Source organism: Emys orbicularis, chromosome 18 (assembly GCF_028017835.1).
Source record: "Emys orbicularis isolate rEmyOrb1 chromosome 18, rEmyOrb1.hap1, whole genome shotgun sequence".
Taxonomy (NCBI): domain Eukaryota; kingdom Metazoa; phylum Chordata; order Testudines; family Emydidae; genus Emys; species Emys orbicularis.
The window spans coordinates 18,246,190-18,317,148 of record NC_088700.1 but is presented as its reverse complement, the minus strand read 5'-3'; the positions used below and the strand labels follow the sequence as shown (position 1 = coordinate 18,317,148).

At 47.5% G+C, this 70,959-nt stretch overlaps 2 protein-coding genes and 1 long non-coding RNA gene across 3 annotated transcripts; 2 read left to right on the top strand and 1 right to left on the bottom strand.

The window, feature by feature from the left end:
• The first annotated feature begins 28,874 nt into the window (after positions 1-28,874).
• Positions 28,875-37,011, top strand: ATP6V1G1 (ATPase H+ transporting V1 subunit G1). Its single transcript, XM_065418649.1, has 3 exons — positions 28,875-28,999; positions 32,159-32,259; positions 36,220-37,011. Exons 1-3 carry the CDS (start codon positions 28,918-28,920, stop codon positions 36,391-36,393), a joined length of 357 nt encoding a protein of 118 aa, XP_065274721.1. The 5' UTR covers positions 28,875-28,917; the 3' UTR covers positions 36,394-37,011.
• A 12,382-nt stretch (positions 37,012-49,393) lies between these two features.
• TMEM268 (transmembrane protein 268) lies at positions 49,394-61,830 on the top strand. The gene is made up of 8 exons (XM_065418957.1): positions 49,394-49,535; positions 51,368-51,477; positions 54,287-54,394; positions 55,634-55,783; positions 56,487-56,597; positions 58,567-58,647; positions 60,396-60,572; positions 61,651-61,830. Exons 1-8 carry the CDS (start codon positions 49,394-49,396, stop codon positions 61,828-61,830), a joined length of 1,059 nt encoding a protein of 352 aa, XP_065275029.1.
• Positions 61,831-65,178: 3,348 nt separating this feature from the next.
• LOC135891301 (uncharacterized) lies at positions 65,179-69,713 on the bottom strand. Its single transcript, XR_010562263.1, has 3 exons — positions 69,619-69,713; positions 68,406-68,507; positions 65,179-66,122 (listed from the first exon to the last, which is right to left on the bottom strand). It is a non-coding gene; the product is annotated as an uncharacterized LOC135891301 (long non-coding RNA).
• Between the last annotated feature and the right edge of the window lie 1,246 nt (positions 69,714-70,959).

The following is a 70,959-nucleotide window of genomic DNA, read 5'->3' as shown; positions in this document are numbered from 1 at the left end:
AGATGCCCTATGGATACCTCTTGAGGAGGTCACAGAATCCCAACACAAATATTGGTTATTCTTCACTTTGCAATGCCATCCAGAGTTGCCTTCCCTATCAGTGAGGCTCTGCTGGAACCTGTGAAAACCATTTGGCAAACCCTGGCTACAGTAATGCCCACATGTAAGAGGGATGATAGAAAGATTATGTTCCCACCAAGGTCTCTGAGGTCCTATTTTCTCACTCTCCACCTAACTCTCTGGGTATTGACGCAGTGAATGAACAGGGCAAACACCATCATTCTAAGTCCACCCTGTACGACAGAACCTGGATCTTCTGGGGAGAAAAATCAGCAACCCCACAGTTCCACATTTCAAATGACTGGGCACTGATGGCCAAATACAACTTCATATATAAAGTTTGGATTGTTTATTGAACACCTTCCTCCTGACCAAAGGGAACGATTTCAGGCCACTATTGCTGTGGGACAATTATTGGTCAGGACATCTCTTCAGGGAGCTCTTGATGCTTCAGATACCACAGACGGTTCCATCTCTACAGCAGTGGTGCTATATGCGGTTCCTGATTACCAGTGTCTGGTTTCCTCAGAGAAGTCCAGAATATGGCAGAGGATCTCCTGTGTGATGGACTGAAGTTGTTTGCAGAGAATACCAATGAGTCGTTGCATACCCTTAAGGACTCCAGAGCCCTTGTTAGGCATCTACACTCCTGCAAACACAAGAAAGTTTACTAGACCACAAACGGCTCAAAGACCCCCCAGTACAATTCTCTGGGTTTCAGAGACTGAAGGAACCTCCTAGAGAGAGACACACACAGACAGACACAGGTTCCAGAGAAAGAGACCCTTTAACCCACCTGATGCAACTTCGCAGCAGGCTTCATCATCGAACATCAGTTTTGACAGAATGGGTGAGGGTTTGAACCCCGCTCTCTCATTAGCCTTCCAGCTTCAATGTTTTGCCCACCTCCCCCCATCTGGAGATCAACTCTGCCACTCCCAGCAAGCATGGGAGCATATTCCCTTGGAAAAATGGGTGCTGGACGTAATATCATCGGGCTACACTGTCCATTTTCCCTCCCTCCCCCTTATTCCCCTTCCCTGTCCCTCTTCAGGGACCCCTCTCACGAGTTTCTGCTTAACCAGAAAATAAACTCCCTTCTTCATTTAGGAGCCATAGAATTGGTCCCCCTGCAGCCAGAATATCTGTTGCAACTAAAGAAAAATCAGACAGTCACTTAGTTCCCCTAAATAGTGGTATGAAAAGCTGTCAGGGCAGCCAGATGAACCTTGAGGGTTCTCCCGGTTTGTGCACCCTGCAACTACAAGGTTTATGAAAGGCCCTGGGAAATCTCTTCCCACGGTCCCTACCCCAGTTTGGGACCTTAATCTGGTTCTTCAAAGTCTCATGAAATCTCCTTTTGAACTGATGGTGACCTGCTTCCTCTAGCGGTTGCAGATGGCAAATGCAGGCATTTAATTAACTGCTACTGCAGCATCTCCAGTGAGACGGGTTGAATTGCTTCTGTTGTAGTGGTTGTTGATTTTAGATCTTGGATATTGAAGCAGAGGAAGGGATTAATAAAAAGCCACCAGAAACCTGGATGGAGTCACGTCTATGTGAAATGCAGCAGTTTATGCTGGATACCACTTGGTATAGCCTTTTGGAAGTGAGGATAAAAACAAAACAAAAAACGACCACCCATAAGCAATGCTATGATTCCCCTTTTACTAAGAGCTGGCTTCATTGCTTAGCATAAACTCCTGCTTATAACAAGTATGCACAAAGCAAATTAAGCCCAAAACACAGTGAATTTACTGTGAATGTTAAATCTCTCTCAGAATAAAAATCTTCTCTCAAGTTGCCAAAAAGCCTAGAAATACATTTGCCCTAGCCACTTAAAATCAGCCACATCAGAGGTGAAATACAGCCACCCCTTGTTTTTCAATAAGCTACCTATCAGGATTATTTTAAGGGGGAGGACAGCATTACTCAGTCAGTAAGAGTGGGCTGGGAGTCAGGAGACCTGAGATCTACTCCCAGCTTGTTCGCTTACCTGCTGGGTGGCCTTGGGCAGTCGCTTCTCTGCTCTTTGCCTCAGTTTCCACATCTGTGAAATGGGATACATTCCTTCATAAAGCCATAGATAAAAATTGTGATGCAAGAGATTCATTATTAATTGAATCTCTGCTATACCTATAGGGCCTGGTCCTGTATTCTTTGTTCACCCTCAAAATCCTGAGTCCCGGGCAGGCTGGTATTCAGGCTGCTAGCCCTTAGCGCTTAACACTGTCAAACTCCTGCAGAAACATTAAACCAGTCTCACCACTCTCAGGAGTTAGTGAATACAGCCTCTCTTTTAGAGGTGGGGAAACGGAGGCACAGAGCGGTATGAAGTACTTTACCCAAGGCCACCCAGAAAGTCAGTGGCAGAACCAGGAGCTGGGATTAGAAATCATTAATTCCTGGGATTTAGTTCTATGCAGCATATCCACTGCCTCTTAGTGCATAAAGGGCCTATTCCAACAGCCAAACACATTACAGCATCCCCAAGGTTAGACACTTAACGAATGACCCCTTTCACCAGGCAGACAACTGTGGCTGATCCCCTAGGCCAGGGTCAGCAACCTTTCAGAAGTGCTGTGCCGAGCTTCATTTATTCACTCTAATTGAAGGTTTCACGTGCCAGTCATACATTTTAACGTTTTTAGAAGGTCTCTTTCTATAGGTCTATAATATATAACTAAACTATTGTTGTATGTAAAGTAAATAAGGTTTTTAAAATGTTTAAGAAGCTTCATTTAAAATTAAATTAAAATGCAGAGCCCCCCGGACCAGTGGCCAGGACCCGGGCAGTGTGAGTGCCACTGAAAATCAGCTCGTGTGCCGCCTTTGGCACGCGTGCCATAGGTTGCCTACCCCTGCCCTAGGCTGATTGCTGGAGAGAAGATACAACCGTTAAGGAGCAAAAGGGTTACAGTCTGCAGGAGCCAAAGCTTTCCCAGGTTGCATCCCTGGCACATACTAAATGCTGAATACTAAATGCTGAACACTAAATGCCTAATTGCCCCAGTCTCGTGCTTCCCCATACATAAAAAGACCATCCAGTTCTTCTCACAGAACTCCCATCAGCCTTCGGTACACGGCACAGGTGCACAGCGCCTGATTGCAAATTGAATTCCATTATCCCAGCATCACCACCGTTTCCAGAGCGGGGTGGAGGGTGATGGGATGGCAACTGAAGCAATGTAAGTGAGCCGGTGACATGAGCCGCTGCAAGTGCCCTTGGGGTCGCTCAAGCGTGGCACTGATAGGAGTGCAGATTGCGCCGTGCGCTTGCTGCTCCATTAGCGGCCGGCTTGTGGGGCTGAGGACTCAGCCATATGGGCAAGGCAGCTCCACTTGGCTTCCCACAAGGGATCATCAAGTGAGCTAGAAGCAATTTCTGTCTAAGAAGAAAGGGAATAAATAAAACCTGCCTCCGCTGCCGCTGTGGGAAGGATGGAATAAATAAATAACGGGGCAAGGTGAAATGCTAGCCTGGCCCTGGGACTCATTTACAAACACGGTAACATCCCTGCCTGCTGAAAAGACTCAGGATGGGAGCTGATCCCAACCAACTCCAGGTATAGACAGCACTGCAAGGCATTGGGCCCTTGCCAACACTTGTTTGACACAGAGGAGCTGATCCCGGGCCAGCTCTGCCTTCCCTTGACAAGTCACTTCACTCCTGATTGTTGCCACTTGCATTGGCTATTCTCTGCCCTCCCGGAGACCCCACCACCCTGCTCCGGGACAGGGACTGGAAGTATGTTCTGCAGGGCAATGTCACTAGGGGTGTAATTGAGGCAGGGCGAAGGAGTTCATGAGGATCCTTCTTATTGGTTCACATGTATTGCATAGCCCCAGGGGAAACGTGAGTGCCAGGTCACGCCACACACCTTCAGCAAAATATAGGTGCTTCCCAACATAGACATGTAATCACTGCCTCCATGGGAAGCAAACGCAGGCGTGCAGGAGACATTTCAGTAGCTGACATTACAATGTCTCATTTAACTTGGAATAAACATATCTGGAGCCTCAGCGTTGACTATATTAAGGCTACAGAATTCATAGCACATACTTGAGAGCCGCTTGCCTGTTACAGTAAATGGAGACAGCAGCCAGAGTCTATGCTTCTCCTGCTTCCAAGTCTAACCTGGGAAATGAGAGCTGACAGCAGGGATGAGTGGAGTAAATAGTCTGTTCCAGGCAAAAGCTTCCTCTCCTTTCTTGGCATTGGAGATTCGACTCTGCAACCATCTAACATGAATTAGCTGCTACCATCTGTAAATGGTCCTGCAACAGGCCAATGGCATCCAGAGAAGAGAAAGCAGAGATCAGTTTTGCTGCTTCATTTTGACCTAATGCAGGAGCCTAATCTGAGTCAGAACTGAAGTGTGTGAGCTGATAGTGTCCTGTGTGGGACGGTCACGGGGCTGATACACCCCGTCATCCCGTCATGGAGGGGGAGAGGTGCGTCACAGCCCCGCGATTGAGTTTGAAGGGGTGCCCCGGGCCTCAGGGCTGTGCAGCTCAGGGGCCTCAGTCCTTAATGCGGCCCTTGATAGCAGGGTGGTGCAGCCTATCGGTCAAAATCAATACCACAGCCCCTGCTGTCAGGACAGCGCAGCCCAACGGCCAGAGTCAGTACTACTAGCAAACCGGGCCACCACCCCGGGGTGGGTGGTGGCCAGAATAGGGGGATCTAGGCCCACCCTCTCCACTGGGTACCGACCCAGGGCCGTGGGTTTGCCCACCACCAGCTCAGTGGGGGTCCAACCAAAACAACCCAGGCCTTGGTCCAGTTCTGTCACCATTTCCCCACAAAAACCTACCTGGGTCACTTCCTACCCAAGTCTCTGGAGTCCTCCATCTCTGGGATTCTCCAGTCTCTCCCCGATGTCCCATCCTGGTGTGTCAGGGTCTGTCTCTAACTGGCTGGCCTCTCGTCTTGGAGCGCAGGTGGTCCTCCCTCAGGAGATGGCGACAGATCTTCTTTCCCACCAGCCATCATCCCAGACTGAGCTGCCCTGCTGGCTTTTATATCCTGCTTCCAGCTGGAGCATGCCCAGCAGTGCTGAGGGGGTGTGGCCTCCTCCGCTAAGAGAGAAGGGTTAACCCCTGCTGTACCAGTGCAGAGCTGATATACCACATCACAGGGACAAACATGGAGCTGGGGAGAGGAGGGTTGAGGTGGAGATAAAGGATTGTACATGGAAAAACCACAAGGTTTTTACTGTTGCTATGCTCTATTGAAGAATTGCAGCATTCCACCCCAGGGGTGGCTGCATTTGACTGGTGGATGAAATGATCGCTGTGTGAGTATACAATCCACCACAGAGAATTTGAATCCCCGATTTAAGTGCAAAACTCAACTCAACTCAACCTTAACTATGGAATGCTCCATAATAATGTGTTGAGCTTTAGGTGATCCTGAGGGATAAAGGAGCAATGCCCATACAAGGAGGCATTATCATTAACTCTTTGCTGGCTGTTCTTTTTTTTGCCTAGTCTGGCAGCCTGCTTTGAGGTGCTGGTGTTTCACTGGGATATCAGTATTTCACAGGGGAGCTACCTGGTACCTGGAGCAGCATTAGTGGGGCTATTGCTAATTATCCTTTATAAACAACCCTCTACACAGCATCCTAGATTTACTATGTGCTTTACTTACCATTACAGCTAGGGATAGTAGGACGTATTATCCCAGTCTCCAAACCTTTATGCTGCCTCCCAGTTAGGAGCTCAGTCTCAGTTCCTCTGTTCCAGCACCTGGGACAAGGTGAGGGAGCAGGGGTGGCACAAATGTAGCTTTAAGCCACTTTTCCATTTCCTGTCTCCAGAAGTGCAGAGACCTGCTCAGCCCCCAGTGTAAATGAGGGCAGCCTCAGGGCTGCTCTAATTTGTACTCTGCTTCCTGTGACCCCCCCGTGGGCAGTAGGAAAGAGAGACTAACCAGAGTGCGGTGTACTGTGGTCACATCCCTGATCCACCCCCTAGGCTGGGCTGGTGTACAGTCCATACACTAGCTGTATACCAGGTGGGGAGGCACATATATACAAGGGTGTATTTTTGGAAGCCATTTCTGCCCCCATTAAGTTCCCTTTGTGCTATCAAAGCAACATATCAGGGCTTTAGCATCTTTATAAATCAGGCCAAAGTTTCCACGTGGGGATTTAGAATTTTTCATTTGATTCCTAAGGCCGTTAATGGAGCAGCTCCAGCATATCGGACTTATTGCTTATTGCTTTCCCCCCTCCCTCCCGTTCCCAGCAGATCACTACCAGCGGAGTTGGCTGGACAGTTAATTTTCCGTGAGAACAATATTGGAGCAGGTCAGCCACGGCTTATAGTTCCTGCTCCTGTTCATAAGCCTCACTGTGTTCACACTCCAAAGCAGGTTCAGGAATCACCACTGCACCTAATTTTTCCTGATCACCATCGCTTTATTGTTCTGCGTCATTTGGTGCTTGCGCTAACATTGTGCTTTCTGCATTTAGCTCTGGGAGGTGGTGGAGCGAGGTGCCTGCCTGTATTATATGGGCACACAGCTATCCGTGAAGCAGTGGGTGTAAATAGAGCCGCAGGTGCTATAAATCAATATACCTCCCTTGACTTCTCTAGAGCGATGCTGATTTCTATCAGCTGAGGAACTGGCCCACCGATTGAAGTGTGCTGTTGTAAGGCTCTGTACCTGACGAGCCCCTGGGACACTGATGAAAATGAAATCTGTATCCTCTGGGCTTTTTCTATGCAAAGATTTTAAATAAATATAGAAATACACTAATTAACTAGTGTAAACCAGTGGGGATTTGTGATGGGGTGTTCAAACCCCACACTGGGCCACAAGGGATTACAGGATTATTTTGGGCTCAGCCAGCCCCGCCCTGCCACACCTGCGGCAAATGCGCCATCTGCTGGAGGAATTAAAAGGCAGGGAATTAGCTCAGTTGGGTGGCAGAGCTGGAGGTGAGCAGATCTGCAGTTTACAGCCTGAGTAGCGGGAAGTCGAAAGACTCTGACACAGTTGCCTAAAGGGGCCCTGCCTGAGGGAGGGGAGGACCTATCCCAGAGATAACCAGAGAGGGAAATATCCTGTGAACATTAGTAACCTTGTCTTACTTATTGTGGTTTGGATTTCCCCACCAGGAGAAAGGCTTAGACTAAGATGGGGGTGGGAGGAGTTAAATGGAAGATGCTCAGGGAGAACAGGATCCTTGGTTGCTAGGCTACTGGTAACCCACAGGCCCCTGGGTCAGAGTCTGGTAGAGGGAGGAGGGCCTGGGCTCCCCTCACCAACCCCCTTGGCAGTCAGGGGTTGTGGCTGTGACCACAAGGCCATGCTCCCCAGTCGGACCCTGAGTGAGGACCATTGTAGGAGTTTAAAAATTATTATTACTGATTAGGTTGTTTCTGGCTATGTAAGGAAAAAGACTCCTTTTAGAGAGCCATATACTGATAGACCTATGTGCTGTGTAGTTAGGGCAGGGTATGTCAAATCAAGACTTCTGTGTTTGATTCCTGATTCCTGCCACTGACTTTTCTTGTGACCCTGGTCAATTCACTTAATCTCTTATGGTGTATTGAGGACTGTGTTGGTAATTGCAAGCTATCACTTTTTAAGAGTGGGAGCATTTCCTGGTCCTTCTTGTGGGTCAGGGGGCTCTGCAGGGAAGTGTGTGAACTGAGCCAGCCTAGAGCAAATTGGGGTGAGTTGTGCCTCACTGCCTTAGGGAGCAACCTGGTTTGTGTCTCTCGTGTTTTGGGTTCTTGTGTGTTACTGGTATGTATTCTAAGAAATAAAGTAGTGTGAGGTGCCATCCTTCCAGAAAGAGTACTTAGATAAAAACAAACTTCCCTCTTTCTAGGCTGTGAGCATAATACCTCTCAGGGTCTCATTCCCCACTACTTTGCATCTTGTTGAATCACTTACACCTGTGCAAACCAGAACTCTTCACTCCATTACATGGATAGCTGCATTGTTCCATCAACAGAACAGTCCTTGGACACCATCTTGAGGCCACAGAAGTTCCTTTGGGGTGTCATGGAGCGGTTGGCTAGCAGGTGTCAGGGAGTGGGACTGACCGTTCTCCACTACGTTATCCCCGCTCCATCCCACAAAGTGAACTGGCACAAACTAATGGTGATTGAGTCATGTGTGAGAGTTCCCCCTGCCGAGTGAGGGGGAAGGGAGGGTTCAGAAGGGGGATTCAGGGTAGCATAGATCCCTGTATGCTGTGTTTCCTGGGGGATGTGCCCAGGGGGATGTACAGAGGCACAGCATCCTCTGTGTGGACGGCTCCTCTCTCGGCTGCACTCCATGGCTCTCCAGGGATCTATGGGACAGGGACAGTCCCATCCCCCTCTGCTGGAGGAAAGTCTGATAGTACCCATCCCTTCAGGTGGGTTATTCCTCTACAAGGTAGCCACCAACATCTATATTCACAGTACTGGTAACTGTGGCAGGAGCTGGGCTCCCAGAGTGCCGGGGAATGAGTCTGTTACAGAAACAAACACGCTGATTGCCAGCTCTGTGCAGAACCATGCTCGGTAACCTATGATCCTCATGCATCCGAACAGCAAAACTTTGATCATCCTCCTCTTGCTGGGCTGGCTAAGGCAGGCAGCCAGTGTCTGTGATCTGCCCGGGGAGCAGGGAAGATATTGTGAAAAGAATTTCTCTTTCATGCTTTGTCCTTTTTAGTGCAACTTTGCTTGAGTGTATTTGATGCCGGGCAGAACAAACACTGAAGTGAGAGAGCAGCAGGGCTGGTGCTCTGGGAGCCAAAGAGAGGCTTTCAGAGCAGCTCCTCAAAAGACAGTTCTTGCTACCTCTCGGATGCAGTTACCGAGAGCTGCTGGAAGTGAATTTCATCCCCAGGCAACAGGCAGAGCCCAACACCATCCAGAGCTGTAGCGCATCCTCATTAGTCAGCCTGCTTGGCTAGACAGAGGATGATGAGCTACAGCATTGCATGTTGTTGGCTCTGCCTTTGCCTAGGTTAGACTTCAGGAAAAATGTCCTAATCGTCAAGGTGTCACGCTCTCTAGAGTAGCTCACAACTGAGAGTGCCAATCTCGGGTCAGACTGTCAGAAAACAGGGCAGATGCCCCAAACTGGTTGTATATTGTATAATTAGATTTCACCAAGCCATAATGTGTGCACTCCTGGGTTACTACATTAGCCTTACCATGGAGTCAGACAGCCCTCTTAGGCTTTCCAGCTTATTTTACCACCCAGACAAACTGGACTTTGAGATGAAAGGTTATTAAAACCAAAAATCACCTCACAGGTTACTCCCAACAGGGCTGGATTTAGGGACAGATGACCTGGCCTGTGGTGCTGGGCTTGTGGGGTGCCAGGCTCGGGATGCTGTTTTTGTTGTTAGTGACAAAAAGGGAAAATAGAATGTTTGAAGTGTGGTTAGATGTTTGGCTGCGTGTGTGTGTTCCCTCTGTGTCCTGTGCCGCCCCAGCCCTGTGCTGAAAGCTGGCACAGCAGACCTCAAGTGAGCCACCCAGTGACCACAAGATCCGTTAAGGGACGAAGCACCCAGCCAGGTTTATTGTTGACAAAGCATGGTACTAATATCCTGCAGACTCTAGCGGACCACTAATACATGTATGCCCATAACAATGGACCAGCTCAGTGAACGGTGGGATTTTCCGTTCCTCCCTAAGGCCAGACAAAGAGATTCCCTTTGAGATACATATTTATACCTCAATACAAACAAGTTAGTACTGCCCCTTTGACATGGTTAGTTACTGCCCCCTGACATGGCTAGTTATAACCCATCATGTTGGTTTGATCAAAACATCTCTATTACACACTGTCATCCTGACCTTATCTTTTAGGAGGGGTCAGTGTGTTCCTGTTATCCTTGGGGAATGTTTTTGTACCATCCTTGACCTCAGGATGTTCTGGTACCACTTGATATTGGGATGTGTTTGCATGAGCACTTTGTGACTACCACTTCTTAGGAATGTGTATTTCTGCAATATCAGCCCTGATCTTGCCAGATTCTGTGAGCAGATTCTGCCTCATACCAGGCCTCTGATACAAGGGCTTATGTCTCAGGCTCTCTTTCTGCTACATGAAGTAACATGTTTCAGGTATTCCATATGTGGCTTCATTGTTCACTAACCTCCTAGAATGTTCTGGACCTTTGTAGAATCTCATGGAACCTTCCAGACTTTCTGAGAACTACATTTTCCTTGAACCTCCTAGAAAGTTGTCAGCCATGCCCTCATGGGTATATAAGGGGCAGGGCGTCACCAGTCAGTGAGATACAAGAATGCAGCGAGCCCAGCTGTGATATTGTGAACCTTGTTTTATTGTGTAATTGTGAAAGTGTACTTGTGTTTTAAGACTTGAAGAGTGTAAGTAATGACTAATAAAGGACATATTTAATCAGACACCAGAATTGCAAATCATGCATCAAAGTCGTGAAATGGGCTACAAAAACAATAAATAAGGCATTCAAAAATTTAACAAAGGGGGTGTGTGTGCCAAAGACAGTCCTTGCCTGGGGTGTCATTTGGTCTAGGACCAGCCCTAACTCCCAAAGTGTCAGTCACTTATCCCAGGTCAATGGATACCCTGGATCTCACACCAAAGACACTGCTGACAGCCAATTTCTTTAGTAAATTAACTAAAGGTCTATGAGCTAAGAAATGAGTTATTGAGAGGTTAAAGCAGGTAAAATACATGAACAGGTGAGTCCAAGTTTGTAAGTACAACTCTGTTAACATTTTGGAGTAATCTACTAGATTTCCAAAAGTTCCTCAGGATTATCCAGTGTAATTCTGGGGATCTCTGTCCATTGGTCAGTATTCCACCCTGTTAGAATCCAAAACAGTTCAGAGATACAGGATAGACCCCTGGATCCATTCTTATAGCTGTCTTCCCTGGAAAGCAATCTGGCTAGTGTCTCCATCACACCATGAGTTTTTCCTCCATTGACTATGTGACATTGCACTCCATATGTTTTATGGAAATATGCTTATCAGTGTGAATATGATGTAACTGGAATATGCTTTGTGCAAAAAGTTTCTTGTAAGGTATCATAACAAAGGTTATAAACTACTGAATATATTCCTCCTATTTGTATGCATGTATCATTCTTGTATCTGAAGCTAGAAATCTGAAGTATAACTCTGAGGTCCTATTGTAATTATGCAAAGTGTAGGCCATTAATGGTGGTTTAGAATTTTGATGCCTCCCATTGACTAGGACAATTAGTTGTAAATGGTTTATTTACCTGCAAGCCTTCCTGTGTACCTGTGGACCAACCCAGGAAGAATGGAGACTAGGGGTCTTACAGTGACATGTGACCATGTCACATGATACTGGAATCCATCTTAATCCTTGTACTTTTCCATTGATGAGGCAGGGGTGGGGGCAAGCACAGACAAAAGATTCCCGCCTTGTGCCAAAGCTATAAAAGGGGGTGGAGCAGGACAAAAGGGGCTGGCCAGTCATGAGAAGACCCCTGCTTACCACTTGAGATGTCTGCTGGAACTAACAAGGACTGTACTAGGGGAAAGAATTGGGCCCAGACTAGGAAGGAGTCTAGTCTGTGAAAGAAGCTTATTGGAACATCTCTAAGGGTGAGATATTACCTGTAATCAGTTTCCTAATGAATTAGGCTTAGACTTGTGTGTTTTTGTTTTATTTTGCTTGGTGACTTACTTTGTTCTGTTTGTTATCACTTGAAAACACTTAAATCCTACTTAATAAAATCACTTTTGTTTATTAATAAACCCAGAGTAAGTGATTAATACTTAGGGGAGTGAACAGCTGTGCATATCTTTCTATCAGTGTTATAGGGGGTGGATAATTTATGAATTTACCCTGTATAAGCTTTATGCAGAGTAAAACGAATTTATTTGGGGTTTGGAGCCCATTGGGAACTGGGTGTCTGGGTGCTGAAGACAGGTAACCTGCTGATCTGTTTTCAGTTAAGTCTGCAGCTTTGGGGGCGTGGACCAGACCCTGGGTCTGTGTTGCAGCAGGCTAGCATGTCTGGCTCAACAAGACAGGGTTCTGGAAGTCCCAAGATGGCAGGGAAAACGGGCTCAGTGCTAATTTTAGCACATTAGGTGACAGTCCCGAGGGGGTCTCTGTGACTGAACCCATCACAGGCTAAATGCAGACTGGGTCTGTGGATTTCCCATTGTTGAACACAATGACCTATGCTTTGAAGTTAGTATGCTACTTCATTTACAGTCCGAAGGCTCTAATCCCGTTGGCTGAGAGAACCAATTGGGGATATAAACAATGCATTTAGTTATAGCCATCCAAACAGTCTTTCATTAGTCTTCATGCAGTTTACACATCAAGTAAATTCTCACTAACTTACACTTTTGATCTAGGGTTAATAAAGTACAGGGATAGATATGTAAAGCAATAGCAACCAACAGGTCAACTTCGTGTAAATGTAATTACCGGGGCATATGCCATATAAATCCCCCTTTGCTCTATTCTAACAAGTGAATTGGCCTAAGCCTACTTAACATTTCCTTGATATTCACACACAAGTGAATTGGCCTGTGGCTTTGATCTAAGCTGGTCTGTCAGCATCACACAAGGTAGTTAAGCACTGGAACAAATTACCTAGAGAGGTTGTGGAATTTCCATCACTGAAGGTTTTTAAGAACCGGTTAGACAAACACCTGTCAGGGATGGTCTAGAATAGATAATACTTAGTCCTTCCTCAGTGCAGGGGACTGGGTTAGATGACTCCTTGAGGTCCCTTCCAGCCCTACATATCTGTGATTGTCTGGGGATGAAATTCACTTCCATGCAGAGAACCAGCAAAAGGCCTAAGCACCACTTACATCCCACTTAAGCCATATCTTGAGGAGTGGAATGGATGGCTCGGTATTGTGCTGACCCAGTGCATGGGGGTGAATTTCACCTTAGTGTATTAGGGGCTGTGTGATTTGAGAAGGCAGCTTTCTGTCCACTCTTTCCTCGAGTCTGTTGTTGGCTTTAGGCTGGTTTGGTCAAATTTGAGCAGTGCAAGATCAGCCCCTGTGTGGATGATCACATAGGTTATCACTGAGTAGAGATCTGCAGGAGCCAGGTCACACATAGTTGGGAGGATCTGATTTTAACCAGGACAGTGCTGGCAAGGGTCAGTTTGTATCACTTTAGCTAGATCAGGACAATGAAAGCTGTACAACGTTTGGGTGTAGACAAGCCCTAAGGGCATTAGGCCCTTAGGTGCTTTGGAAAATCCCACTAGGCACCTAAATACCTTTGAAAATCTGGGCCTAGCTCCATTCGTCCCCTTTGAAAATTCCAGCCCACATCTGCTAATATCAGCTGGGATTTTGAGTCCCAGGGAGTTGAATCCCCATGACAGTTGGGTGCCTAATTCTCTTAAGCATCTTTGACAATTCCAGGCATAAAGACATGTATGTCCTGCTAGTTCAAAAATTGAAGTTGATAAAAATTGAATAATAGTAAAATTACTTGGAAATAACCAACGGTGTTAGCCATGAAATTAACTCCTCCTTAGCCTAGCTGTGATCAATCCTGGAAGAGAATGAGAAGCTTAAACCAATTTTAAACAAACAGGGAAAGAAGAAGCCCAGCACACACCAGCAAAACTAAAGAGTTGCCTTCAAAGGCGCCTGTAGAGCAAAGACGTGTTCCTGTGTGAGGACTATTCTGCCTCTGGCATTAGGAAATGGGCCCAAAGCCCCTTGAAGTCAATGGGCATAGTTCCATCCGCACTGATGAGCGTTGGATCTGGCCCTAGGTGAAGGAGGAGCTAAGAGGCTTCTGCTTGCAGTGCTAATGTGACACTGGGGCTGTAACAAATTTCATCCCTCTCAGAGTAATTGACTGTGTTCATGGATCATGTCATTTCCTGCAAGATGAATTTGTAATGTCTCCCCTGGGATTCCATCGCTCATTCCTGGCCTAGTAAGACAACGTGTGTATGTGTCTCACCCACGTGCACACAGCCAAGTCCTGGAGCCGGCTGCAATTCATGAGGATGTCCGACATCGATGGAGAAGGGCACTCAGGTCTGGAAGGCCTGAGGGGGAGGGCCCCGAGCTCTATGGCCCTCTGAGCCCAGATGACTAAGATTAAGCCAAGCATGTTATCCGATTGGCCTGACACTCTGCCCTCCCTTTCCTCACCAAGAGCTCAGTGACTCATTGGACCTTCCTGCCCATTGCGCTCCCTTTCAGGTTCTTCTCTGGACAAAACTGTTCCCATAACACAGCAGCTGGGAGGAGACCTAACTGACACCCTGCCTGAAACTGAATTTCCCAACCAGGGGGTGGGGTGAGGGTTTGGAAGGCGCTTGGAGAAGTTCAGATAAAAGGTGCTATACATGTGATCTTCCCTTTGGGCATGTTGGCCCCGATCTAACTCCCATTGAGTTTTTCCCTGTGACTGAGCTGGGCCCCTCATCCAAGAAATGATACAACATCCAATTCAATTCTGATTTCATCCACACAAGCAAGTGAAACTGGAGGGGAGACCCAATAGCTTCTTTGGGGCAGGACTATTTAACAAAGAGGAGCGGCTGGATGGCTCTAGTCTAGCTCAGTCACGTTCTTATACAGCACCCATCACCATGGTATCTGACTGCCTACAATACACACAGTTTTTCACCAACAGTTCCAAGCTGGCCCAGGTTAGTATCTGTTCAAAGACCTTTCCCTTCCGAGGCCTCTTTGACGGGCAGAACAAAATGAACTGTAGGGGGAAGGGGCTCTTAATCTGGTTTCTCACAGGCAGGGCCGGCTCCAGGGTTTTGGCCGCCCCAAGCAGCCAAAAAAAAAAAAAAAAAAAAAGCCGTGATCTGCGGCGGCAATTCGGCGGGAGGTCCTTTGCCCCCAGCGGGAGTGAGGGACCATCCACCGAATTGCCGCCAAATACCTGGACGTGCCGCCCCTCTCCACAGCGGCCGCCCCAAGCACTTGCTTGCCAGGCTGGTGCCTGGAGCCGGCCCTGCTCACAGGTGCTGTCCACCTCACAGTGGACCCCTGTTGTAAAGTGGTCAGGGTAGGCTTCACTGTGTTACCAAGAGTATTATGGGGTTGATCCATGCTCTACCTGTATTTCCTGTTTAGTCCTTGGAAATTTCCCTCCACTCTGTCATGATTCAGTTGAATAAAGCAGCAAGTTCCCAGCCTGCAGTCCTGTGGGTAGATGTATTTTTGTTGCACTTAGCAGTCCCTTTACCAAATCCCCTTTGTTAGCAGTCTCTTGTCAGAGAGGTCAAGGACTGAATGCACGGCAAGGACTGAACCCCTCTGTTCATCCCAGAGAGAGCCACTCCAGGTCAGAGATGAGATAAGCGAGGGGGGCACTACAGTGGAAGCTTGCACGGCCTCTTCCCATGTTGTTCCTTGTGCATGGAGAGACTTTCACTCCCCAGCGCTGTAAATCAAACACCTCTCACCAGCCCTCCATTCACTTCAGATAAAAGGGACAAGCAATGACTCAGGGATTGTGGGAGACTCCATTTCAGAGGCTGCTCTGGGCTGTGATTTGTTACAGCAACAGTTGGCCTTTCTGTTTGGATCCTTTCCCCCCATCTGTCTATATTAAATATACTATATATGGGCTCAGCCCTGAGATCTTCTATGGCCTCTTTGTGCTGCTGTCCTAGCACAAAGGGGTTCCACAACTGACTTGAAGACCCAGCTGGACATTCCTCCACTACAGAGGGAATCCCTGGGTAGCCTATAACTGGAACTATGCCTTCCTCCTCCTCCCAGAACCCATCAGGAGGGGTGTTTTGGGGGCATGGCAAGAGTACTATGAGTTCCAGCAATCCTTGAGTAGACATGCAGCTTGCTATGGAACCACGGGGACACCCACTTTATTGTACGCCAGTGAAATGTGGGTGCCGAGGAAGGCCGACGAGTGGTGGGTTGATGTTCAAGAGTCTCGTCCTCTTCATCGGCTACTCCCTATCAAGTGGCAGGTCAAGGTCAGCAATAAGGATATTCGTAGCCAAACCCAGCAACCGCCTCCATCGGCACTGGTTCGGTTTCAGCGGCTTTCTGGGTCCAGCCGTGTTGTTAGGAGAGAAGGTGGACAAATTATAAAGCGTGTTTACCAAGGAATGCTGCTACACGGCCAACGATCACATAGTCACCAAAAGCTTCAGTGGCATGATAACATCGCCAACGGCAGACAAACATGGAGCTTTCAGCCACCTAGGGACCTAGCTAGAGGTCAATCCGGGTGGGGCTTGATCTGCAAGGAGGCTACGTCCATTTGGGATTTGCCCTGATGATAATAAATGCTTGAGTAGCCATTGCAGTTGGAGCATAGTTTAGGGCATCTCTGAGATTTCTCTAAACTATGCTGGGAGCTGCTCCAGCCCCTGGCTGCCCCCAGACTTGGTGAGTCACAACCCTGCTCCTTTGAGGCAGGCGCCCATATGTTTGCTGAGCACAGCAGAGAAGGAGGCGAGGTGCAGCAGAGAATGGGGTGTATTTATTCCGAGCTGAATGGCAATTTCTCTGCTGCTGTTTCTGGGCATGTGTTGTGCAAACGGTCTCCAGCAAACATGCACGGCTGTTACAAATATCCTGTGGCAGGGGCTGAGACACACACGCTTGTTTCCTCTTGCTCGCATTCACCCTTTTCTGAAATCCCCAGGCCATGCCAGACACTCTAGTGTGGCTCCCGCCGTCCAGAGGGATGGTGCACTCACCGACGCAAGATTCATCTCCCCCACATGTACTCAGTGATTCCAGAGCGTGCACCATACATTGAAATGCGTGGGGGGCTGTGAGCAAGTCCCTTCACGGGTGTTACTCAGGGTTTCCTTCCTGGATGATGAAGAGATGAGGGAGTGTGGCTGCGTGTCCTTCCATGAACAACAGCTATTCACAGTGGCTGGGACTTTCAAAGGAGCTTAGGGGGGGGGGGGGGGAAGGGGAGCTTCTGGTTCCAACTCCCATGGAAAGTCAATGGAATTTGGGTGCCTAACTCCCTTAGGCTCCTTTAAAAATCCCAGTCTTCCTGAACAGCATGCATTGTCCCCTTGAACTCTCACTAACGTCACTGGAAAGGCTCCTATTGACTACCAAGATGCTTTGATCAGGCCCTTGACAATGGTTAGGAGTCAAAGGGTATGTCTACACTGCAAAAAAACACCGGTGACAGCGAGTCTCAGAGTCTGGATCAACTGCCTCGGGCTCATGGGGCTCCCGCTATGGGGCTAAAAGCACAGTAGAACCTCCGAGTTACGAACCCCAGAGTTACGAACCGACCAGTCAACCACAAACCTTATTTGGAACCAGAAGTACATAAATCAGACAGGAGCAGAGACCAAAAAAAAAAGCCAATACAGTACAGCATTGTGTTAAATGTAAACTGCTAAGAAAAATAAAGGGAAAGCAGCATTTTTCTTCTGCAAAGTTTCAAAGCTGTATTAAGTCAACATTCAGTTGTAAACTTTTGAAAGAACAACCATAGTGTTTTGTTCCTTGAAACAAAGCCTGTTGCCAACTCTGTCCACATATCTATTCAAGGGACAGCATCATAGGACCTAACCACATCAGCCACACCATCAGGAGCTCGTTCACCTGCACATCTACCAATGTGATATGTGCCAGCAATGCCCCTCTGCCATGTACATTGGCCAAACCGGACAGTCTCTCCGCAAAAGAATAAATGGACACAAATCAGATGTCAAGAATTATAACATTCAAAAACCAGTAGGAGAACACTTCAACCTCCACGGTCACTCAATTACAGACCTAAAAGTCGCAATACTCCAACAAAAAAACTTCAAAAACAGACTCCAACGAGAAACTGCTGAATTGGGATTAATTTGCAAACTGGACACTATCAAATTAGGCTTGAATAAAGACTGGGAGTGGATGGGTCTTTCCCCCTGCTAATTTCCTCCCCCCCCATTGTTACTCACACCTTCTTGTCAACTGTTGGAAATGGGCCATCCTGATTATCACTACAAAAGTTTTTTTTCTCCTGCTGATAATAGCCCACCTTAATTGACCAGTCTCGTTATAGCTGGTATGGCAACACTCATTGTTTCATGTTCTCTGTGTATCTGTATCTTCCTACTGTATTTTCCTTTGCATGCAGCCGATGAAGTGGGTTTTAGCCCACGAAAGCTTATGCCCTAATAAATGTATTAGTCTCTAAGGTGCCACAAGTACTCCTGTTCTTTTTGCTGATACAGACTAACACGGCTACCCCTCTGAAACCTGTTCCGAGTTCTGAACATTTCAGAGTTACGAACAGCCTCCATTCCCGAGGTGCTCCTAACTCTGAGGTTCTACTGTAGCAGTGTAGGCGTTCCCACTCAGGCGGGAGCTGGGCTCTGAGACCCACCCCCCTCACCAGGCATCAGAGCCCAGGCTCCAGCCACAGTGGGAATGACTACACTGCTATAGCATCAACCCCGCGAGTCTGAGTCACTGGACCCAGGTCTGAGACTCGCTGCCGCAGGTGGTTTTTTGCAGTGTAGATGTACCCTAAGTCACCAGGAGTGTAAGTCTGGAGCAGGGGCTCCAGAACAGGGAGAGCCAGGGGGCTATGTGCTCCCACTTTTTACTGGCCCTAAGGTGAGCAAGGAGGGGGCGGGGGCAGAGAGGAGTGAACAGGGGGTAAGGTTTGGGGGAAGAGGTGGGGCAGGGGCTCAGGGAGAAGAAGTGTGAGGGCGGGGCCTCAGGGGGAATGGGCAGCACGGGGGCTTGGAGAGAAGGGGAGGCACAGGGACGGGAGCTCAGGGAGAAGGTGTGGTGCAGGGGTGTGGGGCGGGGCACGGTTTGGGTGCCAGTGGGATCCCCCACCCACTTTTAGGGAACTTCTGCTGCTCCTGGTTTGGAGGCGATGGTGTGAACCAGTGCAGCTCAGTCCTGCTCTCCAGCCCCGGGGCCCTCTTGCCACACTCTCCCCAGCTTGCATGGTGGATTTCTGATGTATGCAAGTGGGAGCTAGAAGGAAACCTGGCAAAGGCTTGCGCCCAACGGCAGGGCTTGAACACAGATCTCTAGTCTGGTCTACATTGTTTTTATATTGCACTCAGTGGGCGACGTGACTAATATCTGTCACATGTCCTTTGGGTGGGAAAGGCCAGTGGCCTAAACCCCCTATCCCTTACTCTTCAATTGCATATTCTCTGAACACCCATCGCCATGTTATACCAGACCAGTGAGTGCTTAGGAGGAAGGAGTTATGTTGATCTTATGCAGCTGGCCCTTTCATAGACAATCGATCCCTGCTTAAGGTTGTTGTGCTACTGTTTGCAGAAGATGAGCTTTCTGAGGCCAAAATAAATGAAGCCTACAACACCTGTATTGGTGTTGGAAGATGGTGTATTGTTCTTGATGATTAGTTTCTTACCATGGTTATTTCAGGGTAATCCACCCTATTAATGTCCTGAATCCATCGAGATGCTGTTTCATTACACCAAGCCCACACCAATCCCCCTGCTCCCAACCAGGGGTGGCTCTATGCATTTTGCCGCCCCAAGCACAGCAGTCAGGCAGCCTTCGGCGGCATGCCTGCGGGAGGTCCGCCGGTCCCTTGCCTTTGGCGTACCCGCCGCCAAATTGCCGCCGAAACCGCGGGACTGGCGGACCTCCCGCAGGCATGCCACCGAAGGCTGCCTGACTGCTGCCCTCACGGCGACCGGCAGGCCGCCCCCTGCGGCTTGCCGCCCCAGGCACGCGCTTGGTGCGCTGGTGCCTGGAGCCACCCCTGCTCCCAACCCATTGCACACTTAGCTGTGTGGCTGCATTAGCAACTCTTTACTCCTGCAGACTGAATGGCCTTGGGCCTTCTCCACAATTGCCAGACAATGAAAGACAAGTTTTGACAGCAGCAGGTTTGTTGCTGGGGGACTTGCAAAGCTGATGGCTGAGGTGGCGAGAACAAAGATTGACGTTCAGTGCTAAGATTTGCCTTGCAAGGAGCAGTGTAGGGAAAAGGGCAGTGGGTGGAGGGGATGGAGGGAGGGAATACTAGCAGTCGGAAAGGAGGTGTGATGCAGGGGAAGCCCATGGGCCTGATTCAGCAGGGCCTTGTGCCTGGTGTAGTCATTTGGACCAAGAATCCTGAAAGGTATTTAAGCATCAAACTCTCATTGAAATCAATGGGAGTTGGACACCTCTATATCTTTGAGTCTCTGAGCCTTAAATCTGTGCCACATGAGTGTGAAATGCTAAGTCAAATCAGAGTTGGCCACTCATTTTTACCCCAGCAAGAGCATTTTACTCCTCCGTTGCAGAGAGGTACATGGGCCACATAAGGTTTACAGTGGCACGGAAGTAAATCTATTTACGTATCTGATCCCTCCATCATCTTTGTACCTGTGAGATAGGGAAATACATTATCATTATTTTAGGGCAGGGAAAGTGAGGCACAAAGAGACTAAGAGCCAGATTTTCAAAGATGCAGATAGACACCTAGTGAGACTGACAAAAAACACTGCAACAGGTTAATCTCACTGGGCACCTATTTGAATCTTTTGGGGCCTAAATGCTTCTGAAAATCTGGCCCTAACGGACCTGAATAAGGATCACACAAGGAGTCTAATAGCAGAGCCAGGAATTAAACCCAAATATCCAGAGTCCCAGTGAAGTGCCTTTCCCACAAGACCATCCCCATCCTTCCTACCTACTACAGCTGAGCTACTGCTGCTGGTTCTTTCATAGATATTTGCTCTGCGCTTAAGGTTGTTATGCTTCTGTGTGCTCTATATCTTATGGGCAGAGGCAGCCGCTGAGCACACAACACAAGCTGGAATCAGGTGTTTGCTCTAATCCCGCACGTAGCCAATCGGAGCTATTCCCAGCTTCACCTTGTTTTGGTGAACAAGGCCAGGTCTACGCTCCAATTTTACACCAGTATAACTACATCACTCTGAGGAGTGACCCCCCTCGCCCCTCCGAGTGACGCAGCTATACTGACCTAACCCCTGGTGTAGATAGCACTATGTCGCCTGGAGGGTCTGATAAATGGGGGGTGAGGGGGAGCTCCCTTTTGTGGACACCCAGCCAGCCAGTTAGCTATAGAATCCCTCTTGGTGGTTGTTCTCTACTTCAGTGGTTCTCAGACTAGGGCCGCCGCTTGTTCAGGGAAAGCCCCTGGCAGGCCGGGACGGTTTGTTTACCTGTCGTGTCTGCAGGTTCGGCCGATCGCGGCTCCCACTGGCCACGGTTCGCCGCTCCAGGCCAATGGGGGCGGCGGGAAGCAGCGCGGGGCGAGGGATGTGCTGGCCGCTCTTCCTGCAGCCCCCATTGTCCTTGAGCAGCGATCGGCCGACCTGCGGACGCGACAGGTAAACAAACCGACCTGGCCCGCCAGGGGCTTTCCCTGAACAAGCAGCGGCCCTAGTTTGAGAACCACTGTTCTTCTTGCTTTGCCTGTAAAGGGTTAAAAAGTCTCCCTGCATAGGTAAGTGGAAGGGAGTGGGCACCTGACCAAAAGAGCCAATGGGAAGGCAAGAACTTTTTAAAATTGGGAAAACAACCTTTCCCTTTGTCTGTCTGTTGTTGTTCTTCGGAGAGAGGGGACAGAGCAGAGACAGAGCTGGGACTATGCTGTAAAAAGCTTTTTGTGAGGTATGGTAATCATCAGATCATACCTAAAAACTCCTCATTTGAAACCCCAGATATGTAAGTAGATCAGATAATGTCTAGAAAGACGCGATTAGGTTTATCTCTGTTTATTTCTTATTGGCTTGTGGACTCCTCTGTGGTAACCCCAAATGCTTTTGTTTTGCGTGTAACCTTTAAGCTGGACCTCAAGAAGGTTATTCTTGATGTTTAATTTTTGTAAGTGGGTTTTTTAAATCTATCAAAAGCCTAAGTTCCAGATGTATTTTCTTTTTTTTTGTTTTAATAAAATTTACTTTTTTTAAGAACAGGATTGAATTTTTGGTGTCCTAAGAGGTTTGTGCATATGTTGTTTGATTAGCTGGGGGCAACACTAATTTCCTTTGTTTTCTTTCTCAGCTCTTCCCCAGAGTGGGGTGTGAAAGGGCTTGAGGGTACTCCACAAGAAGGAATTCCCAAGTGCGCCTTCCTGGGTTTCAAAAAGGGGGGGTTTGCACTTGGGTGGTGGCAGCATCTACCCATCCAAGGTCAGAGAGAAGCTGGAACCTTGGGAGTTTAATACAAGCCTGGAGTGGCCAGTATTAATTTTTAGAATCCTTGCAGGCCCCCACCTTCTGCACTCGAAGTGCCAGAGTGGGGAATCAGCCTTGACAGAGGGTTTCTCCCCTGGGCATAGCTACCACCTCTCACGGAGCTGGACTGACTATGCTGATTGCAGAAACTCGCCCGTCAGTGTAGTAGTCTTCACTGAAGTGTTACAGCGGCGCAGGTGCAATGGTTTTAAGTGTAGACCTGCCCTAAGAGTTTCTCTGCAGAGGGAGCCCCACAACCTTCAGTACTCATGTCCTAGAGACCTGGCTGTAGAGTCATTTCTTTCACAATGAGGAAAGGTCACTCTGTCCCATTCACGCTGTTTTGTGCGAGTGTCACAGTGTATTTTCCTGGTCTGCAGCGCTTGTAATAAGCATCCAAATTAAACGGAGCCCTTGAAAACTTTCAATGTCTCTGAGCAACATTAATAATGAATGAGAGTTATACAGCATCACTTCATCTAGCCACACATCTCTCAAAGCACGGAATCATCTACATATGCTGGGCCTATTTCATTCATCACTGACCTGCGACCGCCTGATGGCCGCGGCTGTTTAATAGTGCGCAGCACTGTTACTCAGTGGTTTGGGGCAGAAAGTGAAAGCCAACGCATCCACATTGAAAACACAGGGGGAGTTTTTGTAGCAGTGAAAACATTGTTACCTAAATGGAATGTTTCCAGGTGAACCCGTTCTTGCAGAAATCACCAGGGAATTGCTAATGGTGATAAGCGCTCAAAGCTTTGGGTTTGCCTATTATAGGAAAGACAGCACTTATTGACCTATAATAGGTTTTTTTTCTATATCACCCTCATATCTAAGAGCCTGATCCAATGTCCACTAAGTCAATGGAAAGAATCCCAATTACTTAGGGGCCCTAAAGCCACATTTCTTCAGTCTTGTACAACGGATTCAATAGTACATATTTACAAGTTGCAGTTCATTCCCTGAACTGAACTGGCACTACCAATTAGTGGCTTGTCACCCATTTGGCTGGGAGTCCCGGGATGCCTAGCACCTGCCACTAAATGCATTGTTAATGGCACCATCTGAGATGAGGGCCCCAACCTCTGAGCTTGACAAATCCCAGAAGCATCAACAGGTAGCAAATCAGAGTCTGGGAGATTTTGCTTGTTCCCAAAGGAGGATTTTAGTTCACAATCACACCTCTTGCAAAGGAAAGTGGGTTCAGTCGCAGTACAATTCAACCTACGGTTATATCTATTAATCTACCCCCTGGCTTAATCTACCCCCTGGCTGGTATCAGGAAATTAGGAACTGAGACTGTTATTGGCACCCTTGGATTTAGCCTGGGGCATCTGAAATTCTGAGTCCTACTGAGTGCCAAAGGCACTATGCCAGCCTAGGAGAGTCCGAAGAAGTGGGTTGTAGCCCACGAAAGCTTATGCTCTAATAAATTTGTTAGTCTCTAAGGTGCCACAAGTACTCCTGTTATTTTTTCATAGAAGGGATGCCACCGGTCCTGATTTTCAGATGGCAGTCACGATTTGGATTGGGCTGTTTCATATAGTACAAGCAGCGCCCACAGGACACTGAAGCAGCCCCCTAGCGTTTCCATCACAATTTCATGATGCAACAGATTTGTCCTGGGGAAAGGTGACAACGGTTCACAGCATGAGTACAGCCTCCTGAAAATTCTGTTAGCAGGTCTACTCTCTCCATCACATATTGATCCACGTTTACCCCTGGTGGAACTCTGGGGGCTGCAACTGAGTTACACTAGCGATAATAAAGATGGCCCACGGATCACAAAGTCTGGATTGAAAATGGAGCATTCTTTCCCACATGGAGTCAACTTTTGAGCCTCAACTGGCATAAGTTGAAGTCATTGGAACTACTAGTTGAGGATCTGGCCCAATCCTTCATTTGACCGTGTCAAAATTCTCCCTATACATTATCTTAATTTTCTATTATTTTATTTAATTTATAAATCTAAAATACCCTGCAATGTTTACAACAATAACAAAAAATTATCAATTATCAATCAATAATAATTAACAATTAATTACTAATAATTAATCATTGACCTGCACTTATATAGTAGTTTTCATCCCAGGATTGCAAAGTTATTTACATTAATGAATTAAACTCCATAAGATAGGTAAGGGATATACAGCGATCACTTCAATTGCTATTAAAATGCAACTAACCCAGATATTTACGGGTTGAACACAGCAGCTTTTTTAAAAAGCAGAGAGCTGCACTACACAACTGTTTAGGTCAGCAACTGAAGAAAAATAGTGTATCCAATTGAAGTGTGGGGGACTTCAGGGAGGAAGAATGTAATTACCTGAGCTGGAAAGAGGCCAGACACTAGGACTAGCATCCCATCTCTTATGGAAAGTGCCTTGGGATCTTTAATGACCGCATGTTTTGGGACAGGGAAACATTTTGTTACTGGCTCTTTTTAGAAACTCAAAGCAAAGCTAAAAGGAGACAAAAGAAAGCTGTTTTTTTCTTGTTGCAAAAAGATCTCATGATTAATTGGGATGGAGGGGCTGATTCAGCAAAACCGTTATGTGAGTGCTTAAAGTCAAGTTACCATGGGGGAAATGGCAGAAAAGGAAGGAAAACTGGAAAAAAATGCTTCTCTTAACAAATCATTGTGTTTAATTTTAAAAAAGTGAAAAATTCCATGAAAAAGGCCAAAAGAAATGAACATCTTTTCATTTCAGGCAAAGCTATTCGCAAAAAAATACCAGCCATGTTTCACTGTGCACCCATTCACTGGGAATTGCACTGATGGGATTTAAAAATACTATTGAATACACGTCATATTGTGAATCGTAACTCTGTTTGTATTAATTGGATGTCTCACGTAAGGCTGTAGCTTTTTGACTAACCAAGGGCTCAGTCATGAGCCTGGTTTCATGACTGTACTGTAGAGGGGAATAAGGGGACGACAGAAACCCTTTTACTCTTGTGCATGGGCTACCCACATCACTAAACCATCGCAGGGCTGTACGTCTCCTGACAGGCGGGCAAGGAGTGTGTGGATAGAGGCTGGGAGTGGGCAGAACCTGTGCTCCATCCCTCCGTTGCACCAGCCAGTCCAGCTCAGCTGTCACAGAGGGGGAAGTAATGCATGTTAAGAAAGGGTTGGTGCACCTCATTTCCCCCTGGAACAGAGCGGAAGCAGGGACTGAGTGGTACCAATCAAGCCCCAGGCTTATAAAAATGTTCTTCCCTTCAGGGCTATGTCAAACCTCGATGAAGTTTCACATTAGTTAAATTAATGGTGGTGGAGAGCCGGCACTGGACTGATAATGGGCATCAAGGTTCAGTATTAACTATGCAGAGATAGCGTGTTTCTCCATAATACACAGTGGCAGGTTCATGTAGAATATGGGGGGAATAAAAACTGGGTTCAGAAATGCTTGCGATGCCAATTAATTCGAAATCTGTTGGAAACCAGGCCTTGAAAAGTTGGAAACTGTCGAGCCTGTCCCAGCTCCGACTCTCTGACTTTGGAAAGATGAGCTGGCCTGGTGCACCTGCTCCGGAATATCTGTGATGACAGTAAATGGCAGTTAGTCTAGGTATCTGAAAAAGGCAATTATCCCACAGGAAAGAAAACCCCCACCATCCATATTGACTCAGGAGGAAGGAAATGTCAGCCTCAGATGGTTTGCTGTTGTATTGTTTTAAAGCATTTTACAGCAGGTATATATTGTGGGTTCATCTCTAACAGGTACTAATTAAAAACATACACATGTCCCTTAAAACCTGCTGCTTCTAACAGATGAACGTCCAGGTGGAAATCTTCACTTTCCCTGATTCACAGGACAGCGTAGAAGGAATAGGATGGTCCTGGACCAGATCCACAGCCCACTGAAGTTAATGGAAGGATTTCACTGGGCTTTGGGTCAGTCCATTTAGAGTGGGAGAGGTGTGGATGGCTCCAGGGAACGAGAATAGGGTAAGAAGCTGCTTTAAATCTGGAGGGGGCGTGCAATGGCTGAAAATTGTTAGCATTTGACAGTTGTTCTCTGGCCACGTATGAAATGATCTGGTGGCCACAGTCCACTTTTAAATGCAACCGGGAACCCTCGTTGGCAATCGGCACAGAGATGGGTAAAGGACTGACAGCCTGATCCACCCCATTGACTTTAATGAGAGGCTATCAGTTGCTTTTAATGGGAGTTACATCAGACACTGAGCATAGAGTCTGAATTCCCTTCTTGTCCCCCAAGATCTGTGTAGTGAGAGCCGAGAGGTACATTGGTGGGACAGCGCGCATATGTGTGCTTGCATCTCTACTGCCATTTCTGTTCTGTAGATCACATGAATCTGCAACAGTTTCCAAGCTTGGTTCAACATACAGTGTTAGGATCAAAGCCTTTCTCCCCATCTTTCCTTATCTCTCCTTTTCATTGAAGTGAATTCGGTGCTGGATGGACAGGCCCACTAACCTCATTGACTTAGCCTCTCGGACTGGCAGAAGCTCATCCTGCCAAACGCTCATCATTCCTATTTAGTTCTCTAAATATCCAGCCTGACTCATTGCCCCATGTCCTTTCCCTCATAGGAGACAGAGACAGGAAAGATGTACGAGCAGATACTAATTCTTCCCTGCAGAACCGTGAATCACTGCCACAGCTCTAATTCTTATAATTGTAGGTGTAACTTACACTATGCAACTATACCGTGAAGGCCAATTCTGGTATTTTCAAAGGGATACTAAGGGAATTAGGTGTTTTCCAGTGGGAGTTGGGTACCTAATTCTCTCAGGACCCTTTGAAAAGCTCAGACCCAAATGGTCAGAGAAGTTCATAAATTCCCAGGCACTTTTCTGCATTCTGAGTTTAGGGGTTCAGAGCACAGGCCTTTGGAAGCAGCGTGATTCTCATTACATCCCAGTGTGGGACTTTTCATGCAGTGTGATCACATGCTGGCATATTGATGCTCACACCCACAGGGTCTCATGGTGCTGTGACGGGGCCAGATTCGGATGTGGCGAGATCATCCTGGGGTGCAGGAACGACGCAGTGCCACCGGGCCACGTTATCCTGTACCCCGGTATGCTCAGCAAACAGGCTGCGACTCTCCCCAGTATCCCAGATCCACTTGCAGCCATGGGAGGTTGGGGAGGCCCAAACCAGGAGAGCAGAAAGGGCTAGAAGAAACCCTGCAATTATGTAGGGTTACCATACGTCCGTATTTCCCCCGGCTTTTTGGTTCTCAAATTGCCGTCCGGGAGGAATTTCCAAAAAGCCAAACGTGTCTGGGAAAATAGGGAGGCATGGTAAACCTAGCCGGTGGGTGCTCGTGCCCCCCGCTCCCAGTCTCTGGCCCTGCCCCCATTCCAACCCCTTCCCCAAATCCCCGGCCTGCCTCCTCCCCCCCCCCCCCCCCCCGGGCGCGCTGCATTTCCCCTCCACCACCCCTCTCTCCCAAGCTTGCTGTTTCTGCAGCAAGCCTGGGAGGGAGGGGGGAGAAGCGGAGCGGCAGCGAGCTGGGGGAGGAGGCGGACCGGAGGTGAGCTGGGGGGGAGGGCCGCAGGAAAGGAAGTAACGGGGGGGGAGGGTGTGTGTGCAGAGGAACCGCTCCCAACCCCAGCTCACCTCTGCTCCATCTCCTCCCCGAGCACGCCACCGCTCCGCTTCTCCCCCCTCCCTCCCAGGCTTGCCGCAGAAACAGCTGATGCACGGCAAGCCTGGAAGGGAGGGGGGGAGAAGCGGAGCCGTGGCGGCGTGCTCAGGGGAGGAGGCGGAGCGGAGGTGAGCTGGTGCAGGGAGAGCACCCACCAATTTTTCCCCATGGGTGCTCCAGGGCTGGAGCACCAATGGAGTCGGCGCCTATGCCCACACCACCTGCCCTGCCTCCAGCCAGCCCCACACCCCCTACACACAGCCAGCCCCTGCCTCCAGCCAGCCCCGCACCCCCTGCCCGCAGCCAGCCCTACTGCACCCCCTGCCCTGCCTGCACCCCCTGCCCTGCCCGCAGCCAGCCCGTCTCCAGCCCCTGCCGCACCCCTTGCCCCGTCTCCAGCCAGCTCCGCACCCCCTGCCCTGCCCCATGCCCCTGTCTGCAGCCAGCCCCACGTCCACTGGCGCCCTGCAGTTCCCAGGGCAGTAACCCTGCACCCCTGCTTCAATGAGGGGGGCAAGGAGCAGCGGGGCCCCACACATGTGAAACGGAGCTCGTTTCTAGCTCAGGCCCATCTTTTTAAAAAAGCACTTTAGGTGGGGTTACCATACGTCTGTATTTTCCTGGACACATCAGGCTTTTTGGTTCTTAAATCGCCGTCCGGGAGGAATTTTCCTGCCCGGAAAATACAGACCTATGGTAACCCTATTTAAATATCTAAACACGTCCGGATGAGCAGCTGCAACAGCGAAGGCCCCCCCCAGTGGAGTGTCCTCTTTTTTGGAATGTTCAAATAGGGTAACCCTACATTATGGGCTGGGGGGGCAGAAGGGAGGGACCCCCACAGGGATGGAGGGGGAGGGAAGGCCAGGCCCATGGGTGGGCGTGGTCAGATATCCCCAGGGGCGGGGCTTGGGCCTCTGCAGCGTCTGGGCGCCGGGGGGGGGGGGGGGATGGGGGAGGAGGCTGCAGTGAGGGGAGAGGGGAAGGAGACGCGCGAGCCCCGCCCCCGGCCGCTCGCTGTCAGCTGACAGGATCACGTGAGCGGCAGTGGCCCATGTGACCCGGCGGAGCCGCGCAGGACGGAGCCGCAGGTCCCGCCATGGCGAGCCAGTCGCAGGGCATCCAGCAGCTGCTGCAGGCCGAGAAGCGCGCGGCCGAGAAGGTGGCCGAGGCCCGCAAGCGTGAGTGTCCCCGGGGGTGTCAGGCCCGGCCCCGCAGTGCCCGGGGGTCTCCCGGGAGCGGGCGCTGGGCCGGGCCCCAGACGTGGAGCCGGGGCCCGATGGCTCCTGCGTCTGGTCACCGGCCCGAAGGGGCTGCCCGGGCGGTCTCCAGCCGGGCTGCCCGCATGCCCCGGCCCTGTCCCGGGCCCCGGCCGGCGCGCGTCTGTCGGGGCGGCAAAGGGGCCTGGAGCGCTCTGGTTGGGGTCTGTGGGGGTCCCTGCCGCGTGAGCGGGGCGCCGGCTGCATGGGGGGAAGTGGGGCCGCGGGTGATCTGGGGCGAGCGCTGCAGACAGGACCTGCCCTTCTGCGAAGGGGCCCTGCAGCTCCGCTTGCATTGGCGACACGCTCCTCCTGGTTTGTGGCTTGCGTGCAAAGCCCATCCGTTAGGGTCCGCTCCAGTCAATGGCGGCGGTCTCAGTGTTTGGGTTTTGTGCTGCGGTCTCCTCCCACGTTGAAGAGGGGATCGGTCGAAAACGGTGGTTCCCTCTCTTGCTTCCTTCTGGAACGGAGGGTGGGCCTAAAAATCTTCGTAGACTTCCTCCATCTCACAAGACCGTTTGCTAAGCCCAAAGAAGCATACGAGGTCCTGCATACCGGTTACTTAGGAATAAGGCTGTGAGTCTGTCAGGGAGGTCACAGATTCTGGGACTTCTGCAGCGGCTGGTGTGACGCCCGCTTGGGCAGCTCCTGGGCCGGCCGCTGCTGGGGCAGTCTCCGGCCACCGCCCCCTCCCCCCAGAGCAACAGCAGTGTCCCCAGATGGTGCCCGCCCCAGAGCACCAGCGGTGTGCCCCTCCCTTCCCCAGATCACCCATGGCACCTCTGGAGCCCCCCCTCCGGAGCACCCAAGATTTAGTCAAGGGTATAGAGTAACAGTCAAGGCCAGATCCTGGTCTGTGTATTTTTGTTTACTGTCTCTGACTTTTTTACTAAAAATACCCATGACTAAATCTTAGCCTTACTTAGGAGTAGTGCTGGTCAAGTTTTTAATTGCTAATTAGCTGACATCCCCCTCAGCTCATGGAACATATCTTGATTTGTGCAACTGTATCTGGTTGTACATATTTGCCAAATAGCTTATGGAAACAGATTTCAGCTGATGTGTTGCTTGCAAGCATTTTGCTGGTCATGATGCGATTTGTCACCCAAATCATGTGGTATTGTTTCTGATTGGATAACTTTGGCTCTTTAAACAGGAGATTAGCAGTTGATGAATAACACTCTTTCTGGTACAAATTGTTGGACAAATAATCATTTGGTATAATACATATAACTTTAGAGGTTTGTGAACATTTTCACAGACAAACTGGCTTCCCACATGTTTGTGAATAGCAAACAATATGATCCCAGGAATAATAGAGTAAACTAGCTAGGTTATTTGTGGTGTGGAAAAAAATCAACTTTTCAGTGGCAAATAGGAAAACTTCCATAGCTGGCTGTGGCAGGGGGGGTCTTATGCCATCAACTTCTGCAGGCTTTAAGGTTTCATTTATATATTAAAAAAAAAAAAAAAAAAGTGATTTCTGTGTTTGAAAAAATCTTGCAAATATGAACAGACTGTAAACTAATACAGTGCAGCTTTGAGTCTGCAGACAGGTGGCTCCAATATCACTGCTGATGCTAATAGCTTTCTCAAGCAATAGCAGGATGAATTAAGAGAGTGGTCAGTTGTGTTGCTTTTCAGGACCCTTTGGACAGTGGTGAAACTGATCACTATTTCACACCGCTGCTACAGACCAAGTTAATCCACTTTCCATCGTCCTAGTGATGTGTACACGGGGTGTGTGTTACGTGGGTATAACTCTGTTGTTCAGGGGGGTGGATATTTCACACCCCTGGGGGATGTAGTTATACCAACCTAATGTCCTAGTGTAGATCAGGCTTAAGATCTGTGACGTGAGAGAAAAGTGTGTGCAGTGCAGTGTTTTGTTTTGTTTTTTTAATATATACATGCATATGTGGCTATGTTTTTGTTAGAGAGGACAAGGTCAAAGAAATGCACTTTGCACTTAAAGTGGAAGATGGCGAGGTTTGTGGTGGTCCTTAGTTCCTGTGGGAGTTCATTGCACAGTCTTGGGCAAGCCCTGAGAAGGCTTTGTCTCCTGGGTGGATGTATGGGAAAGAGGGGGTGGGTGACACTTCTCCCTTCCAGCAGCTGGGGAGGCATTGAAAGGCTTCAGAGTCATCAGGCAACTGTTCTACTAGCTAAAGATTAACATGAAAGATGGTGCCACCAATCAAGGCCCAGGTACTGCTCTCTTAGGAATTCCATCAACTGGGGGGCTGGACCAGTTTTATTGGCCAAATACTGGCCATAATTGGGTGGCTCCTCCATGTTTTATCTGCCTCTAGCTGGTAGGCTTACTCCCTTGGCTGCTGTTAATGAAAGGAACGTTGTATATGATGCTGACCACTTACATGGAGATTAAAGATGTGTGAGATCCTGGCCCCATCAAAGCCATTGACATAAGTGGCGCTAGGAATTCATCCATGGTCCCAGCCCTGAGGAGTTCAAGGTGTCCCATTTTTCAAGGCCGGTTTTAAGGACTGCCTCTGGCCTAGTACCTTCTGCTTCTTACACTGTTGTGTGGGAAGTGGATTCCTTTAGTTCAGTCTAATTATAGAAAACTTGAAGGGGAAAGATTCATGTAATGGCTAACTCTCTTACGGCTGCTGCACATCTGTCTTGCGGCAAAACTAGGATAGCTTGACCTTTCTGCCATGCAGATTCACAGTGCTCTGAAGTGAGTTATATGCTTTCTGTGAGCTGAGCCAGCGGCGGGGTGTTTTCTAGTAACATCTGCTGGGTTTGATGGCTATTTGTTCATTATCCGAGCTCACCAGTTGGAGAGCATGACAACGGATCAGTGGCACACAAGTGCCCTTCAGGCGCTTTTTCCAGATCTTCCAAATACCGGTTATCTGTACAAACGTGGGAGGTTGGAGAGGGCATGCTACACATGGGTCTCCTGCAGTCTCTTCATAGCTTGCTATAATTGCAAATGCTACAGCAATTGTCGTGGGAGTCCGATAGCGTGGGGGGAAAGTGCTGTCACCATTAAATCTGGCCTGGCTGTCTGGCGTAAATTGGTACTTAATAAGGCTCTTTCTTTGGAAACAGGAAAGAACCGGCGACTGAAGCAGGCGAAAGAAGAAGCCCAGGAAGAGATTGAGCAGTACCGCCTCCAGAGGGAGAAGGAGTTCAAAGCCAAGGAAGCAGCTGTTAGTTTGTTAGATAATTTGCTGCCATCAAAATCAGCCGCCCGGCTCCATCCGTGTTACTTGCACTGAGATCTGCATGCGATGATGCGGTTAGATCTCTGGGAAATCACGTTTGGCTTTTGCTCCTCTTGGCGGAACGTTCCACGTGGGGTGTTCTGTCCTTGAGCAGTTTCCTTTAATTGCTTCTCTGTGCAGCCAGAGGGCTTGGTTTGTATCAGCGGAAAGGAGCCGGGGCATCAGAAAAATGTTGTCGCATCTCGGAAGCTGGAATTTCTGCCTTACCAGTAAAGCAGTTAATATTAACAAGATCATAGAACTGACCAATGCTCCTGCGGTCCCATTCATAGAGTATAACGCTATAAGTTACTCTGACAACGTGCGTTGTATGTATTAATGCTAGAAGTAGAGACAATGCTCATCTCCCTGCTTCCCTTACCAAATCCAGTTCATTCTCACAAATGCTGTTTGTTATAATGGTACCTTGATAGAAGGCACTTGGGCCACGAATGGTATTTAATGCTAAAGTTTGTCTGAAATACTGCCGGGGCCTGGATTACCCTCCCTTACTCCCATCTCCCAGTCGGGGACACTCACAACCAGCCTACCAGCATGCAGGTCACAACCTGAAGTGTCTGTGCTGGATAGCCCTGGTTCAGCAGTCTGTCTGCAGCCCCAGCCTGGCTTCCACCAGCCTGGGCTACTACTTGCAGGGTGGCCCCAACAGACTCTTAGTCCACAGCTGGGAGGAAGATCTGTGCTCTGCAATGTACAGCCCTCTCCTGGACAGTTCAGAGATAACATGCTGTTTTTCCCCTTCCTGTGGGCTTCCTCTAAAGAGACAAAAGCAGGCTACAGCTCAACTGGGCTAAATACCCCCTTCCTTGCAAGGTTTAGAGTAAAAAAGAACAACCTCTGTCCATTGCTCCCTCTAACTCTCTCTCTTCCCCCCCCCCCCCCATGTGCAGAATAAATTTTGGTATGTGCACCAATATGGAGGTGATGTGTGACATCACCTTCATATTGATACACATAACAAAATTCATGTGGTGGGAGTGGGGCCGAGGGGTTTGGAGTGTGGGAGGGGGCTCGGCTGGGGCAGAGGGTTGGGGTGCAGGAGTGTGAGGGCTCCAGCTGGGGGTGTGGGCTCTGGGGTGGGGCTGGGGATGAGGTTTGGGGTGCAGAAGGGTGCTCCAGGGCTATGGTGTGGAGAGAGGTGCTGCTGTGGGGAGTCCTGGTCTCGGGGGAAGAGGCGCCTCTCCCCGCTGCGGCAGTTTCAGGGCTGGGGCCGCAGGATAGGCACCCCTCCCATGGCAGCTCTGGGCCGGGACTGGGTTTGGGCTGTGGGAGGGGCTCCACGGCAGGTTGGGGGCCAGGCTAGGTTCGGGCCGGGGGAGGGTAGCCCCTCCCCCGGGCACGGCAGGTTCCCTGAGTGCCTGTGCCGGTGCCAAGAAGGCTGCTGCGTGGCCACGCGGCTTACAGGGAATTTAGCCTATGTCCTATTGTTAATCATTTGTAAGTGATACTGTGCAAAAGGAATAACGATAGAAAGGATTACAAGCAAATGAAAGTGAAAACCTGCATCTGAAAGTCTAGAACTTAATCTAGCAAGTTACAGGCTTTGTTCAAAATAATTTCTCTCACCTATATTCAGTTCCCTGAGACTTCAAGCCCCCTTTTGCTTGAAAGACCCATCTTTCTTCGCTTGCAAGAGCTGTGTTTCCTTGTGTTTGGCCAGTGCTCGATGCCGAAGATGGCATCTCTCCTTGCTTATGTCATCCACAGTTCTGTGACTTTGTTTCAAGAGGCAGGATGACCTCATGCTGTTTTTCCCCTTCCTGTGGGCTTCCCATCCCCCTGCTGGACCTCTGTGTAAATCGGGCAGGCAAACTTTTTGGCCTGAGGGCCACATCGGGTTTCCAAAATTGTATGGAGGGCCGGTTAGGAGAGGCTGTGCCTCCCCAAACAGCCAGGCATGGTCTGGCCCCTGCCCCCCTATCTGACCTCCCTGCTTTTCACCCCCTGACGGCCCCCCTGGGACTCCTGCCCCATCCACCCCCTCCCCACTCCCTGTCCCCTGACTGCCCCCCACCGCCCCATCCAAAACCCCCCTCTCCTTCCTGAGTGCCCCCCCAAGACCCCTGCCTCCATTCACTGCCCTCTGACTGCCCTGTCCCCTATCCACCACCCCAAACTCCCCTGCCCTCTGTCCAACCTCTGCTCCCTGCCTACTTACCACGCTGCCTAGAGCACTGGTGGCTGGCGGTGCTACAGCCGTGCCACCCAAAGCACCAGGACAGGCAGCCATGCTGCCCGGCTGGAGCCAGCCATGCCACCGTGCAGCACAGAGCACCGGGTCAGGTTGGGCTCTGCAGCTGCGCTGCCGCCCAGAGCGTTGCGCCGGCGGTGCAGTGAGCTGAGGCTGCGGGGGAGGGGGAACAGCAGGGGAGGGGTTGGGGGCGAGTCTCCCGGGCCAGGAGCTCAGGGACCCAGCAGCAGGGTCCCGCGGGCTGTAGTTTGTCCACCTCTGATGTAAATGGAGCTTCCATTGTTTCTGGTCGCACCTTGCTTAATTTCCCTGTAGACAGGTAGATTGCTGCCAGCCCTCATGTTTTGGGGAAATCTTTCTCTCCCTTTGGTCACAGGCTGGAAAGCCTAATTTCAACAAGTAGCCATAATTCCTTATGTAGTATTTGTACATTCAGTTCACAATGATATTAATCACCAGGGTGTCATAGGCTTTCATAAAAGCCCTCACTCTATACCATTTTATAATACAGTAATGTTGTAAGGAGTCAGTTGATTCAGTTGTTCATCACTTGAGGTTCAGCCCCACTGTCTTTATAGACAAGTAAACCTTTGCAATGGCTTCTTGGAAAAGTAAAACCAGACCAAACTTTCTCTCCTGCTGGGTGTATCCCATCCCATCTCCTAGAACTGGAAGGGACCTTGAAAGGTCATCGAGTCCAGCCCCCTGCCTTCACTAGCAGGACCAAGTACTGATTTTGCCCCAGATCCCTAAGTGGCCCCCTCAAGGATTGAACTCACAACCCTGGGTTTAGCAGGCCAATGCTCAAACCACTGAGCTATCCCTCCCCCCAGTGTAGACTGATCCTGTCTTCTCCCCTTCTTGGTAGTGTGAGGTTTGCCTCCACCCCTTGTTAGCTTAATGGGTCTATCTACATCATATGTAGATACATTCTCATTGTTTTTCAAAGTGCTTTGCAAATAACTCCCAGGTAGGGAAAACTCTGTTAATTTCTCTAGTGCAGATCTGTTTACCAACTCCCCTGGCACGCCTTGTTTAAACACACTTTAGTAATCATTCCAGCATATGTCCATAACTCTTAATACCCATCGCTTACGTGCATCACACACGAATACTAATGATCAGGATCAGGGAGTTATTAGTTTTCAAATGATACCTCAACCTGTCCCGTTTTGTAACGAGGTGACTACACTAGTGTGTAAATAGAGGGGTGCTTAGTGTCACAGAGTTGGGGATTTTTGAAGAACATCGATGAATCTGAATTGCAGAAGTGCTTTACATCTTAAATTACATTGTTGGGAAAGGTCTTTGACATTTTTCATTTGCAATTATTTTATTATTGCAGTAGTGCCTAGAGAGCCCTAAACTGGAATTGGGCTTCGTTGCTCAGATAGCGAGAGAGAGACCATCCTTGCCCCCAAAAGCTTAATCTAAATACGTAAGACCATCTAAGGATGGGAGGGGAAAATAGAGGCACAGAGAAGTGACTTGCCCAAGCTCCCGTGTTGGGTTATTGGCAGAGCTGGGACGGGAACCCAGATCTCTCCTGGTTCCCAGTGCAGTCCATTAACCACGAGACGATGCACCGAAGGATGTAACCGTTCTGCCATTCTATATATACAACTGAGCACAACGTTTTGTTTGGTTGCCAAGTAACTCTTAGTGGGCTTCTCTCTTTCCCTTGTCTCTCTTAGGCTCTTGGATCTCACGGCAGCTGCACCACGGAGGTCGAGAACGAGACCCAGGTGAAGATGAGCGCAATCCAGGGCAACTTCCAGACGAACAGGGAGGAAGTGCTGAATAACCTGCTGAAGTTTGTGTACGACATCAAACCGGAAATCCATGTGAATTACCGCATCAATGGCTAGTGCAGGAGGAAGGAATGGGCCTATGGAAGTGTTAGCAATAACAGCTATGCTTCAGATGAAGTGTACAGCCCTTAGTCATGCTATAGCTCTGTGTGCTTCTCGTAGAGGTGTTCAATTATTTCAGTAAGTTGTAGGCCCCTCTATCTTGGAGAGACTCTAGTTAACCTTTATATGGATTCAGAGCTTATCCAAAGATTTCATGGCCATGTCTCAAATATGCATTAAGTGTGATCTAGGTATCAAGGGGAACATTAACATTCTGTGCTTTTTGGTGGGTATTAAAAAAGCGGTTTTCTTTGCTCAAAAAAGGGGTGTGAGATGCAGGACAGGTTTAAATTGCAAGCCTCGGAGTCTGTACCTATTAGAAAACACAGATCTGATGTCCTCCTAGAGTGGAGTTTGTCACTGTAGTGGTGTTGGTAACATTAAAATAGGGTTAAGCCCAGTAAGAAGAAAAGAAAAAAAAAAAAAAAAAAAAAGTCTGGGTGTGCAGTACTGGCTAGTAGTCTTCAGGAGCTTGTGAATTACTGTCTTAAGACCCTCTCTATATTCTACTGTTAACTTGAATTAGAAGCCTGGCACTATGATATTTGAAAGTAAAGAATTTATTTAACTCTGGAGTCTCTTCAGTTGTTTCTTCTTCCCCCCCCCCCGCCCCCCCAGCCTTTTACTTACTCTCTGTTACAGTAGCACCTAGTTGCTGTGTACACACATGGGTCCCTGCCCTGAGGAGCTAACAATCTAAATAAACAAGACAGACAGAGGGTAGGAGGAGAAACATCCTAAAGAGATGAAGCAACTTGCCTGAGCTTGCACAGCAGGTCAGGGACAGAGCCTGGAATAAAACCCATGTTTCCACTAGACCACTATGCACCAGTGTTCCCCCAAAAAACGCCTGGAAAAAGTGTTTATTCCATGATCACTTGGCAAAAGGGAAGCTAGTCATTGTTTCCCACTGTAGTCTGGTAGTCAGACACATGAATGCACTAATTAGCCTCCCCTTCTTCATACTCCGTACTGATCTCTGCTGTACTGTAATACCCAGGTCATACTGTTTTAGGCAGCATCCTTCTGAGCTTAAGAACAGCGTGGGACAAAATATTAGTCTTTTTGGTTGTCTCCTGCCTCGTAAAGAAATCTAAGTGCATCAGACCCAATTTAGATAGAGGCTTCTTGTTTTGGCATCATCTCTCCATTAATTGGGGTGGAGATAATCCCTAATCTTGATTAAAGCTCTGTAAAGGGTGAGTGAGGGAGACCAGTCAGGCAAGGGCTGCTTTTATGGATAGTGGCTCTATAATTAAAATAAGAAATATTCTACTTGATGCAAAACTGTTGCATGGTAGCGGACAAGAAATAACCCCCTACACTCATCTAGCATTGTTTGTCAGAGGGTCTAAAAACTCCTACCTCACAAGGGTGCTTTGATAGCAGTTAGGAGAGAGAGCATCAACCCTACCTTGTTGAATGAGGTAACCAATGCACACAGGGACTTGCCCAAGGTCATGTGATGCAACGAGAGAGCAGCTATTGCTGCCTTGCCAGTCTTCTGTCTTAATCGCTAAGCTAAATTCTCATCAAATATCTCCTTAAGGGAAGACCCTCTTCAGAAAATCAAGCTCTTAAACTGGCTATGAAATTGAAACAAGCCCTACCTGTGTTACATTGCAGTGGGCCTAGAAAGAACCAGGGCCGTATGATGCCTAGAATTACTTAAGCCTCGCTCTTAGAGCCAGCTCCACTGGACTATAAATAAACCATATCAATGGCTGGACAGGGGCCAGCTGACCTCTTCCCCCCCCCCCCCCAGGGGAAAGGTGCTTGGCCCCTAGATTTAATCCATTTGTGTTCAAGCATTTGGTGCTGCTATTGCAATGGATGATGCAGTTTTGTATCCTTCATAGAACATTTGGCTAGCTCAACGCTGCAGTATGTACCTGTTATCTGTGGTTTCTCTTCTCCAGTAGACAGAGACCCGACACCCCCCCCCCCCACACACACACACACTTGTCAGTCTGAGAAACGATGGAACTCTTGCTGTACTAGTCTGGAAGCACCTCATTGTTAATGTCTAAGTGCCCAGAGCTGCTTGGTCACGCTGGCTTTTCCTCATTCATCCTCTAGATTGGGGTGGATTATTTTCTGTTCCACTCCAGAATTCCTCTTTGGCTGGAAATGTAAAGATTTCAGCCATAGCTCATGCTGAGGTTTTAATGCTTTTTAAGAATGCCAACAGCCTTTGGCTTTTCTACCTATTCGCATGCTGTTCCCACAAAGTCTTATTACAAGAATTATCTGACTGCGCAACTGTGCACAGGGGCAAATCTCTCCAGTTTTTGCTCTCCAGCCAGGGTTGCTTTGTTTGCAATGCAGAGGATTCCTTTGGAATGAAAGATGCATAAACCTTATCCCAATCCACTGTGGGGAAAGGACACCTCGTGCAATTATTGTTCACAAACTAGATTTCACATGTTTCATCTTAAAATTAGACTGCCCACTAGTAAAGATACTACAGGTTGCAATTTTCTGCAGGCAGGGGCATACATTAGACAAAAGGTCTTTCAGTTCTCAGATCGGATTCATCTAAAATTCCACCTTCTCCCTAACGACTACTTGATGAATACAGGTGTAGCCTACACCAGCTGCTAACACAGTGTTTGAGAGCAAAGTCTACCTTTCAGTGCTCTACATCGGTGGCAGATGGCAAATAGTAAAGCTGTGTGTGACGGGCTATAAACTGAGCTCAGGTAGTGGTTGAAATCCTCTTAATTCTAATAGCGATTGCATGCCCAGATCAAGAGCAGTAGTTTTTGTTTGTTTTTAATAGACTTTTCTATGGTGCCTCTCACTGTGGTATTTGAGCACGTCACAAGCATTAATAAATAGCTGCATGGTATTTCTCAGATGAGGAAACCGAGACGCAGGGAAATTAAGGTCATAAAGTCTGTAGCAGAGCTTGGGAACAGAACCCTCCCCACCTGCCGTCTGCTTGTCCAACATCCCTTTCATATGTCTTATTTATCCTTCAGCAATTAAACACACAAGTTGAAACTCCACCCTTTATTATTTGTCTTGTAGCTCCTAGGAGCCCCCATCGCGGACCAGGACCCTATGGTGCTAGGTGCTGTACAAACACAGAACAGGATGGTCCCTGCACCAAAGAGCTTGCAGTCTAAGAACAGTTTAATCGTGTGTGTGTCTGTCTACATAAGCGTGAAGAACCAGTTTCACATGCATAGGTAATAGCATGGAGTGAGCCCAAATCAGCCCTGCTGTGAGTTAGTTACCTTAGTTCAGTGTGCACTAGGTTACTCGGTTTGCGGACACCTTGCCTTCCATATTCAGTCAACGCACCGCCTTGTTCTAGCACACGTTACACAGTAGGCTGGTTAGAGGGAAAGGGCTGTATTTCCTGCCCAGTTGCCAGGCAGCAAGAGGAAAGTTCAGTCTCCTCTCCTCCTCCCCTGGCCCCCCAACATCAGCTCACTCTCATCTCTGTAAGTGTCACTTTGGCCAAGTGTCAGCCTTCATCTGTCACTGATCTATTGGTGCTGGGAAATTCTGCGTTTGGGTCTTTGTTCGGAGGCGCTTCTGCACTCGATAAGCCTGGGCGAAGGAAGTCCCTGGCAGTGGTGGTTCCTTGGAGCCTGATTCTCTTTCCCCTTACACCCATGTTGCACTAATGTCAGTGCTTCTGACTCACACCAGTGTGAGGATAATCAGGCCCCTGTTTTGGAGTGGGGAGGGAATTGACTGACTGCAAATGGAGGGCAATAGGCTGAATTCCTGTGGCTGCTATGGATAGAGGACTTTCTGGACAAGAGCGCTGGCACGTTCTTATACTGTGCTCTGTGCTGCTCAAAACACAACTAAGGACCAAAGACCTGGTTTGCAGGGATAACTCGGGGCAACGAGAACGGCAAGATGCTCAGCAATTCAGAAACGTCAGGATCCAGCCCCAAGAGCTACAATTAATATTTGCAAATTGTGCTAAGTACCCTACAAACGCACAGTAAGGGATAGTGCCTGGATTCATAGTTTATATAACCTGCTTGGGGTGTGTGTCTGACCACAGAGGACGCGAGTCTCTTACAGCCCAAGTTAAGGAAAGGTGACCTTTTAGCTCTGGAGGTCCCAGGTCAGTCCCCAGTAGACAAGATAGGGAAAGGGATACAACCCAGAGAGCAAACTGATGGTTTGCAGCACGGCACTTTATGATCAGGATAAAGACTGTCCCTACCCTAAATCACTTACAATCTAGGTTACAAGGGACACAGCGAGAAGGGACATGACAGCCGGGAAGGAAGTTTACACAGAAGATGAAATAGTGGCTCTTTCTGCAAAGTGGTCATTGGGTGTGTTTCTTTTAATTAGATGTATTAAGTTACCATAGGATGTGGAGGCATACGCTTTTGTTTCATCACCATGGTTAGAGATGCAACTCCTTGAAAATGGTAAATATTAGGTGTGAACATTTTTTAAAAGCCTAATGTTTTATTTTGTTTTTGAAAATTTCCACTGCCGTTTTCTGTAATTTTTTTTTAACACCCACCCACTCAAAGTGCCTTTTTTTTCAGTTTTGAGGGAAATTTTTTTATCCCATTTTTCTCCTTCCTTCCTTTTTCCATTTCCAGTGACAAAATGGAAGAGAAGGGGAAAAACGGGAGACAGAGGAGGAAAAGAAATCAGAAATGTTTTCTTTTAAAAAAACATATATTTTGCAAAAATTGTCATTGAGTCGAAAAAGCTAGTTTTCATCAACAAAAAATTTCAACCTGATCTAGGTGGAAAGTTTGTGGCGAGAACTTGACTTTGTGACCGCCCCTGAACACAGAGCAGAGATTTTAATTGTGCTGCCTGAAATGATGTACAGGTCTCGTTGTTGTTTTTTCCCCCTAGTGATCGTCAGGTTCTAAATTAATGCATCATTTGTAGGAGTAGTTCAGGTTATTCGAATGTTCACTAGCTTTTGCTTGTCAGTATTGAATTGCAACTGCCATTGTTCTTCCCATTCACCTACGTAGGTGAGATCCCTCTCATGGTCTCTAGTGTGAACTGACCTAAATGATTTTGAGTCCTCTGCAAATGTTGACACCTCACGGCTCAACCCATTTTCCAGATCACTGATAAATATATTGAACAGCATCAGTCCTGTTTATTGCTAACCTTTTGCCAGGAGTACATTTGAACAGTTTTTCCTTCTTTGTTTCTTAGATTCTCCCCCCCTCTCCCCCACATTTTATGATTTCATTATGAATTCTACCAGTAATTCATAACAAATGGTAAAGATCCTCAGCTGGAAGATCTGCCTTTTACCGCAGCTGAGAATCTGGCCTAAAATGTTAAGGAAAAAGAATATCAACGCCTCCTCCCCTTCCCCCCCCCCCCCCATAACAATGGTTTGAAAGACAATCCCTCAAAACACCTTCTGAAAAGAAAGAAATTAACACTTTTTTTTTAAATTAATCTCATGCAGTAAATATGGTTGCTTAGACTGGCTTGAGAATAATTAAATAGATATTAAATTACATTCAGCTACCTCAAAATATCTACTAAGGAATCTGTTGGATCAATACCAGAGCTGTTAGCCAGACTGAAAACTGCTAGCTTCCTTATTTTTAATTTGAGATGCAAGAAAGGGTTTTTGCATTACCATAACCAAAAAATAATTTACCTCATCTGGGCAGGAAATAAGACTTGGGTAGAAAAAGCAAGAGCTGCACATTAAGCAAGATCAATTTTTGATCTCAAATGTATAATTTGAGAAACATCTTGAAATATAATTAACCCTAATGGCTCCCGATCCTCAACACTGGACCGGAGAGAGAGTGTATATTGTGAGAGAAGATACAAAGGAAGATTTGATACTGGTATGAGGATCCCCAGGGCTTCTAGGGTCCTTTCTGCTTTAGAACTGTGCATGCCTTCGGAGACTTTGTTATAATTTCTCAAATAGCCTCCATGCGGAGCCTAAGCATTTCAATCTCCTTATTTGTGACTTCAGGGCCTTTTAGGCTAGTAGTTTCCTCATTTTTTTGCCAATTGCTTTTCTAAAGTAACAGGAGTTGGCACTGGCGATCTCTAGGGGGGAAAGGCTACAGAAGAGCAGGAGACTTGATGCTCAGGAACCACTAGGCTCTGGCAGCCCCGTCACTCCAGGTGGATGCACAAAATGACAGATGCACGAGCTGCAGCCCACTCCAACTTACCTGCATAAAAGCAGCTGGAGTCTTTTCCCTCTCCCTGCTTGCACAACAGACCCACTAGATTTAAGGCTCCTCTGGATCCATGGAAGGGGCTGGCAGGATTTGCCCCTCTGCTAAATCTCTGGTCCCTTTGAAATCCATTGGAATTTTGGCACGTAGAATCATAGAATCTCAGGGTTGGAAGGGACCTCAGGAAGTCATCTAGTCCAACCCCCTGCTCAAAGCAGGACCAACACCAACTAAATCATCCCAGCCAGGGCTTTGTATCAAGGGGGCCGGGCTTTGGCTCTGAGATCAGCTCCCAAAGGTAATTTTTGCTCAAGAGTACCAGAGTTTATGCACTGTAGCTAATCAGAAAGCAAGCAGCCAGAGCGATTCAGTGTCATTTTTATTACCCCCATCTGTGGTTTGCCACAGGCCGTTTTTAATAACCTGCGTTCAGTATCCTTTCTAAACACCAGGCCACTGTTCTATTGCCATGCCTGGATCCTTAGCTGGGGGAGAAGAGAAGGAAGATGCAGTTACTCGTTCTGATGCAATGCCCATGCAACTGCATCCTGAGCATTACCTACCTGTGTTTGTAGAGGGGAGATGATACGGTGTGCTAATGACAACAGAGAGACAGCCTGCAGTGGCCAATGTGGATAAGCAGCTATGAAGTCAAAGCTGTTCCTGTGTTTCAATGAACACATTGCCTAATAATGGTCAGAGTAAACCAAACTAGAGAAATTCCAGGCTAGATGAGAATCACCGGGGGAGTATGTGCAGTAAGTGGAGCTAATCTTTTTTTTATTTTAGTCACCATTCGCTAGTATAAACAAGTGTGCTACGATCCTGGACTAGAGCTGTCTCATGCCTCCCTGGAACCACTTGCGATTGCTTGTTTCTGGTGTGTCCCAATTCTATGGCAACATCCTGACTACAGACAGTGTAAAATGAACCTTCTCCCTTCCCACCCCACCCCTTTGCTTGGGGGAAGCTGTAATCCCGGTGTTGCGTGTTACACAATGGAGAGCAAACTATGGCGTGACTCCCTCTGATTTTATGGCTGATCCTGTCTCATTTCTCTGGGAGAAGCTGGGTTGGATGCAGCAGGTAGGGAAATGGTACAGCGTGTGTCCTTTGGGTCAGCTGATTGTGTAGCCTCATGTTTTGAATCAGCTGTGAGTAGTCCACAACTAGGATCTGATCTAGGCCAGGTCTATGCCAGTCAGGGGAATGAAGAGGTGGGATCCCTGACTGATATCGCTGTGCTGGCAAAACCCCCTAGAATAGACACAGTTATATGGGTAAAACTGCTGTTACCAGGATAGTTTCTTTCACTTGGGGTGTGTGGAAGGGGGTGAGGGAGGGAACTGAAATAAGCTATGCCAACAAAAGCACAGTTTGGCTGGTATGTGCTTTGTCCCCATAAGGAGTGCCTTACTGGTGCAGTATACTGGTATTCTATACCCCCAATTAAGGGCTCCTAATATAGACCTGGCCTTAGACCCACTACCAACCCTACTAAAGTGATTGGGAGGCTTTTCACCCACTACAATGGATCAGACCCCTAATGCAAAACTAACACATCTTTTCTTGGTCTCTCTCTGCAGCAGTTTATTTGTAAGGGAAGCCAGGAAAATGTCCTAATTTAATGGTCGATTCTTGTAAACATCCAATAAATTCCCAGGGCTGGATATGTATCTCCCTTTCCTCTTATCTACATTTGTCTGTTTATTTGCATGGTCAATTTCTTAGTACTGTATATTACTCCCCAACCTTGAGCAACTGGTGTGAAATCTCCAATCTCTATATATTTCACAGAGAGACATGTTTGCCACAGCTTTGCTTAATTCCTGCCTTCTGTAGCTGGGAAGGGGATATGCATGGCAGCCTTGGATGTCTTTTAAGAAAAGAGCACAGCTACTGCCATCAGTGTTTGTTCACTGGGCTTGTTTTACGGGGATGAGTGCACAGTTTGGTACCACTCAACAACAGCGCTCTGTTTGTGTGTGTGTGTGGTTTGGGGATGACTGATAGGGGCAGAGCCTTCAGTGAGAACAATGAATCAGAACCTTGATCAAAGCAGTTATCTCTTATGAGTCAAATATTCTGGTAAAGGAAATGTCACCCTGCTGGAAATGAGTGCAGTCAGCGAAGACAAGTTGCACGGTGCTCAATGTCAGCGGCCATCTTCTGAAGGCTTTCACTGCAGACTCCCAGGGTGCCATCCCATTGTTAAAGCTCTGCTTTGGCTAATAAACCCACAGCAGTTTAGATGATGCAACCCTGGGGTGGGGTGGGAAGGGAGAAGGTTCATTTTACACTGTTTGCAGCTGAGAATACAAGGTGATCCTCATCTTCTTGTTTAAGGGAAAGTGTCCCCTTTGGACCATGTTGATGATCAGCTTCCTGGACCTCCACTAAACCTGTGGGGCTTAACCCCAGCTCTGAACTCCCCCAGACTTTGAGGTATTTGAAATCCGGAGGCTCTACAGTTGTAACAGATGGGGAAACACTGTGTAGGCACTCTACAGGGTTAAAACCACCAGATACAACATGCCGAGGGGAAAACTCTCACGCACATGAGCTATTTTGCAAGTTGGTGCCTGCAACACAGTGTAATGAAAGCGAGAGGCAGGGTGGGGGCGAATATGCTGCTGTGACTTCCGTGGGTTGCACCAGTGTATTCATTTGGATCAAGGCAAATGAGGATGATTTATTTCTGCAGCAGCCACACTGTACAATAACAAACAAGAAAGAGGTCCCCATCCCAAGGTTCAACAGTGTTAAGGCACAAAGGGTAGGTACCGCGATGGACATGCTCATACACAAGACAGGATGAGAGAAGGAAGTGAATGGGGTGGACTCATTGGATACAGAAGACAACACGAAATAGGTGAGCTTTTAGAAGTCTCTTGAAGGACAAGGGGAATGGATCTGGTTGAACATTAATCTGGAGCTTAGCTAAGAACATGAGTTTCAGAGTAGCAGCCGTGTTAATCTGTATCCGCAAAAAGAACAGGAGTACTTGTGGCACCTTAGAGACTAACAAATTTATTAGAGCATAAGCTTTCGTGGGCTACAACCCACTTCTTCGGATGCATATATGCAAGTGGGTTGTAGCCCACGAAAGCTTATGCTCTAATAAATTTGTTAGTCTCTAAGGTGCCACAAGTACTCCTGTTCTTTTTTTAAGAACATGAGGTGTCACAAAAGGAAGTACAGTAGCCCGGAGTGAGTGAAGGAGGCAAAGGGAGTAGTCACAATAGTAGATTGGCAGAGCATATGGGATGGGAGGGAGCATAGGAGGAGACAAAGGCAGAGTCCCAGAGAACTTTGGAGGTGAAGAGGAGAACCTAAGAAGAGAGGAAGGGAGGGTGGAGTTGGAAGAAGGACTGGGAGGGGGGACAGATCTCCACAGAGGGGCATTGCTTCCACACTAACGGAGAACCCCGGGGAATGAGATGCACGCTGGATAAAAAGGTAATGGTGAAGCTATGGAATTTGCACCCTCTTCCTGGGTAGGAGGGGCTGGCTTCCAGCCGCAGCTCTGCTGCTGTCGGTGAACTGCCAGCACTCATTGCCTGCTCTGAGCCAGCTTTTCCCTCTGAAGTTTTCTCCAATGGGAAACTCTTTTCATGTGACTGAAATGTCTGTCACATCTAACCCTGCGGATCCCGAGTCAGCTGTCGCTTTATATGCTACCAGCATTGATGGCGCATTTAGTGGGTGTATGTCTCTTAACTCTGTGCTGTGGTTTGGTTATATCTCTTGTTTTCTTTTTTTCATTGTCCTCCCAGTTTGCCACCAAAGGGCAGGAATTGAGGGCGAGACCAGGAGGGATAGTGACATTCACCACCTGTCTTTTGACCTGGGGAGAAGAGTTTATTTCACCCTTGATCAAGGAAAATAGGATGGAGAGTGGGGTTTTTTTGGGTTTTTTTTGAGGACAAGAATGTTCCTTATTTGGGCTGGCGTCAGGGTGATGTGATCTGGTGGAGAAGGGCTTGGTGTGTGTGTGTGTGTGTGTGTGTGTGTGTGAGAGAGAGAGAGAGAGTAAATAGCTGCTGTCACAATGGAGATATTTCATGGTATTCCCTGCCGCAGCAGATCACTCATTTTCTTGAGATTGCACAAATACTCACCCCCCTAAGCGCTCAGTCTGAAAAATGCCACCGCTGCATGGGTCAAATTCACACACACCTCTTCTGTTGTGCCAAAGTATCAGAGCTTTACTCCTTTAACTGTGAGTTTCCTGTCCTTTGTGAGTTCCTGCTGCAATCATAACGATCTTTTAATGTAGTTTCTGTTGCATCAGTTTCCTGTTTGACTGCACTTTAGCTGATGACTATCATGGATTTATGTGACTGGATTAAACCTCAGTGACACCAAGGGATGCAAACAGAGTAATCTCATATCTGATTGTGGAACAGCATTGATAGGCTTTGTGAGGGAGCCCTGCAGCTGCAACACAGGCTCATGGGAACACAAGTAAGACAGGAGAAAAGGGTCGAGAAGTGAAGAGTAATTGTGGAGCATCATCCGTGTGCTAATAGAGATGCAGATGAGCCCCATGCACATAGGGCAGTTACTGATGCAGGACAAGCCTCGGAACATTCAGATGCTCATTTTGGATAAGCCCCCCCCCCCGTCTGGCTGCTGATCTGAATGATACAAACCTCCTGCATCAGCAACATTTAACTCAAAATCTCACAAGCACCATGTCACGGTCCAGGGCAACTGCCCCTGTATCCAGCAAGAGTGCCTACTTTTCGGCTTCTGACTCCCAGCCATCAGCTCTCTCGGGCGGAGACCTGACCATGCTTCCTTCTGACTGGGCTGAACAGTTTCCCACCTACACTGTGAGTTCCCCAGCAAGTCAGACTGCCTAAGCAGGCCTGCTTTGCTTTCTCCTCAGAGGCTATAAACAGCATAATTGCCCATAATTATAAGGTACCACACAGCTTTTCTAAGCAAGCCCATTTATTCTTAAGGTGAAAGCATTACAGAGAAAACATATTAAAACACTAAAGGAACCTACACACATGCTAATAATCTTACCGGAGACCACCCTACCCTACCCCAGCAAGGCCTCTGGGGGTGGGGCAGTCCTTCAAACCCACCAAGGGGTTTTGCTGTAGTTACAAGTTCCTAACAGCATTAGCTCAGAACAAGCACCCCTATGAATCTGAGAGTCCCTCCTTTATGCTGTTGGGACCTTTGACCTTGGGACACTGGGAACAGATAAACAGCGGGTTGCTCTTCAGGGTGTAGCTTCAAGAGGTTGTGTCTGGAGATGGGGATTTGCATCCCCCCCCCCGTATTTCCGCTCAACTAAAAATTCATTCATGTCTGGTACATTGTTTAAATGAATCCTTTGACGCTCATAATACGTCCCAGGGTTTACATTGATCATGTGTCTCTCTTAGAGACATCTACCTCCCACAATAATACATAAACATTTGCATTTTTAATCCAACATACAGTAGAAGCTCAGAGTTACAAACACCTTGGGAATGGAGGTTGTTTGTAACTCGGAAATGTTCGCAACTCTGAACAAAACGTCATGTTCTTTCAAAAGTTTACAACTGAACATTGACTTAATACAGCTTTGAAACTTTACTATGCAGAAGAAAAATGCTGCTTTCCCTTTATTTTTTAGTAGTTTACACTTAACAGAGCACTGTACTGTATTTGCTCTTTTTTTTTTTTTTGGTCTCTGCTGCTGCCGATTGCGTACTTCTGGTTCCAGATGAGGTGTGTGGTTGACTGGTCCGTTCGTAATTCTGGTGTTCGTAACTCCGAGGTGCTACCATACTCCTAAAATCCTTACATTGAATCCAATAAGCTTTGTCCAGGATATTGTTATATCTGACACACACTGTCTCTCTCACAGGGCTGTGTGACTTCTGTTTCTGGAACTGAGAACTGAAATGCACAGGCGAGGGTGAAAATGAGAAAAAAAAGTTACCCAGGCATTTCTGACCCAGCGCAAAGGTTCCCTGCGGGTGCTGGGTGGAAGCCCTAGTCTGTCTGTCTCTTTCTCTTCGCATTTGTAATGTTCCCATCACTGTATCATCATTTCTTATCTGAATTGGTTTTCTCTTTCTCACGCAGTAGTCCATTATGATGCACCTGCTCAGTGTCCAATATTTACAGTTCAGTGACTTGGCTGCTTCAAAGCATCAGTAATGTATATTCTCACTGGCCCCCGATCCTTCTCCCATGGAAGAAAATGGCCAAGCTCCCCACTGGCTTCAACAGGCTCAGGAGAGGCCTATTTGTGGATTAATTGCCTACAAAATGTGCATGATCGTGTTTAATTAAAGGACAGCTTTTCCCATGAACAAAGAGGGCTGTTGCCTCATAGACGGGAGGTGTGGACGCCTGGCACCCATGCCTGAAGCAGCATACATATACATGGGGATGACATGGGTATGCTTTATTCATGAGGACTCTGGAGCTGACCCAAGAGTACTCCATTAATCATTTGGGCATAGTCCATCAGGAGCAGAGTCCACAGTGCTCCTAAGAGTTTGTAGGCAGCTGTGCTGCAAGGGCTTTTTGTGCAAGGTGATGTCATGTCTCTTCCTCCTTGCAGGCAAGATTGTGACTCCCTTGCTCAAGTCAAGTCATATATTACATCACAAGCAAATTAATGGGACTTTTCTTCAGTGTGAATAAGAGTATCACCGTCTAGTCCACAGCAAGGAGAACAGTCTTTTTATGTGTTCACTTAGATTTAACTGGGTGTTTCTATGCAGTAAAAGAGGAAAGGGGAAGAATTGTGAATATAGAGTGTTGGATTTATGACTGCAGGAGATAGCGATCCGCATGAAGCCCGTTTCTTCACCATGGCCTGTGAAAGCCAAGCAGACGGAGCTGAGAAACAAAGTCCCATCTCCTACTGTGGGACCCATGCAGATGACAGCTCCCTTCACTGGGTGAAAGGTAAGCAAATAGCTCAAACTATTGATTGCAACAATGACCTTCTGAATCAGGTGGCATTGAACTAAGAGAAGCTACATTTTTTTTTAGGGCTGCTCATTTTCAATTGAAGAAATATAACCATTATAATACACCTCTACCCCGATATAATGCTGTCCTCGGGAGCCAAAAAATCTTACCGCGTTATAGGTGAAACCGCGTTATATCGAACTTGCTTTGATCTGCCGGAGTGCGCAGCCTCGCCCCCCCGGAGCACTGCTTTACCGCGCTATATCTGAATTCGTGTTATATCGGGTCGCGTTATATCGGGGTAGAGGTGTAATTAAGCAAAAATAAAGAACACACCCCATGGCCAAGAATTACAAAAAAGTGGCTAGTAATTTTGGGTACCCCAAGTTTGGGGAGCCCAATGTGGTACACCTTAAAGAGGCCTGCTTCTCAGGAGTGCCCTGCTGAAAATTAGACCCCTTTAAGGCATCTCAATTGGGGCACCCAAAGTCATAAATCGCTTGTGAAGATCTTAGCCTGGATTTGTAAAGTGACTGACAAAGCCTTGCTCTGTTTATGTTGCTTAACACAACACTCCTTTAGAAATGGACTAAAGTTCAGTGTCCATCTGATACAATAATAGCAATTCGCTCCGGTAGCACATGTTTCATGCATAGCTCGCCAGGTGGTTGCCCTGTGCAGATTCAGCTGCAGGATCAGGGCCCAAGGTTTCAAAGTGACTTTAAAAGACATCAGTGGGAGCTGCAGGCGCTCAGCTCATCTGGAAACGAAGCCATGTAAACGTTTTAAAAAGGGTCCATTCAGTTTGAGCGTCTCTGTTTCTGGTTTGCCCAGTTTAAGACATCTAGTAGCTAGTGCCTGATTTGCAGAGGTGCTGAGCACTCACAGCTCCCTTTGGCTTCAACTGAAGTTGCGGGATGCCCAGCACCTTTGAAAATCACTGGGGCTAAAACTGGGCACCCAAAATTATTAGCCTTTGTCCTGAGTAACTTGCCTAAGGTCACAGAGTGGGTTAGCGGCAGGGCTCGGAATAGAACCCAGGTTTGCCGACTCCTGCTCCTGCGCTACTAGACCAGCCTGCTCACTTTCTGATGATGTAGTTCATCTCAGCAAACACGTAGAGCATTGTTTCATTCGCGTACCCCACAGGTCTTGAAATATGCCTATTCCATGGATTTTAATCTGGATGGGCCACACCTTTGTGTGAGAAGGAATTTAGCTTCCTTGTTGTTACCCAACACAGGGGAATCCGCGGGTGGGGTAGAGCTGGTGCAGAGGGTGGGGCGAGGTGTGTCATGGGTAGGAGGGGGTGGGGTAGACTCTACAGTGCTCTGCCTTATCCTCCACCAAGACAGCAGTGCCTTAAGCCCAGTTTCTCAAAGGTATTTAGGCACCTAGATACCATTGAAATCAATGGGAGTTAGGCTCCTAAATACTTTCAAGGAGCTGGGCCTTAAAGCCATTTGTCACAGATCTTCACAGCTGTTTTGAGTGGGTGGAATCCATTGTCTTGTCACCCACTGGACTGGCACATGATCCCTTCCCAGGTCAGATCACTTCCTCTTTGGGCACACGTAGGATTTGGTCTCCTTACCTTTCAGCCCTTGGTCCCTCCAATATAGCCAGAAGGCTGCGCAGCTCTTCGGGTTGTGATTTTCTTAGAAACGATTGAGGAAGAATTCAGAGTCCGCCACATGCTGAGAGCTTCTCAGTGCAATCTGCCACTTCCTCAATTTGCAAGCCCACTTCAGCACTCATGAGGAAAACACACCACAGAGCAGTCCCTTATGATCACACCCAGCCTTCTCCTCCGATTCTTTTTGCAGAGTTTCACAATGGCCAGGTGCTTATGGTTCTCACTGCTAGCAATACCTGCTCTTCCACCTTCTTTGATATGGAGCTTTGTGCAGAGAAACTGAAGACCTTTGGAATTCAGGTTAGCTCCTCACCGGGAACCTGGCTACTTGATGGCTTACCGGGGTGATGGGTATTTTTATGCCTGTGTCACTTGCACCTGTTACAAGAAATCAGGGTCTACTTCATATCTGTCACTCAGAAGTATAGACGGCCTATAGGAAGAGGGCTATCACTTACACCTGGGCAATCCTACTGACTTCAGTCATCTTTCGTGTGCATCACAAGTCGATATCTAAATTATTCGGCCATCTAAGTGCTGCATCATGGAGGGTAGCAAGGTGTTGCACTCCTCTACCCCATTTGACTGTCTGCATCGCTGCCCTGCAGTCACATTGGCTTAGCCCAATCATCACAACTTATTGCCTTCAGAGAGGTTGGGTGTGTATAAATTTCAGCTGCGTCTGAGAAAGTGATATTACAAAGTACAATGATAGTGCTTTGAGATCCTCTGGTGATAAGTGCTCTGTATAACTCAGGGCTTGTATACATGCGGAGTTGAGTCAGTGTGATTTTAAACCGGTGCATGTAAACAAGTCCTGCAGCTCGTAACAATCAATTTGCAGACACCTAGAAGATAATAAGGTGATACGTACCAGTCAGCACAGATTTGTAAAGAACAAATCATGTCAAACCATAGCTTTCTTTGACAGGGTAACAAGTCTTGAGGATGGTGGGGAAGTGGTGGTAAGGTTTTTGTTACTGTCTTGCATGATCTTCTCATAAACAAATTAGGGAAATGCAACCTAGATGGAGCTACTATAAGGTGGGTGCATAACTGGTTGGAAAATCGTTCCCAGAGAGTAGTTATCAGTGGTTCACAGTCAAACTGGAAGGGCATAACGAGTGGGGTCCCACAGGGATCAGTTGTGGGTCTGGTTCTGTTCAATATCTTCAATATCTGTTCAATATTTAGACAATGGCATAGAGAGTACACTTATAAAGTTTGTGGATGATACCAAGCTGGGAGGGGTTGCAAGTGCTCTGGAGTGCAGGATTAAAATTCAAAATGATCTGGACAAACTGGAGAAATGGTCTGAAGTCAATAGGATGAAATTCCATCAGGACAAATGAAAAGTACTTCACTTAGGAAGGAACAATCAGTTGCACACATACAAAATGGGAAATGACTGCCTAGGAAGGAGTACTGCGGAAAGGGATCTGGGGTTCATAGTGGATCACAAGCTAAATATGAGTTAACAGTGTAACACTGTTGCAAAAAAAAGCAAACATAATTCTGGGATGTATTAATAGGAGTGTTGTAAGCAAGACACAAGAAGTAATTATTCCGCTTTACTCCACTCTGAGTAGGCCTCAGTGGAGTATTGTGCCCAGTTCTGGGTGCCACTTTTCAGGAAAGATGTGGACAAATTGGAGAAAGTCCAGAAAAGAGCAACAAAAATGATTAAAGGCCTAGAAAACATGACTTATGAGGAAAGATTGAAAAAATTGGGTTTGTTTAGTCTGCAAAAGAGAAGACAGAGAGAGAGAGGGGGCATAATAACAGTTTTCAAGTACATAAAAGGTTGTTACAAGGAGGAGGGAGAAAAAATGTTCTCCTTAACCTCTGAGGCTAGGACAAGACACAATAGGCTTAAACTGCAGCAAGGGAGGTTTAGACTGGACATTAGGAAAAACTTCCTAACTATCAGGATAGTTAAACACTGGAATAAATTGCCTAGGAAAGTTGTGGAATCTCCATCATTGGAGATTTTTAAGAGTAGGTTAGACAAACACCTGTCAGGGATGGTCTAGATAATACTTAGTCCAGCCATGAGTGCAGGGGACTGGACTAGATGACCTCTCGAGGTCCCTTCCAGTCCTACGATTCTATGATTCTCCAGTCTGTTTCACTAAAAGACCTGATCTTAGCACTAAAAGATCCAATCTTGCTCCCACTGAAGTCAATGGTCAAACTCCCAGTGGCTCAAATGGGAGCAAGTATGGGCCCGTTGTTAGTGGAGAGAGAGACTTGAGTAACATGCTTGCCAAGGGTCAGTGAGCAATTAGACAAACCATTCATTGTGCTGAAGACAGAAAGGGATGGAGCAGAGCTGGAGGTGTCTGTGATGGACACAGCATGGCAAACTCTCACCTTTAAATATGATCTTGGTCTGACATGAGCTCCCATGATGGATCCTTTTGCAGTTTCATATCAATACAGTGATTCTGCCTCAGAAAGAGTTTCACCGCTTTCAGGGCAAGCTGGGCTGACTGCATGATCAGGGCAATGACACACACACACACACATACACACACTCTTTAGTTAAATGGTGCAAACCCTTGTGTGGACTCTCTTATTTCAGTTTACGAGGGGCTTATTTCAGTTTTGCTTAAACCTGTTCCTGACTGACTTCAGCTAAACCGAAATAAGTTTGATTTAAACCAATATAAGAATGTTCAGACAGCCTTTTGCACTGGTTTAACTAAATCGGTTTAAGATCCCATCAGTAAAATTTCTGCAACTGCTGCAACTCTGCAGGTAGGTGTATCCTTAGTTATACAGAAAGCATGAGGATCTCAAAGCACTTTACAAAGGTTGGTGGTATCATTTACAAATGGGGAAATTGAGGCACAAATAGGCTTTTTTTAGGCCAGATTTTTCTCTGTTATACCAATATAAATGAGATCAGAATTTGGGCCAATGTTCCTTGTTTGGAGGCAGAGTCTGGGACACAGGCCAATCCCATTGAATCTCCAATCTCATAATCTAATCATGTGAAATGCTGGCCTGGCTCTTGGCTATTGCCATTCAACTCTCCTTCTGATTGTTCTTAGAGAGCTGCATGAAAAAGTGAGTGGGATTTGTTTGTTTTTTGATTTCTGAACAGATGACAATGGATCAGTGGAGGAATTTAATTCAAAATGCCATTCTGGAACCTGAAGTAAGAAGATACATGTTCTACAACTCCAGAGCTTTTGGGATAGCCATTGCTGTGGTAAGGATCACGGCCTCTCATTGAGGTTAATTGGTATGTGCCGTTACTGATGTACAATGAAAATTGCCTTGGGGATTTTCACAGGAGCCTAAGGGAGTTAGGTGCCATTTCAATGGGAGTTTGGAGAAGGGATTGAATTTTCAAAGGCACAAATGGGAATTAAGTGTCCTACCCCTATTGACTTTCAGTGGGAGTTGAGCACCTAACTCCCTGAGGCCCCATTGAAAATCCCATCTTGCAGGGATTGCTGTATAACGAGGCAGGTATGCACACTGCCAACTTTTCAGGAGTCCCACCACAGGCTGCCAGTTAGCAAAGCTTTCGCTGTGGTGGCTTTAATGGGGATGGAACTCATTTACTGGAAGCATCTGCCTCAGCCCATCCTTCTCAGCTCTCAGACATCATCTGAAAACACTCTGGACCTCATTCTCATTTACCCTGAGGTCTTCTCACTTCTCTGGCAGGGCCGAGGAGTCTTAAAATGGGACTCAATTATATTTTCACCATCTTTCAGGTCCCTTTTCATGAACACATGAATAGTCAGAGGTATTTTTTAATGTCAGCCATTGTATTTTCGCTAATGCTGCAGTGTTTAGATTTTTAATATTTTTCTGTTTGGTATTATTGATCTAACCTGTCTAATTTATCTATCTATCTATCTATCCCATATAACATTGTACCACGCTGTATCATACCTACCTTTCAGTCCATCTCTAATCTATACGTCCCATCAGGCAACGTCCTGTCTTAAAATACCACTCCAAGGTATCCCCAAATGAATACGACTCATTGCCTTCATTAGTTCCTAGAGTGGTCCCTTCAGGCAGGTGCCACTGTACATCATTTTTGCATTATTGTATTTTAACTGTCTTGGCTGTACCCATCGTGGTGTGGGAACTTTATAAACACAGTGACTATAAGTATTATTATCAATACACCCGGGGGAATCTGTTTCTTACTAAAAATGTAGGAACTTGGTTGAAATTCTAAGTATGAAACACCATCAAGAATTCATCTGCTGTCTTTGATGATCAGGAGCTCATTCAATCCCAACTCTCATTCTAGACCTCTCTCTCCCCCATGATTCTTATTAGAAGAACCTTTTGTCCATTACCTCTCAGAAAATCCCTGGTAGTTTATCTAATTTATGAGAAGGGAACTTTCTTGTTCTCTTGACCTTTCTTCTGCTTTCGCTATTTTTGTGAGTATTGTTTTCTGAGTCTCTCTGGGTCTTTTCAGATTTTCTACATCTCAATCTGGGCAAATATTTACTCCACCATGCAGCTGTATTCCTTTGGGTGCCACTGGGAAGTCAGCATTCTGGTGACGTTGGCTGCCATAGCACTCACTATAGTTGTTATATTGATTATTGACCAACATCAAAGGAAGGTAAGGAGAAATTTTTCACGTGTTCAATTATGTATTTCTTTCCAAGCAAACAGGGAACAAGGTAATTGTCTAGAAGTATTTGAAGAGCATAATTGCCAAGAAGGGACAGAATATTTTAAAATGGGCACAGTATAATTAGAATAACCAATGGGGTGCAAAAATAAAGTTAGGCTGCATATCAGAAAAATAAAAGTCCTAGGGCTTGATCCATAGCCCACTGAAGTCAATGAGAGTCTTTACATTGACTATGATGGACTTTGGATCAAGCGCCGAATGATGAGAGCTATAGACTTAATCTTCCAAAGAAAGTGGAAGCTCCATTGTCTGAGATATTGAAACCTAGACTGGAAGATATACAGGACTATCTGAGATAATCCTGAACTGACTGGTGCGAGAAGGAACGGGTACAATGATCTTACAAGTCATTTCCCTCTCCAACTTCTGGGATTATATCACATTTTGTGGTGAGAACTCTGGTTGAATAGACCTGGTATGTAAACTTCCTTCAATGGCAGCAGAGTTAGGCCAGAGTTGAGCGCCTCTGAAAAGACTACCTGAAATGGATAGTTTCTCTCTTTGCTTTGTTTTCAGGGACTTAGGACTTTGGGACCATCAGAGTCACTGACTCTTTAAAATTCCTGGTTACAGGCTGGCCTGGAAAGTCACCGTGGGACATGCTAACATCTTCTCTGTTATTTAACAGATACACGTGAATACTGATGTGAGGCTGGCAGCTGCCAATGAAGTCTTCATGAAGCACAACTTACTTCTGGGGGTTGCAGATGCCATGGACAGACACCAGAACATTCTACAGGTATCCTTTCTGGGTGAGACAATTTCCCCTCATTGCTGGTGCCTGCAGATATGGAGGTATTTATCATCAGTCTTCTCATCAAAGAGGCTCTCCAGAGTTTTTTTTTCATATCTGGGGCCTGACCCACTGAAGACAATGACTCCAACTGAGTTCAATGGGCTTCTTTATTATTTGTTGAGTGCCAGTAGTGGGCTCAGGGCTGTACAAAGATAAAGGAACATGTGGTCCCTGCCCCTAGAGCTTACACTCTATGTTGTGAAGACAAACTCATTAAGGCACCTAATACACCATTTTCACAAGTGCCTCCTGACTCTGCATGCCCTACTTAGACACTTTAAAGGGGCCTGATTTTAAGAGGATGAGTGCTCAGTGCTTTCAGAAAATTGGGCCTCTTTAAGACGTCTCAAATTGCCCCCTGCCCTCAACATAGAGGGACACCAAATTAGTAGGTACTTCTAAAAATTTAGGCCCAAAGGACCAAACGAAAGTGAGTCTCAGACCCTACTTTTTAAAGAGAACTTTTGTGGATTATCGCACAAGAGCTTGGAAGACGTGCAGTTGAAGAAGGGGGTTGAAGAAGGGGACAAGAAAACAAAGACTGCCCCCCCCCCCCCAGCATAAGAGGCAGCATGGGAGAAGGCACAATGATTAGAAATGGAAAGGAAACCAAGAGCTGAGAGGGGAGTAGGAAGAAATTAGGAGAGATGCAAGCAGGAGGGAAGTTATGCAAAGTCTTGAAGGTGAGGGTGACACACTTGAGAACTTGAACTAGATGTTTGGACAAACCTGGCTACACCTCTAACTAATCAAGATGGCTAATGGAATAGGCTCTGGCTCTGTGCATGTGTGCTGGGCTTGTCAGAGAGCAGAACTAGGCCCAAGGATGTATATTTTTGTCCGTCTTACTCCAGTGTTTGACTATATCTTTTCTCAGCTTTCATATTGCTTTGGAATTCCCTTGATCATGCAAAGCAAGACTATAGATGTGTACCCCCCGCAATCCCCAAAATTGATGGAGCACCTCATTTTTCCCTCCTCAGGGACTCAGTGGCCACCACCCACAAGCATCAGTGGGTCCTAGTTTCTTAGTGACTGGGGCCTCAATCTAGTGGCTGGGAGCACAAAACCAGCAACTTCTGGGTTATTAGGTCACAAGTACAGAAAATCAAGGACTACGTAAAAATAAACCACAGTCTATTCCCTGGACCAGACAGAGGTCATTTAAAAGAAGGGGAGGGGAACAGGTGAAGGTCTCAGAGAAAATAAATAAATAAGGCCCCAGCCCTCCCAGAACAACCACTAAAACCCCCAGACAAGAAATACCCCCACCATAGTCTCCCCACAGACCTGACCAGGGCAGTGGGGCTGGAGCTCAGGTTGTAGGGCTGGTATCCCTGTCTATGCATCCAACCACTCTCCTGTCCAGCTGGATAGCATCCTGGGCAGTAATGAGACCTGGCCGACCCCTGGCTCCCAGTGCAGGGGGGCCTATGGGCACCACTGGTTTTTCAGCCCTCATGGATGTAGCTTTTTGGGGCCCAAACTCACCATTGTGGAGGGAAGGCTCTGGTTTGGCCTTCAGCCATCTGACCGGGTCAGTCAAAATGGCTGCCTCTCCTGCGACTGTGGAGAGCAACAACCAGCCTCCTTCCCCTCTAGCTCTCCCTCCCTGGTCACTTGACCCCTCAGAGTGAGCTTCACAGGGGTCAGCCCAGCGCTGGCTCTTTGGGGCCAGAAGTTGGTCACCCCGGCATGCCAGTCCAGTTCCTAGGTGTGTCCCTCCAGCACAAGCAGATAGGCCGTCCCAATCATTGCCTGTGGAAGCTGTGTCTTGTCTCCGAAGTCCCCAGACTGGCAGGCAGTGGGTACAGATAGATACGTTGCTAGCTCAAAAGATGGAGCATTAAGGAATTGTATTGGTGTCTGTCCTGTAAAATGCTCCTTCCTTAACATTCCCCACTATCATCAGCTTTGCTTTGTCCATTTCAACCTGGAGCAGTGTCGTCACTCCTTAGCAGGCTATATTACAGAACGGAAGAGAAACCACCAGGTAAACGATGCTTGGAGCAATCCGAGCTGACTGTGCTACATACAACCTCTAGGATTCGGAAGAAATGAGGGGTATAGTGCATGGGTCAGGTTCCCAAGTATACTCTGGTTGTCTTACCCCACTCTAGTTACACAAAACAGCCAGAAACATGGCTTCACCAGCGAGCTGAGCTGGGTTTGTGGCTGCTTTGCATCACTGGAACAGCACAAAGTGTGGTGGCGAATTGAGCTCTGTGTGTTGATCTGAAAGTGAATCTAATAAAAATAAAAAGGATCGCCTGTTTGAATTTCCTTGTGATCAGGCCCTGTGGTAAATTTCTTCATCTAGGGCCAGATTGTTAGAAATGCGAGTCACAAATCAATTGTATGCATACGTGTCCAGTTCACATGTGCAATTGGGTGCCCGCGTTTCTCAAAATCTGTCCCTTGATAATGAAACGTAAAAATGTAATGAAAGAAAATGAACAAGAATCAGGGCCAGATTTTGATCCCTCACTCACACTGAGTAGTACCTAACTTCCTGAGCCGTGCGACTGAAATCAATGGGACAGCTCAAGGAGTAAGAGACGATTCTGTTTGACTAAGGTTATATAATCTAATCCCTTCGAAAACTGCTCTAGCTCTTTTCCTCTAGGATGTGCATGAATATGTAAATTCCACACTGGAGTGTCATTGCTGGTTATGAGCCCAAGTCCCAGTGTGCGTTTCAAATCCCCACTCCTGTAATCCTCTGAAATCTGAAGAAGTCCCACTGGAGAAGTGACGGATGCAGCAATGGGCGGAATGTGACAAGCAAACTGAACAACCTAACAGGCGTCCCACGTTTCAGACAAAAGCATTATTTTTTATTATTTGCTTAGGGCTGGTCTGTGAATGTCTTGAGGGTGCGCAGTTAGTCACACAAGTAACACAGCTGAAATGACTGGGTTTACTTGTGTGAGATACTGCTGACCAATGTGAGTAGGAGGTTTACAACCTGATCTGTAATCCTGGGTGCTGTACAAGACATAGACCTAGTCCCTCCTGCAGGGAGGTTAAATTCTATGCTAGACGCACAGCACGTGTTAGATGCACCACCTGATGAAATGCAGCTCCTAGCTCAAAGCAGTGTGGGTGGCTCTAACCTATTTTTAGGCTGGGCAGAATTTGATGTTTATTTTTTAAAATAATTTTGACAGATAACATCGATGTTTATTTTTAAGCACTTTTTCGAGGTCTATTGATTTAAATGTTCACATTTGCAGAAAATTGTGGGGGCGGGTGCCAGACAATACAGTAGGCTGGAGTCAGACAGTAATTATTTAAGGACAGGAGGTGTTGAGATACAAAAAGTTAAAGCTTTGATGACTGTTAAAACATTAATTGTCAACATCGTATGTCAAAACATAGGAAGTAAATATCCTTACATCAGACAGTAATTCTCCAGCAGCATTTTTTGTACTTTGCCTATTAGTAAATTTCTATTAATATGGATGGAAATAGTTTTTCATTGGTTTGTGTGTGTGTGTGTGTGTGTGTGTGTGTGTATGTGCGTGCAGTGAAGTTGACGTTACTGACATTCAGCAATAAAAATCGAATCCTGCCAAACATACATCTTTTTCATGCCCTTCTTTCCTGGGTGGATAATTGTTGATAACTGTGCAGCACCAGACCTTATAAATTATCCTTGCCAGCTACTCAGAGAGGAAAGGCAGAAAGACAATGCTGCCCACCTTTGGAGATCCCAAGACCTCTCCTTGTGTTTTTCAGTCAGCCCTGAGGCACAATCTGGACCAGTTCTGTGTCACTATGGAAACAGTGATCCAGTCGGGTCAGGGAAGAGGAGAGGAGAGTTCGTCTGAAGAGTCGCCTCTTCTACCCAGTGACAAGAAAAGGACTCTGGCATGCAGTGAACTGCTCCATCTCATTCCAGAGGGAGCTCCAGAGGTAACTTGGAGGCTAAGCAGCAAATGTTTTCTCTCTGATTTAGCAAGAAAGCTTCAATGGGATGAGTTTGATTTACTGTACATTTTTATACGCAGAGCTATTGAGTGAATTTAGTGCTGGTGACAGCCCTGGAAACAGAAGCCCTCTAGCTATCTGTAGAACAGCTACAATATGAGCTGTGGCGAACCAGGCTTGCCACCACTCCATCCCTGCCAACTTGGCTCAGCCCTGACTCCCTGGCAAGATGAGGTTGTTCAGTCTCCATGGCCCACTTAGTCCTTGGCCCCTCAGCTGGGCCTGTCAGCTAATAACAAGGGTGGGGACTGTTCTGTGAGGTTGACACCAACACGCTGAATCATTTCACATAGGCCCCAACATGGCTCTTGGATGGTAATAATGTTCTCTCACTGTTGACCTGAGCTGTATTTGAAGCAGTGACCTAGCCATCACTGTATTCCATTACCGTTCCTTTGAGCCATCTAGTAACCTCACTTATATTGCCGTTAAGGACAGAGGGCCTGATCCACATTTGCAGTAAGGCAGTGTAAAGGTGTGTACACTTTAAAGTGAGTGTAACTTGGACCCCTTTACATAGCCAGAATGGTGTAAATGTAAACAAGAATCAGGCCCAGATAAACTTAAGCTTCTGAGTACAGCAGGATCCCCTTGCTTTACAGGGACTTTCCTCAGTATTTACGGGGACTTTCCTCAGTATTTCTATTCATCCCATTTTTCATACAAGAAATATAGCTACAAAAGGTCTTTGATGGCTTTTGCACTATCCGCTATTGTAGGAGCATCTGTTTTGGGGCTGGATCAGGAATAGTAAGGAGAAATGCATTAAGAGTTATCATTTAATATCTAATACATCATTGACTGGGGGACAAGATGTCTCCTTGGCAGGAGATATTGGCACCAATATCTAAAAGGTCTTTTTCATCTTTGACTTCTATGATTGCCCCAAGACTCTATCACTTCATCTATCTATGGATGCTGACCCTAGAACTCTGTCACCATGGGCACTGTGTAGGTATTGATGTGTGGAGTGCCTCTGATGTTGATCTCATTCTTGTTCCAGGTGATGGCCCAGCAGCTGTTGGTGATCTTCAGTGGCTATTACATTAGACTCTTGATTAGTGGTCAGCTCCCTCAGGTCATCATGTTACGGCATGTAGAACACATGAATATTCCCTGCCTTTGCCAATTCATAGAGACGAATGTGCTTGACACAGGACACTGTTGGTTCAAGGCCAGGTGACGTGAGGGGCCTGGAAAGAGTTGTTGCAATTAATACTGTTCAAATACAGTGGTCCATGGAAGAAGCCAGGGCATAGGGAAGTCCCGGAGAGAGATACAACTGCATCAGGGATTTGTTTTGACCAATGAGAGGACAGTAATGAGGTGGAGGACATGACTTTAGTTAAATATTCAAAATCCCATTCAGAGACAATAAAAGAGACAGATACCTAACTGCCCAACCGCCCTCTTGAACAGGAGCCAAATCTCATGTGAAGAAGTGAATTGTGCTGCTTATGACTTCCTTACTTCTCATCAGGTCTGTTGGCCATCCAATACAAATAGTTGCATTTAAGTGTGTTTGTAATGAGCTATCAACTCATGCTGTGAACAGTGCAAGTAAGGATCATGCCTGGATGATGCACAGCATGTAAAGTTCAGATTGTTGAATGTTTAATGCAAGGAACATGGCAAGATCATGGCTAGTTAAGTTTCCTCTTTTATACCCCACTCATGTTCCTTTCATCATGCACGTGTGATCCTTGTATTTTTCCCAGCATAGGGAAATGACCTGGCTATTATCTTTATTTTCTTGCACAGACATGCTCTATTTTCTTTGGCTCTGGAGATCAGAGCATAATATCTCTCATGCTTGCTCCACGCCGGCAGAAACTCACAAACTCTTAGCATCCCATTTGTTCGGGACTTTTGTTGGTATTTGTTATTTTCTAGGCACGGACACTGCACTCAGCACTGTACAAAACACAGAAGATGTCACTACCTCTGACCTGGAGAACTGCTAACCTAGGAGCATGATCAGAAATGTCCCCCACGCCTTTGACTATACCAGGAGTTAGGGGTGATGAACAACTTCCAGAAGGTGCTTTAAAAGACAGACAACATGAAACACACTACGAAATCTTAAGCAAAGTTCTTTATTGAGCATCTTTTCTACAGTTTTGGGACAGTATTTTTTTTTTTATGCTATCATTTGTAAATGACATGGAAAAGGAATTAGTTTTAAGCAGGAGACCAAAGTATCTGCTTGTTACCGGGTTAATTTAATAAATGGCAAGTGAACGAAGTGCTTAAATTATGCAAGTAATTGTGTCCTGGAGTAATAACCACGAATGGGCAATCAACATACAAGTCAGACATGGCTCGTGCTTTCCATATGAATCCATCTGACAACTGCAGACCCTATCATCTGGTTTCAGCAGGTAAACTTAAGGCTATAGTTCCATGGAGGAGTTGATCCAGTACAAATGGCAATAGGGATTTACATGACCTCACGACCATGACAGGCTGTATCCAGGGCCGGCTCCAGGGTTTTGGCCGCCCCAAGCAGCCAAAAAAACAAACAAAAAACCCCGCGATCGCCATCTGCGGCGGCAATTTGGCGGAAGGTCCTTCGCTCCGAGCGGGAGTGAGGGGCCGTCCGCCGAATTGCCACTGAATAGCTGGACCTGCCGCCCCTCTCCGGAGTGGCCGCCCCAAGCACCTGCTTGCCAAGCTGGTGCCTGGAGCCGGCCCTAGCTGTATCTGTAAGATTGTAGTAGCTGCCTTAGGCACACAGATGTCCTAGTGACGATCAGGGTATATGGGGCTAGACAGACAGTTGTAATGATGTGCTCCTGCCCTGTTATTTCTAATTGTAAAGTCCCCTGAATAGCTTATTTCTGTCAATGAAACACATTCATTTGTAATTTGCCTCTCCATGGAGGCACTTAAAGATCTCATTTAAACCAAGCTCCACCTATTACATAGGAACATGGGAACTGCTAGACCACATCAGACTAGCGTGATCCAGCTCAGTATCTCGTCACCGACAGGGGTCCCTACCAGACGTTTTTGATGAAGGGGCAAGAAAATTCATAGGGAACAATTAAAAAGTAACCTGCTCCCAGGAGAAATTCCGTCCTTACTCTCCTCGTTGGTGTATGCCCTGAAATGTGCGGTTTATGTCCCCTATAACTTTTTGTTAAATGAAGTGTGGAGGTTCGCGCTATCCATGTAAGTGTCCAATCCTTTTTTGGAAGCCTTTTTTTCTGCAGAGAAATCCTGGCTCCTCCGCAGTTTTTAACAATGACTTCAGCGAGCATCTCACCCCCGGCCTCAATAGTTTCTCGTGGCAGGAAGTTCCGCATTGTTCTGAGCAGGTCTTTGTCATGAAACTCTTGCAACAGACCAGCGTATGGTAACAAAATAGAAAATGTTACCTCTTGTTGTCTTGACAGGGCACTAAACTGGGAGTCAGGATATTTTGGGGCTAATACTGGGTGAGCAACTGACCTCAGGCAAGTCACTTCCTCTCTCTGTACCTGTCCTAGGGTGGCTGGCCCTTAAAGGAAGCAGGTTCAGACCAGAACTGGTGCTCCCAATTTGGCTGATTAAGAGCCTGGGGTGGCACCAGAGGGAGAATCAGAGAGGTAGGAGGTCCTTGAAGGGAGCTGTAAGAGGTTCCCGGGGCAGCGGGTGGTTAAAGAACAGCAGAGGGGTTTATGGCTGACCTCCCCAAGCTGGAGAAGGCTGAAGGCAGTAGAGCAGCATAGGGACTTTCCTGCCGACTTTGAAGCCAGTGAGTTGAAGCTGCAGGGCTGAAGCCAGGGGAGCAGTGGAAGGGCTTCCTTGCCGGCCTGTCTGAGATGAGGTTAACAGAACTGGGGAGTGATGCTGTTCCCCTGGTGAGGAGGATGTCCCAGCAGAGAGGCTAGTGGTGGGGGTGGGGTTCCTGTTGGGAAGAAAAGGGGCTGCACTCCCGCTGGAAGGCCGTCCTAGCAGAAGGACCGGAGAGGACAGGTGAAGAGCCCAGGTGTGGTGGATGATGCCGGAATGTGGCACATGCTATGCTGGTGAGCTAGATGTGATGGGATTTTAAAGACTATTTTCCTGGGATGGGGCATGAGGGAGTGATCAGTGGACTATGTTCTGGGACGTTTGTTAGGGATTATTTGCACTATGTTTTTGTAATAAAGTGCCCCCTCCTCCCCCGGAGAGGGATTATTGAGGCAAGAGAACCTGTCGTGGAGCCTTTTTGAGAGGGGAATTGGGATGTAGCCCTGGTGCTGGAGCTCCCGGGTCCCAGGGGGCACCCAAGGATGAGGGGGAATCATTCACAGTACTGCTGAATCCCTCCCCTCCCAACCCCCCCCGTCTGTCTTCTCTGTATAGGCTGTAAGCAACTCAGGAGCACAGGCTATCTCTTACTATGTGTGCAAACACATGGTAAGACACCATGGGGCCGTAATCTGGGCTGGGATCTCCACGGCAACCGTAACACAACTAATAAATAATTCACTGTGTACGCCAAAGGAATAAATGCTCGCCAATGGAACAACACCCAAAGGCCATAAATGTACAGCACGCCTGCTTTCATTCTGATTTTAGTCTTTATTGCTGGTTGAATTGTGGGTTTGTAGCACAGGAAGGATTCGGACTTGTTCATCTCCACACAAAGGAGTTTGTGAATCTGTCGTCATTGCTCACTGTGACAATACAGGGAGAACTTCCCAGAGGAAAGGAAATCGGATCACCGAGGGTCAGATCCATCCACGCATGCAAGGGTGCTATCTTCCCTCCATGGGCCAAATTCTGCTCTCTCTTACTTCAGTGTAGATCCAGATTAACTTCATTGAAATCAATGGAGTTTCTCTGCTTTATGACCGTTTTAGAGACAATTTTTAGCCCTGAAGGCCAGATTCTGTTCTCTGTTACACCACTGTAAATTCAGGGCTACTCTGGTACAGATCCTCAGCTGGTGCAAATCAGCATAGCTCCAATCAGTGGAGCAATACTAATTTATACCAGCTGAGGATCTGACTCTATTAACTTCAGTGAAGTTACTCTGAAGTTACACCAGTATACATGAGACCAGTATTTGGCCCTATATACGTATTGAATACGACTTTGGTTTGTTATTAGATTGAGAAGGGGAACATATTCTCCCTGGCCCCAGTACAGAGCATGGAGTGAGTTCTAGCAGATGCTGAGTGTCGGACTTAATTTGTCTTTCATGCTGGGAAACCCTTGTGGCAAGGGGTTAATAAGGACAATTCATACTGTTATACAAATGTACAGAGAGCAAATGCAAGATGGATTGACTGGTGAACACACATTTCCGAGCCCCGGGGAACAGGAGCACCAGCAGACCAAGACCCTCGCGGAGTCAGTGAGAAAGAAGGCCAAGGGCTTCCAAGGAGGGCCTTGAGGCCATCTACCCTCAGGATCCGCAGGGCTGTTCAGGGCTGAGCACCTTGTTCCTAGTGACTGTGTCCGTCACTCGGGGAGGGGCTTCTGATACCACCGTGTTTACATCTGAAAACACAAGCGCAACGGAGGAAAGAGGAGGAATCAGCAATGGGGGAGTTAAAAGGCTTATCATCGTCTGGACAAAGCTTCAACATCAGCTTGCCAGGAGGCTACATTCCAAACCTTACAGCAGGAGATTGTAACACAGAACAGGGTAAAGCTGAGGCTATGTCTACCCTTAAAATACTACAGCTGCATACCGGCGGCGCTGCACCTGTGCCGCTGTAGCACTTCAGTGTAGACACAACAGTGCCGGGAGGGGTTCTCTTGTTGCTGTAGTTAATCTGCCTCCCCAAGAGGTAGTAGCTAGGTCCTCGGAAGAATTCGTCTATCGAACTAGCGCTGTCTACACAGGGACTTAGGTTGGCCGAACTCTGAGGGGCGTGGATCTTTCACACTCCTGAGCGACGTAGCGGTGTGGCTCTAAATTTCTAGTGAAGACCAGCCCTGAGAAAATTAGGCCAGATTTACATTAGAAAATGGTTTCAGTCTTAAATAGCTCTGCCAGCAAAGCTTCCTAGCGTCGGCAAAACGGGCTCTTGTTGGTATCATTTAGAATGGTTCCGTGAGTGAAATAAGCAGCTCCATTGATTCCAACAGAACTAGGCTGATTGACACCAGCTAAAGATGAGTCTATTATCTTAAAGGGGAAGTTTAAATACCACTGCCAAGGCAACTTACCTGACACCTGTGAAACTGCGATTCCAATTCTGGGCCTCTCTGCAGCCCCACCCCGCCTGGCTTTTAATAAGTCTGTTTAAAACTCGTCGTTTTTCAGTCACAAACAGCAACAGAGGGTCCTGTGGCACCTTTAAGACTAACAGAAGTATTGGGAGCATAAGCTTTCGTGGGTAAGAACCTCACTTCTTGCATCTGAAGAAGTGAGGTTCTTACCCACGAAAGCTTATGCTCCCAATACTTCTGTTAGTCTTAAAGGTGCCACAGGACCCTCTGTTGCTTTTTACAGATTCAGACTAACACGGCTACCCCCTGATACTAGTCACAAACAGCGATGTTGACAGAGCTCGGCTGGCATAGGCTTCATGGCCACGCCTCCTGCTGCTGCATATGGCAATACAGGTTGATACTGACAAGATCTGATCTCACTTACACTTAGGGTGACCAGATGTCCCGATTTTATAGGGACAGTCCCGATTTTAGGATCTTTTCCTTATATAGGCTCCTATTACCCCCACCCCTGTCCCGATTTTTCACATTTGCTGTCTAGTCACCCTACTTACCCGAGAGCAAATCAGGACAAACTCCACTGAGTTACACTGGTGTAAAACTGGTGTAAGTGAGAGGAGAATCAGGTTCATTACCTTGACCATGTAAACCCATCACTCACTGCTTCTCTTAGAGCTCGAGCAAATGATTTGGAGCCCATCTATGGAACTCACTTCTTGTGCCTCAGTCTCATCAATCTACTATCCAACTGTTGCCACATTTTAAAATTTAATCTAAGACCCCTGAGTAGGGGTTAGGACAGCAATTCACTTAGCCTTATCTTATCGGAAAGTGGTGCATGCTGGGTATATTCTGCAGCAATTTAACAGGAATAAAAGTGCAAGTCTGTCAAGCGACAGCCATATTTTGCGTCTCCAAGAGCTTATCAGAAAGGGGGGGGGGGGGTCCCAGCTGATTCAGTGGCTAGTAGCAAGGTATTGAATTTCAGGCAGCTGGGAGAGCTGCAGGCCTTCTGGGTCTTGTATGAGCCATCTGCAAAGTCATGCTGACTTCTGTGTTTTAAATAACTTCCTCTAACTGATGCAGGCAGCGGGTGGGGGTGGGGCTGAATTTGGTAATGAAAATCAGAGCTCTGTTTGCCACTGACCCTGGTGTGTGATAAGACATTTTGGTGTCGAACAGGAAGCCCCCTAGATCTGGGAACTTGAGGGCGCTAAGTGCTCACACAGCATATACCCAGCCATCCCTATGACTGTATGTGGGTGAGCTCAAGTAAATTTATACCGGGATTTTTTTTTTAATGGTGCCTCCTACTGGGCAAAATGACAAGTTTTGAAAAGACTTTAGCTAACCAAAAACAAAGCCGTGTCTGTAAGGAAATGTGGGGGTGGGATATTGCCCGTCCATAATAATTTGCAGCCCACCCAACCTTACATTCTTAGCTACGGCACTGCCATGCAGCAGGTTAGTAGCAGAGCAAAGAATAGAACCTAATTCACCTGAGTCCCAGCCTGCTGCATCACACCACCTTTCTAATCTAGCATGCTTGTTCTCCCCCACCACAGCAATCTTCATGACAGCTCCAGCAAGTCCTTTACTTACTTTGGTTCTGGCTGTGGTCAGCTGGGTGGGCCGTGGTGGTAAGGGGCTCCTCATCTCTGTGGCCACACAGGCTCCCAATTTTTGCTGCCACATACCTGCAGGCTGCAGAGAGAAAGGAGACCATTAGTTTTTATCCCTCAAGCTAAGGGCAAATATTTGTTGGCCCCTGTGGGGCACTGGGGAAAAGAAGCTGCACAAGGCACCAGGGTGGTAGGGGTGTTCACAGGAGCAAATCACCCCCTCTCTGATCCTACCTGAGCTAGGGACCCAATGAGTCACCTTTGCAGGCATAGTGGGAGTCAGGGGGGATGTAACAAATGGTCCGCAAAACGTCCAGATTGCAATAGAATCAAGTTACACCATTCAAGGTAAAAGCTTGGGGCAAAGACTTTCCTTCTGTTCTGTGTTTGTACAGCACCTAGCACCATGGAGTCCTGCTCCAGGACTAGGGCACCTAGGTGCTATGCTAATACAAGTCCATTTCCTGTCAGGGCTGGAGAAAAAGCCCGGAGAGAGCGAGATTCGCACTGATACCACAAGAGATCTTGGCCAAAAAGCACAGAAGTGAAGGTAGTTGGTATCAACTGGACAAAATGTGCCCAGTTGCACACTTAACTAACTCCAGTTTTCTCCTGTGTAATTCCATTCACTTCAGCAAAATTATTCCAGATTCCCACTGGTGCAAGGCCACAATCAGACCCACAGACACGCCGTGGAATTACTCCTGTTTTCCACCCGTGTAAATGAGATCAGAATCAGGCCTAATGATTGTTTTTAAATTAATGAGCAAAGTTTTGCTTTATTCATTAGATAGTAACCCCCTCCCCCCCACACACACACTCTCTCCCCTCCCCCGCCAGACCCAGCTAGACAAAGCATATGATGTTATTGTGGGAAGGGAAAGATGTGGAGAGCACCAGCTGATAGGACTTTACTTCCCCTTGCAGGGTGACACAGCAGATATCACAGATATCCTTTTGTTCCCGGCTGGGATACCCCACTGTGGAACAGTCCCTCCACCCCCAACAGTGAAGACAACACCCATGTAAGGAAAGACGCTGAGCAAAGGCCTGGCAGCTCAGACTGCGTTTCAAAGAATTCCCTCATCATCCGTCTCCCTGCGACTGAGGCACCAGTGATAGTTGGGGAGCCACATGGATTTACAAACCAAACATCCCCCTCTGCTCTACTTTGTCTGAAGAGGTTTCCTTACCATTGATAATTACTCAGACCATCTCTGCAACGCTCCAGCCAGGCTGTGCTTTCCTGCTGCTCGGGCTCTGGCTCTGCTCGTCTCTCACACTCAGCTGGGCTGTGGTTTTATTTTTTACCACGCTATTTCCTCCCTCCCCGGACGTTGCCCCAGTAACATGAGTCATGTGGCTCGAAGGCCAGAGGGTGTTGTGTAGATCTTTGCTGTCGCGCCCTCCGGGTAGGGCTGTGAAGAGTGGAGTTCAGATCCTTCCCTGGCCTGGATTTTGATCTAACCTACGTCGGTATATTGCCCAGGTTATACAGCGACTGGTTAGGCACGCAGAACCATTGTATCTAAATGGAAGCAGCGGTCCCTGCTGTAGCTCCATTGACTTACATGAAGTTACACCATTGATGCATTTGGCTCAAGCTGTGGGACTTGCTCCAGATGCCTCAGAGGGATCCAGGAATCAGCTGTTGTTCAAGCATGGTTCTGCCTCCTTAAAAACACTGGTGTGTGTGTGTGTTGAATCCCAGTCTCTGAGCTAAACCAGGGGCTGTGGCCGTGGTGCAGTGTTTATCTGTATAGTTTAGGGGTGGAGGTAAGCTGGATCCTCCTCCTATGTTGTCCATCCAATGTCCACCTGCCCCCATGTCTTCCTTCCAGAGCAAAGATCTCTGTGGTCCACATGGACCACGTGTATTTCCCCTCACCCCCGCCCCCCCCCCCCCACAAACCTATCCCCTCCTTACACCGTTTCCACAATTCGAGAGTCCGGTCAAAAAGGGAACCTGGCAGCATCCAGTCAGATCTACTGACCGGACACTAAAAGTCCAGTTACCGCGGGCAGCCTATCACCTGGCCCTGAAGCGGCGGCTGCTGCAGCAGCACACATGCACCAGCTCGGGCCGCGGGCTGCCCCTTTGAAGAGCACAGTTTGCAGGGCTGCGGCAGAGGACAGAGTGCGGGAGCTCATGGCGAGCAGGGTAAGTGGTTCCCAGCAGGCCTGAAGCATTCCCCGTGAGGGAAGGAACACAAACTGCCTCGCCAGCCAATGCTTCCCCCGGCCGCGCTCTCAGGCAGCGCCGGGACGGGGAGGGCTCGAGCGGAGGGGAAGGGGGCTGCTGGGCAGACAGCTCAGAGGGAGGTGGGGGACTGCCGGGCAGGAGGGCCACGTCCCAGCTTGCCAGCAGAGCTGCCTGTCTGCTCCCGTGTGGCCGCAGCCCTCTTCTGACCTGCGCTCCCGTGCGGCTCAGGTTTGCAAGTCCCTTGGGGCTGCTCACGCTGGAGATGAGGAGGGAAAGGAGTGAGTAGGGGGCAGGGCTTTGGGGAAAGAGGTGGGGCAGGGGGGGAGTCTCA

Coding starts and splice junctions, on each gene's coding strand:
- ATP6V1G1 (XM_065418649.1), top strand. CDS start 28,918: ATGGCGAGCCAGTCGCAGGGCATCCAGCAGCTGCTGCAGGCCGAGAAG. Junction 29,000..32,158: donor GGTGGCCGAGGCCCGCAAGC/GTGAGTGTCCCC, acceptor CTTTGGAAACAG/GAAAGAACCGGCGACTGAAG. Junction 32,260..36,219: donor TCAAAGCCAAGGAAGCAGCT/GTTAGTTTGTTA, acceptor TGTCTCTCTTAG/GCTCTTGGATCTCACGGCAG.
- TMEM268 (XM_065418957.1), top strand. CDS start 49,394: ATGACTGCAGGAGATAGCGATCCGCATGAAGCCCGTTTCTTCACCATG. Junction 54,395..55,633: donor TTGGGATAGCCATTGCTGTG/GTAAGGATCACG, acceptor GGGTCTTTTCAG/ATTTTCTACATCTCAATCTG. Junction 60,573..61,650: donor TTCCAGAGGGAGCTCCAGAG/GTAACTTGGAGG, acceptor TTCTTGTTCCAG/GTGATGGCCCAGCAGCTGTT.